This window comes from Nelumbo lutea, chromosome 1 (genome assembly GCF_056320005.1).
Source record: "Nelumbo lutea isolate HS-2025 chromosome 1, American lotus-T2T, whole genome shotgun sequence".
NCBI classification, from domain to species: Eukaryota; Viridiplantae; Streptophyta; class Magnoliopsida; order Proteales; family Nelumbonaceae; genus Nelumbo; species Nelumbo lutea.
Window position 1 is genome coordinate 207,928,600 of NC_142684.1, and position 72,089 is coordinate 208,000,688.

A 72,089-nucleotide genomic window follows, 5' to 3' on the forward strand; every position below is an offset into this window, starting at 1 on the left:
TTTCCTACCTAAAACGTTTCATGTGATTTCATAACAACACATAATTATCACAATTTGTATTAATTAACTCACAACATTTAAGGTTTAAGGTGAAATAAAAACAACACTATTACCAAACATAACCTTTGTACGTACGGGCTTATTTGGATGGAGTATGTATTACGGAATGCAAGGACCCCATAGGTTAAGGTCTACGTTTACCATTTTTAGCAATAATAATAATAATAATAATGGAGAAGTATGAATTTGTTGAATGCAGATTTCTGATTTACATCATGGTTTTTAAAATTGAACCGATCAGGGTTCTGGTTATTGGTTCGAAAGATCCAACTGTTCGATCCAAGCAGTTGGCCCATTTTGATAAAAAAATTAAAAAGATTAAAAATTTTGAAAAATGATCAAAACGGTTTCAACGGTTAACTGGCTGGTTCAGTGGCTTGTTGATCAAAATCAACGCTTTTGGGAAAAAATGCAATTTTGGGGGAAAATAGAACCGATTAGGTGGCCGATTCTTGATTTTTCTAGTTCAACTGTCTGGTCTAGTCCAATTTTGAAAACCATAATTTACACCATAAAGCTATAAACATTCAAAAGGATTACAACCCACACTGTATGCATCAACACCCGCTCGTGAATTGACATCAATTCCAAAATCACACCTACTCGAGAGTATTTTGACCTACAAATTCTGACCCATTTTTAGCATAAATCAACACGGCTTAAAAATGTAATAATAATAATAATTATTATTATATTTTAATAATAATATCATTATTCACATTTTTAGTAATAATAATATTCGTTCATCAAACATTATTACTCAAAAATCGTGAAAATTCAAAAAAAAAAAAAAAGAAAACGACCGTTACGAAATGATAACTGTTATGACAACAGTGAGGATCCATATTCACGTAATATTTTTACAAGCTAGCCGGGTTCTCCCGCGATTTTCGTCAACTTCACGAGTTGGGAGTCAGGACTTGTGTGTTGTCTTTACGCGACCGACTGAAAAATAAAAGGTAAAAATAGAGGCGGAACGCGGAACGCGGGAAGGAGCATTACGTCTCTACGTATATGGTACGTCATCCACCAATCTAAGGACACCCGTGGACATTCTCTCCTTGTCACAATCGCCCACGTGGCTCTTCCACAGCGCATCTCCCCTCCTTCCTATTTGGCGGAGCCATCATCAAATCAAGCAGCCCATGTTGTCTGTTGAGCCACGTTACGTAAATATTACCACCCTTCACTATCTTGCACCTATCAAAAATATCCTCCACCTTCTTCCGACGCGTATTGTCACCTTATCCGAATATCGGACGGCTGAGAATGGAGGTTTCATTTTATTTTAATTGGAACAGAAAAATGGTATAAAAATAAAAACCGAGAAGGTCTGATGGGTCGAAAACGGTAGACGAGCCGTCGCTACTCGCGCTATATTTTCTGACCGATTTATTAGAGTGTCGTCCGGAAGACAGAGGTCTCTTCTTGCATTTGCCCTCTTCTCTCTGATTCTCTGGTTTTAGTTTTCTCCCGAGTCGCAGACATGGTGGAACCGGTTGAATTACCGAGTCGTCTGGCGATTCTTCCTTTCAGGAATAAGGTGTTGTTGCCTGGTGCTATTATTCGAATTCGATGTACTTCACCTAGCAGGTAAAACGCTCTCTCTCTCTCTCTCTCTCTCTGGCATTCTGGGTTGGTTTGTTGGATATTGCGGGTGTTTAAGCCTTTATGTTTATCCCGAGCCGTAAAAATTCAATGTTTCTGAGCACAGTACTGAATTTATTCAACATATCAATTGGATTTTATTTTTTTGCCTCGATCTTTTGGTATTGGATGGTTTTGGTTTGTCGGGATGGGTTGAATAGCTATAAACCCTAGAGTTTGGTTTATTTATGGCAAAGTAAATGTGTTACAATTTGTTCTTCCCCTTGTTTACCAATTCATTTTTTATTTCTTGCTTTAGTTGGTTTAAGCACGATTATTTTCCAACTTGTGGTATTGTTGTTACGTTAACTCCTAAAGACGTGTTTATTTTTTTATTTTTTTTTAATTTTTCTGCAGTTGGTTTTAGGAAATTATGTTATCTTTGAAGGTCTTGTTCAATGGCATTAGTTGTTGAAATCTAGTATTAATGTTATTTCCCGTAGAACAGTTTTGTTGGGCAATTACTTGTTTATTTACTTCGAACTTCTCAAATCAGTGATACAGTCTTTTGACTTGTGCAGTGTTAAATTGGTGGAGCAGGAGCTGTGGCAGAGAGAAGAGAAGGGGTTAATTGGGGTTCTTCCTGTTCGAGATGCTGCTGAGACTACGTCAGTGGGTTCTATTTTATCTCCAGGTCACGCTGACCTTTCCCTCTCCATTTCCTCTCTCTCTCTCTCTCCCTCCCCCGAAAAGAAAAAAAGGAAACAAATAAAAGATGATGTTTCTGTTGAATACTTTTCTGCTACTGAAAGGAAGAAATCTTTTATATCTAAAGGTGTTGGAACCGAATCCGGGGATCAAGGTGTGAAAGAGCCAGTTTCCACTTCAGATTCTCATAAGCAGGATAGCAAAAATCAGCAGGAACTAATTCACTGGCATACAAGGTATGTTTTATTTAATTTAGCCTTCTTAGAGTGATTTGTCATTATCTTTGTAGTAACATTTTTCATTTTGTTGAATTAGTAACGCTGTGCATTTGATTTTTCTATTTCAGAGGAGTTGCTGCTAGGGCTCTACATCTCTCAAGAGGAGTAGAGAAACCAAGTGGGAGGGTCACATATGTAGTTGTCCTTGAAGGTTTGTGCAGGTTCAGTGTACAAGAACTTAGTGCAAGAGGAACATACTACACTGCCAGGATATCTCGTCTTGATATCACGAAGGCTGGTAAGGCTTTACATTTTGCGTTCTATGGCCATGAAAGTTGTTTATAAGGAACTCATTCTGTTCCATGGCAACATATTCTGGGATATTTTGTCATGACTACGAAAACTTTGCTACCTAGATATTTAACTATTTCTGCATCTCTCTCATTATGCCCTGTATTTCCTTCTAAACTCTTCTGTACATAAGGTAAATGTACTTCCCTATTTTTCCAACCAACCAACCAATCAGTGTAATTTTACAGGCTTCTATTTACCTGTGCTTGCACTTGCTCTCCGATGTGCTTGTTGTCATTTTCCAAGCTCCATGGGTTTCCAACTTGCATGCAGCCTAGGCTATTGCACTATTTGGTTCACCTTTAGCAATAAATTGAGCTAACACAAGGCACAAGTCCTTTCTTTTGCATTGCAAACACATTCCAATTCCCAAGGGATGCTGGAAAAAGGAAGGCAAAATTGTTCCTGTTCTCTCATGTTTTTGTTGAAATTAGAATATTCATAAAAAATGGAGCTGACACAAGGGAATGAAGTCAATGAAGTACGGACTCTTTTTGACAAGCACAATGACCAACTTCTCCCAACCTTATGTTTCTAAAAGACTAGTTAGTCCTGCCTTGCTATACCTGGAAAATTCTAGATTGTAATGTATTTTATTATTAATGAAAAATTCTTTTTATTTACTATTATAAAAAAGAAGGTCTTGAGGAGAGAGTTGCTGGAACGGTGGACAAACAATGTGAATCTTATGCCTAAATACTTTCGTAAATCCTGTGGAGCAAAATGGACCACCATTAGTGTTGATAAAAAAGGAGATGGAGGAGGATTGGTATTTGGAACTTTTAGAGTGAGAGGGAAATATTGCATTGGCTGGTATTACTTGGGAAGCTTGGAGTAGCTTGCTGCTTCAACTGGATTGGCCTGATCTGTGCCCAATGCTTGACTTTGCTCAAAGAAGAACAAGACTTTGGGACTCTTCATCCTGCAGAACCACCTCTGGATGATCTTATCAAGACAGGACTTGATCCCCTCCTGAAATTTCACCCAAGATTGTACATTTTCAAACTCGTTGGCCATGTAAAAATTCTTTTTAGTTCCCTCTGCCTCATTTAAAGTGCGACTTTTCTTCAACTCACTGTTCTACACTGGTATTCACCTGTCTTGTAAGACCTTATGCACATGGTTTTTTCGTTTAAATAGAATTATATGGCATCCTGAAAAAGTCAACAAAAACCAAAGAAGTGCATCCAGAAAATGAAAATAAGTATAAAATCAGGAGTTTATTTTCTATAGAAGATTCACTAAGGTGTTTTGTCTTCAGAGAGTTAATATTTTCTCAATTCCATGTAAGTGACCATTAATTTTCCGACCTAATACTAATTAAAAAAACCAGGAAAAGGTTTTTCTTTTCTTTTCTGTTTTCATTCCTTTGTCTCCTTCCTGGCCTCCTGGGTAAGCAAATGAAGCCTAAGGGGCTGAGCTGAATGACATATTTCTTTGACTTTGAGTGAGTAATTTTCTAATGATGTTTTGAGGTCCTTAATGGCTGAAGCTGAAATGGAATTGGTTACACTGGAATAAGTCATTCCATTGAGCCACTTCAGCCGTTATCAAATGGCCCCTAAGAGTTATTCCAAGGAGACCTACTGTGCAATTTTGAAGGATGTAATCGAATATAACCATAAAATAGTTGTCCAGATTAAGCATTTCCTGTTTTCATGTTTTTAGTTTGGCCGAAATACAGATTAATCCATGTATTGGTCTAAAAGACTGATACATGCCTTTTTTTTCCTAATAATAAGAAAGATATGGATCTAGTTTGACCAAAATAGTATTATTTTACATATCTCTTCAATGAAGGAACACTTATTTGTTCTGCTGGAGAAGATGACTGAACTGTAATTATATGTTCTAACAATCTCCAAGATCTAAGAATGACGAATTAATTACATGACATTTAGCAGAATATACTTTCTAGCAAGATCTAGATATGAATTGGAAATGATTTTAAGATTCTGGTATATTTTTGAAGGCAATCTCCTGATCTCAGGTCCCAATGGGTGCTGACCATCACCAGTTTTCAGAATATAGTGCTTATGTGTACCACAAAGTGTTTTTTTTAATAAATTGAGCAAGAAGAAAATTGTCTGGATTGTGTCCACTATAGGAATGGAGAGAATGCTGATACCATCTAATCAGTCATTGGGTGATCATATCCTGCTGCTACAGGTTTAGCTGTTGTGAACTTATCTTGTTGATTATTAATTTAGTAATTGATTCAGACAGTGGAAGCAATTGAATTTTGACTTTCTATGTAGTTATGTACAGCAGAACAAACTATGACAAATTGACAGCTACTTGACCTGCTATTAAATAGAGATAACTCCACCCTGTATTAGAAAAAGAATTTCCACCCTATGTCTTTTTTTATCAGCAAGAAAAAGGTTATTTATATTAATATATAAAAAACAAATTACAGTAGAGTGGTGACCCGTCACCTTTAATATAGAAACAAGCAAGGGCGATAAAATATATATGTAATCATTATAAAATCCATTGGTGGCCACTATATATATAATCCCCAAAGATATTCTGATCCATCTTATTTAAGCTTGTGCTAAAAAATTTCATTGATGTGGTGGTTGTTGAAATCTGGATTGATGATCTTATCTGTTGGAATGCTGAGATTATCTCATTTTTATCTTAATAGAAATGGAGCAAGCAGAGCAAGATCCTGATCTTATAGCACTTTCTCGTCAATTCAAAGCCACTGCGATGGAACTGATATCTGTTCTTGAGCAGGTAAAAACTTGGTTTAGAATGTACTGCAGTTACTAGTCCCTTAGTTTTTTGTTTCAAAATTTCAAGGGGGGGGGTTGGTTGGGAAATAAAGTTATTTAACATATTAACAAACATTTTTCAAAAATTCTTAAAATAAGTGTATTGGCTCGATGCATAATGAAATTTTCAAACTTGCTTATATAGAGATGATGAAATTAATGTATTCTATAGGCCTTGTGAGTGCATATGCTTATCAGATCTTACTTCTTTTGTGATCTTTTTCCACTTCACAGCTTCAGATCTGACACATTGTTGTTTTTTTGCCATCTTGTCATCTATCCAATGTAACTTTATATGCTACTGGTTTGATGTTTTTTTTTTTCTTTAAAATTATTTTTTCCTTTTGGATGTAACTGCTGAAATTTAATAGATCAGGTTTCTTAACCACAGTAGTTGAATTAGGTCATGTTTAAGACAGACAATGATTACCCTTACAACTATATAGATATGCACAAAAAACTGAGGTAGTGTTGGTATGGTGAGCTCAGAATCATTAGATGGCTACTCTGCTCCAATTGGTCATGGTGACTCCAATTCTGCCGAGATGTTGGCCTTCTTCTAGTTCTTATGTATGCTCTTCTTTTAGTTATTGTAGGAGTGAAGATAACCCTCAGGTAATATAAAAAATATCCTCCACCTTCTTTTAGTGAACATGATCATTGGGACATGGTATTAGAGTGGTCAGAGCTTTGGCATCTAGGGTGATCAGCTTGTTCAGATGGAATCGGAGTTACTGTCTCTGGCTGATGATTTAGTTAGGAGAGAAGCAGAAAGCGTTGAATTATAGCTGGTCTTTCCCTGGCAAGTTAGTCTGCTAATGAATTAGCAGTTATGTGATCTCAACTGAAGCAAGGGGTGCATAAGAATTACCTATTTTGGGCTCAATTGTAATTTGTCTTATCATTTTCTGAGGCTGCACCTCGCGCCTCTCTGTGGGAAGCTTCTACCGTGTATCTTTCTTAAACTGAACAAGTTCAACTGTTTGGACACAATTTCAGTTTCCTGAATGGAGTACTATGGGATGCTAAGGACCTAGACTCCTCATTCAGTTTATGATTACCCAAGGACCTAGACTCCTGCCACAATTGTAATAGTCCATAGGAATTGTTAAACATAATCCCTGAAGCATAAAAAGGTTCTGCCTGTTTATAATCTTTTTTACCTATTGGCCCCGAGTAAACTATTAGGACTTGTCTTGATGGTTTCTGAAATCTCCTCCAACACTCAAAGCCCCAAACTTCTAAGGTTCCCTAAGCTGCAACCGTCGAAGTTCAATTTGGTGTTGTCATCAATGCTGAAATGCTTGAACAATTACATGGTTTTGATCCAAGGAGCTATTCTCACTGAATCAGTTCAATTAAGGCTTCTGGAGTTCATTTCTGTTTGGAACAATTCTAGTATTTAATTATTTTCCCAAACTAGCTAGATAATTGGTGCTCTCACATATCTGCAAAGTATTTCTCCCCTCTTTATCCTACCAGGATATTTTTGCTTGTTCTACTGAGATTTTTTTGCTCATCCCATATAGCTGGGAGTCTTTGTGGACTTGGCTTGAGTTGGCTTCCTACTGCTTTTTTTTTTTTTTTAATTATCTAGAAAAGTTTATTTATTTAATTATCTTGGCTGGTGTCTACTTGATTGTTACCCTATACTTGCCTGGTCATGAAATTCCCTCCTCCTTGCTCTCGTATTACACATTTTTTGCTTTTCCCAAAGACCTTTTTGAACCATGGTATGATCTTTTTCCCTACCTCATTTCTGCTTTTCTTTGTTCTGTGTTTTGTTGATAAATAAAATGCAACTGTTGTTGTTTAAGATCTCTTCACAAAGGCACTGACTGTTGTTAGCTTTTGATTGACTAGGTAACTAAAAAATTATGTTGCTCATGTTTTTGTAGCTGCTTTAATTGCTTAAAGTATTTGACATTTTATTACATGATTTAATTTGATCATGTACCTCTCATTCTCAGTATTAACTTTAACCTTTCATATTGTCTTATCAGAAGCAAAAAACTGTTGGAAGGACAAAGGCTCTTCTGGAGACACTTCCAGTTCACAGGCTTGCTGATATATTTGTTGCCAGTTTTGAAATAAGCTTTGAGGAACAGCTATCTATGTTGGATTCAGTTGATTTGAAAGTAAGGCTTTCAAAAGCAATGGAGTTGGTTGACAGGCATTTACAGGTAATTAAACTGGACAGACATTGATTATGAATTACACTTGGTTATCTTTGTGTATACTCTGGTAAATTTTAACATTTCCACTGTAATAGTCAATTCGTGTAGCAGAGAAGATAACACAAAAGGTCGAAGGACAGTTGTCAAAATCACAGAAAGAGTTTCTTCTGCGCCAGCAGGTTTGCTTTCTCGCTTAAAATGCTAGAGACTCTCTCTTTTCCTTCAAGCACGTGGATAACAAAAATGAGTCTGAACAACAATCAGGGTCTTATTTCTTCCAGTGGGAGTCTTCTTCTAATCTTGTGTTTGTCTTTGTTGTTGCTTTGGGTGAGAGAATGGGTAGCAATTGTGCTTAGTAATTTACATGAAAGTCTCTTATTTGCCAACTCCTTTTGATGATACTTTCCAGATGAGGGCTATAAAAGAGGAGCTTGGTGACAATGATGATGATGAGGATGATATTGCTTCCCTGGAAAGAAAATTGCAGAGTGCAGGAATGCCTCCAAGTGTCTGGAAACAAGCTCAAAGAGAATTGAGGTATTCTACGGTATAAATGAAGTAATTAATCACAAAGATCCTCTATAACTGTAACCTTATGATATTATAAGAAATTTGAGAATGTGAATTCGAGGTTGAGGGCGGCCACTTTGTGTGAAGAAAAATGCCAAAGGTTAGGATCATTCCCAATCTACCCCTCCCAAGACTCCACTCCCTATAGTTGGGACCAACATTAGTTGATGGGCTAATAATGGCCTTTTATAAAAGATAAATATGGTTTAGGTCCTTCATAAAGGATCCTATTTGACACCAAACCAAAAACAAATGGTACAAAACATAATGAATATGCATCAATGCCCTTTAATGTCTAACAAGATTACAAGAATTGTTTAAAAACCTGGCATGGAGATTGAATCAATTTCCCCTCAGTGTCAATGGACCAGACAGGTCAATGGTTCGACCATTTGTTCACTAAGTCAGTGGTTTTCTTTTTTAGTAATATGGTGGACCAGAGGTTTCGAACTAGAATTATGATTGAGTCATTGGTCCAACTAGCCAGGGTCAACAATGGGTCGAAAACACTGAATAGTGATTACAGGTAGTATGGATAGAAGTGCAAAGACAAGAATGAAAAAATAAAAGCATACAAATAATTTCCCATGATACTAGCATGTCAGTTGAATAGAATAAATGACATCATCACTGGTCCAACCAGCCAGGTCAACTGTTCTGCTTGATTTTTAATTTAGATGCAATTTCAGCTTATCCGGGGCTAAAATGTGGATGAGATTAATTAAAATTGAAAAACATAAATTTACAAATAATTGTTCATAAGGATTTAAAGGTTCTAGAAGAAGTAAAAGTTCGTTCAGATTATGATAGCATGCGATATAGGAGTTATAATTAAATATAGGAATTTTTTTAATAACTAAAAGAAGTTTTATTAATTAAATACAAGATAATTTTTTGATAGGTAAACGAATTTTTATTAATTAAATACAAGATATTAACATATACATGGTACATGATGTGGAATAAATAATATGATGTGTGCTCAGAGGTTTTCATCTGGTTGGATGTTTAGGTTGGTTAGTCTTCTCTTGGGTTCTCTTTCTCTTTGTACTTCATTTCCTTGAATAAAAGGATTGTATTTCGAAGATCATCACCCTCCTTTACTTCTAGTGAGTCATAATTGGGACTTTGGTCTTAAAAGATAGTTGAGTGATGTCTAGTTGGTCTTTTTGACTGGTTTGCTGCAAGTTCTAGAGAATCTAGACAATATTTTCTTGGATTATGTGGCTTTTGTTGGGAAGGTTAATACTATGGATGCCTTACAAAAGAGAAGATCCTTTTTGTGTGCATCCTCAAATTGGTGCATGTTGGGTTTCCCTCCTCATGTGGAGGTGGGACCCAATCATATGTTGGGGTCTCTTGCCCAACACGTAACTTGAGAAAGTCAAATTGAAACACAAAATAAGGTTTGAGACTCTTGATATTCTCTCATTAGTGAGAAAGACACAAATTGTCTTGTCTTGGTTACATGTTAGTAGATAGTGGCACCCACTTTCCATTATCTTTTTTGTCTTTCTCTACAAACCTCATTTGTCTTGGTGTGAAGAGTCTCTTGGATATTCTAGGCACTTATGTTGGTATCCTCTTTTGGGAAAAGTGGAGAAGAAAAGAGTGGGAGAAGCTAATCTTTTTTTTACAAGAGAAGAAGAATAGATTCAACCTTCTTGCTATGTGAATAAGGGTATGTTTTAATGTAACTATTTTGGCTGCTGTTTTTTGCTTATTCCATCAAGCATTTGTTGGGTTTTCTTGGCTCTTCAACAGTGGTTTTGGAGAGGGCTTTGGCAGGCTTGTTTGGTGAGGTCTTTCTCATGTTTTGTTGATTGATATACATCTTGTTTGATGACTGTTGTTTTGTGTATCCAAGAGAGGTTCTTGTCTCTTGAAATTGCTATACTCTACTTGGAACTAGAGAAGTTATAACCCCATTATTTTTGTTAATAGTGAAAGATTTTTGGGTTAGTGCCCCATGGTCTTTCCTCTTTATATTTGAGAGGTTTTCCACATTAAAAATTCTGGTGCGTCATTGCTAGTGGTTTTTGATTATTTGTCTCATTGGATATTGCTTATTATTTCTCCTTTGCTATTTACATTGCTGATTTGCACACTATTAACAAAGGGTTTTAACCCCAATAGTGTATTATGTGTAAATCCTAAATAAAATTCTTCTTCTTGCTGATTAAAGAAAAAAATATTGTCCTTTTTCTGATTCAGATTCAGCAGAGAAACTGATTCAGATTCAGCAGAGATCAGGATTACAAAAGTGAAACTGCTGCTGTGTTGAGGAGTTAAGGGAAAGTCTTTTAATCCAACCAGATATATCAAGCAAGCAGTTGTGACTACTGAAGATGACCTCACTTCAGGGAGATTGGATCCATTGTTATGACCCTTCCAATCTCTCTTTTCCCTCTCTCAAGGAGCTAATGAGAAGAACATGGCCCTTCTTACCTGGAAAGGCGGTTAACCATTGCATCCTGGATATATCAATGGGTTGTGTCTAAGATGCTTAACAATTTGTTTTTCTAGATCAAGATTTATCTTTCACTGCAGAAACAAGCGATTATTGGCATTCTGCCTCAAGCCATGAATTTATTATGGTAGAATCCCTGGATAACCCTTATAGGCTTGTTTCGGTGAGGAGATCCATTGGGAATGGTTAATGCCTTAGCCTTAGTGATTGTTTGATGTTTTGGTTTTCTTGGTCCTTCTAAGTTCTAACTTGGGTAATAATGATTGTTTGATGTTTTGGTTTTCTTGGTCAACCTACCAACTTACCAAGTATGTATACCACTTGCGCACATCAATGGTTTAATTAAAGTCTTCTTTTTCCAATTACCATAAAAACTAAGGGACTGTGGTTCTCTCCCCTACCTTGAAGGGAAACGTACTTATTTCTTGCAAGTAAATAAATCTTGGTAATCTTTTTAAGGAGAAAAAGGTAATGCAGAGGACAAGAAATGTCTGAAAATTTTATTAGTGTTAAAAAAACCAATAAAACTTTTCTTAAAGGAATGCCTTTGATATGCTGGTGTACATTGAATTTAAATCTTGATATTTCAATACCTTTATGGTGAAATGCGAGAATTTTATGCTTTAATTCTGTAATCAGATTGTTTAAGTTTCTTATATTTCTAAACCATTTATTATTATCAGGCGTTTGAGGAAAATGCAACCTCAGCAACCCGGATATAGTAGCTCACGTGTTTACCTTGAGCTTCTTGCTGATCTGCCTTGGCAGAAAATCAGTGAAGGACGTGAACTAGACTTAAGAGCTGCAAAAGAGCGCCTTGACAGCGACCATTATGGTTTAGTCAAAGTGAAGCAACGAATTATTGAATATCTAGCTGTTCGCAAGGTTGGCTCTCTGTTCATGTTGGCCTTCAATTATCTTCTGTTCACTAATTGTTAATGTGAGAACTAACATGGTGCTGCTAATTTTAATGAACTGCATTGCAGCTTAAACCAGATGCCAGAGGCCCAGTTTTGTGTTTTGTGGGCCCCCCTGGTGTTGGCAAGACATCTTTGGCCTTATCTATTGCTGCAGCTCTAGACAGAAAATTTGTGCGGATATCTCTTGGCGGTGTCAAGGATGAAGCTGATATTAGAGGGCATCGAAGGACATATATAGGAAGCATGCCAGGGCGTCTTATTGAGGGACTAAAGGTTGAAAGTGGATTTTCCTTGCTTGTTGCTACAAGAGACTTTCATGGTGGTTATATATAATTATGTTTTTGTCATGGAATATATTTGTGGTTAGGGCATCTGCAGTGGTTTCACATGGTCAGTTGCAGAGTGTTGGGTCTAGTATTTTGTGGGTCCTACTAAGAGATCCTATATGTTGGCACCAATTATACTGAATGGTCTTAGCAATCAAAGTCAATGTGCAGTTTAGAAAATAAAAGCTGCTTCAGAAAAAAGCTAACTCATACTAATGAAATTCATTGGAACATGATAAAATTAGATTGGGTTGACTTGTATGCAAGTATTCATCATTTATGGTCTTCTACCATGTTCTAGACTTTATGGTATTGATCTTTACTATATATTGATGAAACTTACCTTGGTTTCAGCCTTCATCTTCTCCCCGACACTTTCTCTTCATTTATTTTCCTCCTTCCACACTCATCTCTGTCTTCCTTTCTCTCTCCTCTTACATGTGCATTTGCATGTGCCACTCAACTAGTCCTTGAAATCTAGAAACAATCTTTCCCCGTTACTTTTGTTGCCCTTGGCTCAGTTGTCAGCTTTGTAGTCATATCCATTGTTACTATCATTCCATTACTAGACTGTGCTCCTGAAAACCAACTGTTTCAGTAGTAGTCTTAATTTAGTTCTCTTAATGGTTTCCCAATAGTACATTCATTTGTGTTTTTAATGCATTCAAAAAAGAAAGAAAACAGAAACTATAGATGCCTTGGTATAATAGGTCCAGTTAAACAGATCCAACCCCCCCCCCCCCCCCCCCCCCTAAAGAAAATTGTTGTAGTGTCTAGAGATACACATCTGTCAGGTCAGGCATATTTGATCTCTACCTGGTAGTTACATTGCATTGCTTGCATTTGTATGTATTTTCTATGTCCTTATAACTTTGCAACTTCCTGACTCCTGACATAGATTGACACGTGTTTTGATTGTTAAATTGTAGAGGGTAGGTGTAAGCAATCCTGTTATGCTGCTAGATGAGATTGACAAAACTGGTTCTGATGTCCGTGGAGATCCAGCTTCTGCACTGCTGGAAGTTCTTGATCCAGAGCAGAACAAAACCTTCAATGATCAGTATCCAGATTTCTTTATATTTCATTGCATATTATCTTTATGTAGTTCATTGTTTGCAGTTATATTTGCTCTATACCCTGGTGAAGTTTTTACTCAATGATTATTGGCTTTTTTATGAGTTTTTTAATAGTAAAAACCAAGAGAAAATATTAGTAGGAAGAAGTTTTAACTTCACTTTAATCTAGTTGTGTATCTAAATAGGATTCTCATCAATGGACTTGGATATACAAATTTATTCCTTAATTGAAAATAATCAGCTATTTAAATGTTCCTTTTGACCTTTCAAAGGTGATATTTGTTGCAACTGCAAACAAGATCCAGCCCATCCCTCCACCACTCTTAGATCGAATGGAGGTCATTGAGCTGCCTGGATATACACCTGAAGAAAAGCTAAGGATAGCCATGCGGTATTTAATTCCAAGAGTGCTTGATCAGCATGGATTGAGTTCTCAGTACCTCCAAATTCCTGAGGTAATGAAAAGTGTTTGTCTTACTGTATCTTCCAAAAAAAAATGTCATAGCCTACTTATCTGAACAACCAAATATTAGCATGATCTCAGTCTCTTGATCATATGTCATGCCACCATGGTATTAAAGCACAAGTTTCTTGGAATTCTTACATTATATTTTTTTTCTCTTAAGTTTCAACTTCTCTTATTGTTTCCCCTTGACCATTCTTCTTATCTTTCATCTTTTTTCCCCTGATGAGTAAACCATCCAGACCAGGATTTGTTCACTTAAAGTCTCATGGTGCAGTTTAATTCCTTATCTGCTTTCTTATTTTTTATTTGAAATTAGACATGATTAACAATAAGGTACAATGAATGGGGTTTCTTTGTGCATGTAGCATATTCTTTTCAACATAATTAGTAATAGGTATTATTTATCAATGGTTTTGGTTAAAGAGAAAATTTTCAGCAGATGTTTAAGTTGTTATGATCATCTAGGGCCTTTTGAGAATAATCTCTAAATTGTTGTAAAAATAAATACCTTTTAAGAATAGAAATCCTCTCCCTAGCGCAAGGCTTGAAGCTTGGCTTCTCTCTTTGTCTTAAAAGGATTATGGTGCAATCTGACACACATATTGTGTGGGCTGGATTCTTTCACCCTTTATGTTTCATAGAGGAGTGAGATCATTTCCATCCATGTTGAATAGCTCGTCTAAATCTCAACACTCTATGGCAGGTGGCTTCACAAGAAACAAGGTGGAAAAACTAAAGCCATATTGGGGGCCTTTTAATCTGGTATAAATTCATACTATGGATATTTAAGTATTGCGTTGTAGGTGAATCTCTGAATCATCTTCTGAGATTTTGAGGTTTTCAAATGTTGGGGCTTTTCCTCCTAACTTTTTGCCCAACCATCAGTACTATTTCTTTCATCATGCCAACAAAAAAAAATAATAACGTGAAGAGCTACAAGAACAGCAATAGTTTAGGTGCTTTGGGAGGAAAGGAACAATGGAATCTTCCAAGAGCATGCGAAATCTTGGGAGGATTTAATTGAGAACATTATTTTCAAGGTTGCACACTGGTTAAAGACTCTGGACTTTTTCAAGGACTTTTCCTTGATGATATTATAAGGAATTGGTTTGCAGTGGTGCATTCCTCATCGTCAAGGTCTTTGATTTAGGAAAATTGGGCTCCTCCAGTAATCCAAAGATTTAAACTAAACCTTGATGGATGCTCCTCTGGCAACCTGGGTTCTTCGGGCATAGGTGGTGTCATAAGAGATGAAGGAAGAATTGTGGCTTTGTTTTCTGGGCCAATAGGAGTGGGTGACTTGCTATGTGCTGAAACACTAGCTCTCTGTCTAGGGCTGAGATTGGTGAAACAGTTGAGTTTTCAACAGATTGAGGTGGAAAAGGGTGGCTGCAAATAGGTACTATGGGGACATCAACTCACAGGCAGAGCTTGAAGGAGATTACAAGCCTTTCAAGAGAGTTTGGAGTGTTTAGATGGGTTAGAAGGTCAGCAAATGGTTTGGCTGATTCTCTAGCCAAAAAGGGGCAAACAGGGGAGAATTATTCAGGGCTGAGTTGTAATAGTAAACTTGCTGAGGGGTCAGGAGCCCTAGTATAAGGGATTGGACCTTCAAAAAGGAAAAGAGATGTTTTTGTATTATTTTTTATCATTTTTTATATGGTAGCTTCAAAGGTGCTAAACCAAATAGCCAAGTCTATAGAAAAAGGTAAAGTGACAAACCACAACTTAATTCAACAAGGTTTTGTCCCAAATTCTGTGGTCAGATACATGAATCCTATTCTGCAATTATTGATTGAAAAAAATCCTGATCAGCAATTGCATTCTTTCCTGAGGCAGGTAAAAAGCAAGTCATGCTCCCTAATGCAAGACACAGGCACACAGCCCTTATGCTGTCAGCGAAGAAACCAACTACAATGATACTCTCCTTAGTCCTTAAAGTTTTAATAATGAAAGTGCTACCTCTAGGTTGGGAGCTTGATGCTAACAGAAACACTAGAGACAATGAATTAAGACAGATCCCTTTATATCTTTGAAATTAAACTTTCAATTCACAATCACTAGGGAAAATGCTAAATCTTTTCGTTAAAGAATTTGCAATTCACATTGAATGGACTGAAAGGGTCGATTTTTAACTGGTCTAATGTTTCACGTGACCCACATGAATGGAAGATAGATCAATCATTCCCACATGAATAGAGGATAATCAATCATTCTATGGATCCCTATTAGGTATATGTTCATTCTGGTTGGATCGCTTTGGTTGTCTAATCTATATACGTTCTTTTTTTTTTTAATTGATCCACATACTTTTCTTTTTGAGTGACAGGGATGCCACTTGTGCATTTCAAGAGGAACATTACACAGGGTGATGTAATTGCAATTTTATATTTTAGTATATTAGATATCATTAACATGCTAAATGGTAGATTCTAGTTCCCTGCATATGTGCTGTGTTCTTTTGGTTTCCTTTAACTTAGGATGCACCATTGATGGATTTTTAAATTCATATGCCAATGTACTTGGTACATCATGCAGTGATGTGCTCATATCCTGGAAAGTGTCTTTCATGGTTTTTGCTTAGTCATGCACGACATAGCATGATCTTTTTCTCACTGTACATCTTGGTGAATAGGATGTAGTGTATGATATTTATTTTTGTTCTTTGGAGTCCTCGTTGCACATGATTTTTGAACTTATTTGATTGATTGCTGTGAATGTGGCAGTCTATGGTGAAACTTGTAATTCAGAGATACACTAGAGAAGCTGGTGTGCGAAATCTGGAGAGGAACTTAGCTGCATTGGCTCGTGCAGCTGCAGTTAGAGTTGCTGAGCAAGAACATGCAGTACCACTTAGCAAAGATGTACAACAGATAGCTGCACCAATGCTGGATGCTAGGCTTGTAGAGGGAGCTGAAGTAGAAATGGAAGTTATGCCAATGGGTGTTAACAATCATGAGATATCAAATACTTTCCAGAATACTTTCACTATGGTGGTGGATGAAGCTATGCTGGAAAAAGTACTTGGGGTAATTCATCCTCATCTTTCTTAATATGGAGTCAATTGAAAGCATTGTGCCTTCATGAAATCTGGTGTAATTATTAAGCACATTCTTAGCAATCAGGTCTGTCCAAATGTTAGGCTGATTAAAGCCATTTCTCTATTGGGTGAATCCTGAAAATGGAATGGCTGAATGACACATGGACAATTGTTTGAAAGTTTCATGTGCTGGGAGTGTCCACTTCCATTGGTTTGGGGTTATGGCTAGCCATAGGATGTCCCAAGGTTTGCTGATCTGAATTAGTGGGGCACATATGCTATGATTCTATGCTTTCTTGAAATGAATCCAGACTGAGTTCTGCTTGAATACCCAGGTTTCCTCCTATATTTATTTTTCAGATTTAGTTTTTCACTGTACTTGGTATAGCTGATCATATATTGTGGTGGTACTATGCTGCAGCCTCCAAGGTTTGATGACAGAGAGACTGCAGAACGAGTTGCAACTCCTGGAGTATCAGTTGGGCTTGTTTGGACCTCCTTTGGTGGGGAGGTTCAGTTTGTTGAAGCCACAACTATGGCAGGAAAGGGTGATTTGCATCTTACTGGGCAACTTGGTGATGTTATCAAAGAATCAGCACAGATAGCACTAACATGGGTAGGTTTCTCCATATTTTTTTAACTTGTTTTGATTTCTTCTGACATGCTTACACCATGAATTATGTTTATTCCTGTAAGGAGAATAAAATGCATGTTAACAATAAAAGGAAGAACAAAATACCTGTTAGTGCATCCATAACTTAAAGAACAAAACTAAGAGTTTGGACATTATAATATCTTTTAAGAGTTGAACTAAATTTTCCAAATAAAATTTATGATTTATTTAACATTGAAGCCATTTCCTCTGCTCTTTTGAGTATCCCTTCTGCATAAGGGGATGACTATTCCTTCTATTCTACTTGATTGTTTGTTTGGTCTTTCTTTTTGAGAGGAAATCTTCCTAGTTGTCATCCATATACAACTAGTTCTATCCAAATGCATATTTCCCAACATTTTCAGGGAGATTGCAGTTATAGTTCTTTATATTGCTTAAAATAACCGATGCACCTTTGCTTGTCAGAACCACAATAACAGGGGAAAAGAAAGAAAATATGATCAAGACAATGACTTAAAAGTTATTTTTTGCATTTAACAAAATTCAAGCATTGAAGTTCTTTTTCAAAACCTATCTGATCAAGACAAAGACTCATTCTAAAATGTGTGATATTTATGCTGAAATATGGCATATAGACCAGTGTTTTAAAAGCGCAAGGCGCAAGGGCCATTTTGCACCTGAGGTGCAAGGCGAGGCGCACAATTAAAGAAAAAGCTAAAAAAAAAAATCAAAAAAATTATAAAACGTACTATTAATGAAAATGTAAACTTAAGTTTTAAAATAAATGTTTTAAAAAACCTATTATCTAAAATTAAAGTACGTAAACATAATATGTAAAGCATATTCAAATGATAATTTAAAAATGAAATCAAACATATAAAAACATTTTCAAGCATATAAAACCCACAATGTCTACATGCATCATAAAACGGCTTTGTTGAATTACTCTAATGGCATGGTCGTGTTGATTTTGTTTTCTTGTTCATTTTGGAAATCAACTCAATAATTCAGCAAAGCCTTGTCCGACCATATGGGGTCAACTTCTTATCCCTCTTCGGTGTGTCTTTTAATTATTTCTCTAAAATTTCTTTGATTTTTTTTATATCTTCAGGAAAGTAAATCTTTTTAACTGATCTAATTTTCTTGACTTCCTAACTGAAGTAAATTTTTTTTTTGGAAGAAAAAGTTAACTTTATTTGAAGAAAAGAAAGGTACATGAGGAGATGTACACAGCAATTAAGCACTCAGAAAGTTACATAGGCAAAAAACTATCACTAGAAAGGGAATCCCTGTGAGCGCCAGATTTAGCTAGACTGTTGGCTTTAGAATTTAGCTCCCTCGGAATCCAGACTACATGAGCATTTAGAGAAGAGAGGATGTCTCTCGCTTCAGCCAGGTAGTGGGCTAAAGCCCAAGGCCCACTGTCAGGGTTAGAAAGCCAGTTAATGGTGTTGGCTGAATCTCCTTTAATGGTAAGGTTTAGTAAGCCCATGTCTTTTGCAATCCTTAGAGCTGCCATGACTTCGGCTTTTGTTTAGGAGGCTATCCCAATCGGCCCACTAAAAGCCCATCTGATATTGCCATTTCTGTTTTGAATTACCCCTCTAATACCCGCAGCACCTGGGTTTCCAAAAGCACTCCCGTCAAAGTACAAGATCGTTTCCCCTTCCACTTCAGGTCTGAAGTAACTCCTCTGAAGTAAATTGAGTTGGAGGTCAACAAGAAACATCCATAAAAGATTATAGAAATCAGCTGCTTAAAGTTTTTTGTTCTGTTGGTAAACACCCGGTTGTTTCTCTCTTCCCAAATGCTCCAGAAGATAGCATGAGCAGCAGACAGCCATAAAGTTTTTCCTCTTTTGCTTAAACCTCTTCCGGGAATACCCAGCAATCAACCACATTTTCTGGGAATACCCAGCTGTATTCAAAGAGTGATAGACAGAAATTCCAAAATTTTCTAGTTTCCTCACAGTGAATCAAGATGTGGTTGGTAGATTCCCCAGCTTTAAGGCAGAAACAGCACACATGGGGAGATAGATAATGCCTTCCATGATTCTTTTTCTGAAGGAGGTCGTAAGTATTGGTTTTCTTTAAGCTGGCTTCCCACACAAAAAAGCATACACTGGAAGGGATATGAGCACACTGAATTCTCTTGTAGGGGTACTGATCAGTAGCTTGATCTTCCCTAACTAAGGCCTTGAAGGGATATGAGCACACTGAAAACTTACCTGATGGGTGAAGGGTCCAAACACGGAGATCTGGGGAAATTTGGGAGAGGTATACCTCTCTCAGGGTATGCAAGAAGCTAGTGATTTCACTAAGTTCCACGTCCCTTAATGGTCTCCTGAGATTTAGATTCCAGTTGAAGTAAGGGGGGGAGGGGGGTAAAACCTGGGATATGGAAGCTTCTTGGTTTATGGTAAGGCTGAATAGGCGAGGGAAGGAGTTGGCTAAGGTAGAATTACCCCACCATAGATCAGTCCAAAACTTAATTCTATCGCCCTTTCCCACCTTATATCTGATAAAGGATATGAAAAAAGTGTAGTTTGAGATTATACTTTTCCAAGGGTGGTTGCCTTTGACCCGATTCAAGTGGAGCTTGCTATCCCAACCGTTGGCGTGCTTTCCGTATTTGCTAGTAATTACAGCAGTCCAAAGTGCATTTGGTTCAAGAGGGAATCACCACAACCATTTACTGAGAAGAGCTGAGTTTCTTTCTTTCAAGTGGCCTACTCCCAATCCACCTCCCTCCTTTGGTTTGCTAACCTGAGACCACTTCACAAGGTGAGAGCCTCTTTCCCCACCTCCTTCCCAAATGAAGTTTCTCTGAAGTTTTTCTACCTGAACTGCTATCTTGTTGGGCATGCGGAAGATAAAGAGGTAGTAGGTGGGAAGGTTTGCCAATGCTGCTCTAACTAGAGTGAGCCTCCCCCCTGTTGACAAGTAGTTCCTTTTCCATGTGGCTAATTTCTTCTCACATTTTTCTAGAATTGGTTCCGAAAAGTTTTGATTTCTCAGGTTTCCTCCAAGGGGCATCCCCAGATAGAGGAAGGGGAGGTTTTCTGCCTTACATCCCAAGATCTCTGTGAAAGTGTCCAAGGAGCGAGTACCAACTAGATTTAGGTCAGCAATACTGCTCTTTGCAAAGTTTACTTGCAGTCCAGAAATCCTTTCAATACAGGTGATGACCCATTTCAGATTTGATACAAATTCTTCATCAACCTCTAGGAAAAGGATGGTATCGTTGACAAACTGGAGATGAGATATCTGGGTGGCTTCCCGTCCGACTTCAAAACCTCTCAAAAGACCAAGAGAGATAGCCTTGTTCACCTGTTGGCTAAAGATTTATGTGACTAGAGTAAAGAGCAATGGGGAGAGGGGGCAGCCTTGTCTTAATCCTCTGCCAGCATTAAAATATCCTTTTGGTTGCCCGTTTATTAGAACTGAGAACCAGGTGGAGCTTATACATCCCTCAACCCACTGAATCCACTTGTTTCCAAATCCCATTAATCTCATTATTTCTGTGAGACACTCCCAATCTACTTTGTCATATGCTTTTTCCAAATCGAGTTTCACAATCACCCCTGGTTTTCCATTCATCTTCCTCTCTTCGACGCATTCGTTTGCTATTAGGATGCTGTCAATGGTTTGTCGCCCTTTGACAAATGCAAACTGATTTGGGGAAATGATTTTTTTTTATGAATGATAATAAATTTATTAATTCAGAAGCAGATTTAGAGTGAGTTCATACAACATCCCAGGGAGAGGCACGAGCTGCAGCCCCTCCTTGAATCTTACAAGTAAATTAGGAAAGAAAAGCAAGAATCACAACTGAGCCCAAAACAATTCTTCCCTATTTACCGCTTGCTTAGCTAACACATATGAAAAAGTATTTGCTGATCTCCCCACCCACTGTACAATGACCAACATATTCCTTGTCAACAAACTAAATTTCTTCATTTCATTCTTGTAACGCCACATAGCCTCTTCAGGATTTTTCAACCAACCCACCACCACTTTAGAATCCCCCTCGATTGTTAGGTGTTGGACCCCCAGCTGGTTTGCAAATTGCACCCCTTGTACAATAGCTAAAAGTTTTGCCTTGATGGAGTCCCCAATTCCCAAGGGACCTGAGTAGAGCAACTAAATCTCTCTCTTCTCATTTCTCAAAGCACCCCGCATTCCGGAAAATCCTGGATTACCCATGCTACTTCCATCCAAGTTTAACTTTAGTGAGCTTTTGGATGGAGGAGACCAGCTTGTAATTTGTTTGCCCTTTAGAGATGAACACCTCGCTATTGCTGACCAATTTCTCCAAAGGTCATTAAAGGATAATTGATGAAAGATTTTCAAGGTTTTCAGCCAAGGTATTGCCCTATTTAACACAGTCTTTCAATTCCTGACTGCTCCTTTCCTTTTCTTGAAAAATTCTAATATTCCTTTCTTCCCAAAGAGTCCAAATCAAGGCAGCACGAGCACATCTCTACATAATTCTCCCTATTGTTGTAGGCCAATAAAAGGTAGAATGGTTGAAGAGCATGTGAACTTCTGCTGGTAGACTCCAACTACTCCCAAACAACTAAAGTAGCCAAGCCCAAAGGTTTGATAAAATTGAGGAATTGAGGAAGGGTGTTGTGAATGGCCTTCCAAGGTGTTGTTAGGTTAGCTTGCCTTGATACACCACCATCCCATGAATGCTTCCCACCACCTCATGCCACAATCTCTCTCTTTTCGATGGCCATCGCCACAACCATTTTCCTAACAGAGATTGATTTTTTCTAGTTACCCTCCCAAGTCCCAAACCCCCCTCTTCTTTACTTCTGCACACAATTTCCCAATTATCTAAGTGATCATTTTTTTCTTGTCCCGACTCCCACTTGATTTTTTCTAGGGGAAATGATTTCCCCTTGGAGTTTTTTTAGTCTTTCGACTAGAACCTTTGCTAAAATTTTGTATACACTCCCAGTCAAGCTAATAGGTCTGAAATCTTTTGCTTTTAGAGTACCCTTTCTCTTGGGAATCAAGCATATGAAATTAGAATTGTTTCCTTTGTTGACAATGGCTGAATGATAGAAATCATTAAACACCTGCATCAAATCTGAACTAATTATGCTCCAACAAATATGATAAAATAGAATTGGGAAACCATTAGGGCCCGAGGCTCTATCTCCATCCATGCTAAAGACAACATCCTTCACTTCTTGATCTTGAAACTCTCTTTCTAACCACTGACTATTCTCCTCCGACAATTTAAACCCTTCCCAAAAGCTTATGGAGAGTTTTCTGTTTTCTTTCTTTGAGTAAAGATCTTTAAAGAAGTATAAGAAAGCTTCAGAAATTTCCTTAGGGTCTGTTTGATTGCTGAGAAAATTGGACTGAGAAAGGATGGAATGAGAAATGTTGGGATGAGAAAAGGTAAATTTATTTTCTCAGTTAGTTGTAATGTGTTTGTTTGCTGAGAAAAATTTTGTGAGAAAATCCACTTTCTAGTGTTTGTTTACTGAGAAAAATTTTGTGAGAAAACCTGTCCATGCATTCATAAAAGAAACTACTAGAAACTAAAATTTCTCTATTATTTGGACCTGTTGGTACATCAAAGAAGTTGCATTCAATAACATATTTCATTCAAAAAGTCATACATACATCAATAAATCATTTGAATTTGTCTTTAACCTGTAATTAGTTCATCAATGCCAATAGTTCAACCTATTCATTCCATGTAGTCATAATCATCCATATACCAATAAATCCATTTGTGGTAAAATATAACAATTCATTCCACCTAATACAAGTAGATTGACCATCGCAAAAAAAGGGACAACAATCAAATTGCCAATGCATCCCCAAAAAATATAGAAAATGTACGCAAAGGCTCAACCATCAAAACAAGTTTTTGTCATATATAATTAGTACTAATTTGTTAATAAATGTGAGTTATAGTAGTTTAAGTCTTTTATCCATCCCTTCAATATGGAGGCCCTAACTTCATTTGAAGCCATGCCTTCCTCAAATTTGGCTCCACTTCGTAAAATGTCATAACTCGACTTTCAGACTCAGCTAAGAAGTCATATGCTTTCATAAAAAATTCTACTGAACATCCTTCTAGGCTCATAACATCGACATACACCTTTTCCTTGCTAAATAAACCAAACCCTCTCTCAACTGCAGATGCAAGTTTCCCGAGATGTGTAGTAATGTCTTGCACTTGTTCAACAACAATTGCAGCATATGACTTCCGTTTTCCTAAAACTCTTCCTTCTGCAAAACTACTTCCTTCTTGTAAAAGCTGCTTTCCCCATTCTCAATTGGTTATAACAATCTATTTTTTTTTGTCCATATAATCTATCCAATAAATCCCTTCGTTCAAAATCCCTGGTTCACGGATGGTTCCCTATCAATATAATCCACATATTCTTGCAACAATGAAAATGTAACTGCAACCGTAGCAGTTGCAGCCCCAACAATTGCATAAAGCAAATTTTGCTCCATCTATTCATAGAAAATAAATAAATAAATAAATAAATACATTGGGGAATTCATTCTAGAATGCCTATATAATTTACATGCTGGAAAATCGCATGTAATTGTAATAAAAGATTTCATGAAAAGTATAAATCTAGTCATTTTCCATCCTTTTTGGGCTTTAAAGCTATCATTTGATATCTTCAATAACTTGCTATCATTTGATATGGAAACCTATGGTTTGAAATGAATGGTCATTAGGATAGGGTGTTAAGCATAATTATTCAACATTTGCTTTTTAGAAGCAAATGGTTTTATAGGTGTTCCTACTTAATGGAACAATGATGAAGCCAGGAATCTTTAAGCAACGATTAGAGAAATAAATATTAACAGAGAAATAAACAATATTAACAGATTTTTAAGCAATCTTTAAGCAACAATTTGCTTTTTAGTAAACAATCTTTAAGCAATCTTTAAACAATATTAACAGAGAAATAAACAATCTTTAAGCAATCTTCAAACAATATTAACAGAGAAATAAACATTCTTTAAGAAACAATTTGCTTTTTAGTAAGCAGATTTTTCATTTTTGCTTGCATAAACAATATTAACAGAGAAATAAATAATTGCTAATTACAGATTTTAGCTGTTAGTGATGCTGCTCAAGGCACACATTTGGGTTCTTGGGGCAAATTGACTGGAGTCAACCTGAAAGGATATCCTAACTTCTTGAAACTGGAAACAGAAGGAATGGATTTTGAAGACTTCCATAGGAATAGAAACTCAACAAGGTGTAATCAGTGAATTCATGTGGAATATCATCACTGGATGCGTCTTCCAAGAGGGTGAACTCAACAGTGATCACAGTAGTTATCTTCTGGTGATCAGAATGCAGCGAGTGGGAAACTAGAATCTGGACCAGGCAGACAATGTCAAATGGCCAAAGGCCTGCAAGGTGATATCAACAGGAACGGAAGAAAAGTAGGAACTTACAATTTGTAATTTACATTTCAAGGGTAAGTAGTTTGGTGATTTACAAAAGGGGGACGCTGAGAAAAAGAGAGACTGGAGAGTGGAGACTCCAAATCAGATGTGGACCCATTCACTGTCAAATCATTAGTTCTGGGTAGGATCTTTGATTATTGAGACTCCATTTATCTACTTGAGTGAAAGAACCATGAAAAGAGAGAGGAGGGCATTAAAATGAACCAATCTGTTGAAACGCCATGTCAGGCTCCAGGAGCAACCTTACCAAATCCTATTTTGATTGTTCCAATCAAATTAATACCTGTGAAGGTGATTAGTTTTCTTGTGTGAGGAGTTTTGGAACATTCAACATTGCCGAATGTAAACATTCATGTGATTGATGGTAATAGTATGGCTGGAGAGTGGAGAGTGGATGCTTGATCACTAGGGGACTGATATAGTGCTCCTGCAGAATTACCTTTTCTTCATGCAAGAGAAGATCAAGGTTGAGTGCTGCAGAAGTACTCCAGAATGGCAGAGGTATGCAGGGGCAATAAATCCAAGTTGTTAGTTTCATTTTTTTAATCCTATACTACTGGAAGGAAATATAACCTTACTGCCATAGCCCCACATGTTGAAGTTACTTTGAAGGTGATGGATAATGTGACTAGGGTAGGAAAAGAAGAGAATGTACTATAAGAGAAGGGAATGGACATAAAAGAGACACATTAATTCATGCACTGGGGTGTCTAAGGAACAAGATGCAACTGGAGTTGTGTTGGGATCTGCAAGTGGTACATGCTTTTATTGGCTGTCTTTTGTTTGGGGGGTGGAATTACAGAATCATTGTGCACTGGCTTTCTCTATTTTTGTGAAATAGTTGAATTTTGGTTTTTTTTTTTTTGTGTGTTTTTCTGGTTAACTCTAAGTTGGGGGGTGGAATTACAGCTTTTAGCTGGAATCTTTCTTTGAGACAGTATACTAACTCTAAGTTAGAAAAAAAAAACACCCAAGAACATAATATGATCTACTATAGGTTGAATTGGTAAATGATAGAACCTGAAAATAGAATATTACTAAAACCAAGCTTTCTCAAGCTAACTAATTTGGCCCATAGACTCTTAGACTTCTAAGTTATAGCTACAATGATGCCAGTGGTTTGATGGTCATAGAGTAATTCAAAATTGTTTATAAATTCAAGTCAGTGCAAATGAATTATTGAGATCAAATCTAAATGGTGTATGTGCTGCATTTGATAAATGTTGAAGAAAGTGACTTATTCAATTTGGATGATAATTTAGGCTCAGCTTGGGAACAGTCAAAATACTATATATATATATACAGAGAGAGAGAGAGAGAGAGAGAGAGAGAGAGAGAGCAAATGCAATGTTTTGTTTAGAAATACCATGTACAAGGTTTTGTACTGAAAACATTTGTATTTGCAGTCCTCCCAAATTGAGTATAAAAGGAAACTAAAGAGGATAGAAAACTGAAGAGAAATTAAAAAAAAGATGTTCAATGTGAAGAGACTACAAACCAATAACTTCATCTCTTTACCAGCATCATCACTTGCTAATCACACATATTTTAACTTCATCAATAACTAGCTAACAAATACATAGCAGGCATCTTTTGAAAATTCAGGGTCCGAATGGTTTGTGGAAATAGGAGTCCAGAATTGAAATTAGAATGGTCTGTTTTTTATTCTAACTGTTTAGTTGAGTGTAATCGAAATTCCATACGCATTCCAACTCTTGATGAATTGGCATTCCCCAATATGAGAAGATGATCATTCTCTCCCCTTCCCATGAGAATGAGAATCCATTTTGACCAATTCTAATTCCAACTATTAACCAATTCCCTTCATAGTTCAGTTTCCTGCGAGGTTTAGATTTAGAACACACTTTTTTTCCACTGCCTGCCGTCCCACCACAACCATTTTTTCTTCCCATTTATGGCAGTTAGCTGGATATAAGCAGCTGCTTAGCCTCCTTATATAATGCAGCATTTATCACATACCCAATTTGATTTTAACGTACAAAACACATATTTACTTGGACAGATTTAACTTGAGACAGCATCGAGTAGTTTTACTTGGACAGATTTAACTTGAGACAGCAAAGAAACACTCATTGTGACCCTCTGAGTGGTGACAAATTCCTAGGCAAGAGATCTTCTAAACTCTGAACCACAAAACTGAAATAAAGATTTCAATTAGGTCTATTTGGCAGCCAAAATCAGAGGTCCCAGCCTAAGAAAAGCAAAGCTAAGGCCTACCAAATGATGCCCTTTTATGAAGATAGGGCCATTGTGTGAGACGGGATTTCAAATTCTTTGATTCCTCTTCCCTCCACAGCTTTTCCTTTCGTCCATGGAATAAAGCTAATAAACAAAAGCTTGTAAAGGAAGAGAATACAGACACCCTTCTTCCCCCCATTGCCCTGTTCCACCCCTCTAACTTCTCTTGTCTTGGGCAGAGAGGAAGGTGGAGAAACCATGAAATTGCTCGAGGATCCCAGCTCTTTGAACCAATGTCTGATTGATTCCACCAATCACTTCCCCTACCGTAGGTGGATTCTATTTATCTCCAAACAATTATCTCTCTAGTAGGTCTACATTTAACCTTCGGAACAAAAAGAAAAAAAAAAAGAAAAAGAAGAAGAAAAACTTGCCTGCAATGTGGAAAGGTGTTCTTCGATTCAGCCTTCCGCTGTTCCTGCTAGAGAGGGAAAGGCGAGAAGAGGCGGTGCCTTCGACCTTCCGCTATCGCTGAGAAGAGGTGGTGTTCAACCTTCCGCTGTCGCTGAGAAGAGGCGGTGCTCAACCTTCTGCTATTGCTGAGAAGAGGCGGTGCTTTCGACTTCTTGCTCTGACAAACTCAAGATATTTTCTCAACCTTTTCTTTTCTCACCGGGGTCGCACTGTTTTGGTGCGACCCCGCTCACTTAATTTTGGGATCCCGCATCCCTCTTGTTTCTCGTCCCAAAACACTGTTTACCCGTAAACAAACGCAAGAAAGGGAGAATCATTCGGGAATATTCCATTTTCTCATCCTTTTCTCAGCAATCAAACAGACCCTTAGGGTTCTCCACTTCTCATTGCCTGATTTTTAATTTTGTTATAAGATTTCTTTTCCGCCTCCCAGATGCAAAATTGTGGAAGAACCTGGAGTTATTGTCCCCCCTCCTTTAACCATATTACCCTAGATCGCTATCTCCAGTAAACTTCTCTTCTTACTACCTGTTCCGTTACTTTTCTTAGCTCAAATCTTCTCCTTCTTTCGTTCTCATTTAGGTGCCCACTCTGCTCCTTTTGGTCTAACTCATCCAATTCGGATAGGATTGCTGATTTCTCTTCTTTGAAGGCTTTAAATTCCTCTTTGGCCCATCCTTTTTGCTTCTTTTTTACATATTTTGAATTTTCCAGAAATCTGTACCCTGGCCAACCTTCTGTCTTGCATTCCTCCCACCATGAGGCAACCTTTTTGCAGAAATCTTTGTGATCCGTCCAGAATTTTTCCAGCCTAAAAGGGGTTTTTCCTCTGATCACCAAATCTGTACTTAAGGTGATAGGCCAGTGGTCCGAAGTACATCGGGAGCGGATCTCTTGAAAGGTCAGGGGGTAATGGGCTTCCCAATCTGAAGTAATTAAGAATCTGTCAAGCCTACAACTTATGGCATTCTCCTGCATGTTCGACCAGGTAAAGTTACCATTCTTTAGGGGGAGGTCGTGCAGCCTGTGTCTAGATATAAAATTGGAGAACTCCCTCATGCTTCTATTTACCCTCTTCCTATTCGAATGTTCTTGACTGAATCTCATGACATTGAAATCTCCTCCCACAACCCATGGAATCTCATCATGTTCATGCAGTGAATCCAGCTCTTCCCAAAATCTGCTCCTATTTGATGGATCATTAGGGCCATAAACTGCTGTTAGGATCAAGGTAAAATCATTTGACTTGTTTGTGAAAAGCAGCAAAAGAGAGAATTCACCTCTATCAATTTTCACTCATGAAACCACATCTTCTCTCTACATGACAAGGATTCCTCCTGAAGTGCCTATGGCTGGGAGTGTAGCCCATTTTCTGCATCTTAAACCCCAGATTGCTCTGATTAACTTACTGTCCACCTTTTCCTTTTTGGTTTCTTGAATTAGAATAATGTCAGGATTCTCTCTTCGGAAAGTATCTTTTACTAAGCTTCTCTTTATTTCTCCCCCTAACCCCCTTATATTCCAGCTCAGGATTTTCATCTTAACCTCTGATGATCAAAACTGAATAGGGAATTAAAGAGGCTGATCAAAACTGAAGTAAAATTTTCAGCTTCTGGATGGTGGTCACATGTATTCATTTCTGCCTAAATGCCATCAAATGTCAATTCACACAAGACACCTGCAGACTTTTTGTGGAATATGTCGACAGAATAATATAAATCTTATCATCAGAAGTAGGATTCATGTGGTGTACACTGCTAGATATGTTACACAATAGTTGTTATTGACAGGGAGATAATTACATATACCACAGTTGAGCACGAAATGCTTTCAGACATTTTAATATACTAGTAAGCATGCACGTGCTTTGCACATGGCAATTTTAGATGATGATAATGATAGTAATAATGTATCCAAAATTTTCTATAAGTTTTATGAATTTTTATCTGTTTTTTATTTTTTTTGTTTTTTTATAATTAATTGGATGCATATTGCAAATTCCAAATCTGATTGCACAAACACCTCATCTAATTGGGTCGAGTTGTGAAGTTTCAAGCATCATTGAGAGGCTTACTTGCTTGATTAGACTCTTCTTTTTATAGTGTTTTGTCTTTTTCGTGTGTCTTTTTTATTTTATTCATTTATAAAAAAAATCTAAGATTTAAATAGAGGGAATTGAATGAGGTGAAAAGTAATAGTTCGATTTACAATTCAAACCTTACAATTAAATAGGGACTAAATCACTAAATTCAAAAACGAGTATTTTAGTCAAAAGAATGTTCCACAATTTTATTCATATTTTTAATAGTATGTAATTATAGAATTATAGATGTGTTCAATTTTTCTACAATATTTTTGTGTATAAAAATAATTTGGATATATCATGCTTATTTTTATTTAATATGATAAATATATAATATTACACATGGGCTTGAATGCTTCTTTTAAAAAAAATTATGTATTGCTATATTTATTAATTTTTATTATTTATTTGACATTAAAGGTTAAAACATTTAACCCTAAAGTTGAACTATTTATTATAAATTTTTATATTTCATTTTTGGTTAGTTCTAAATTATGTATTTCATTTTCATTATCAATAAAATAAGTATTATCAATAAAAATAATTATTATTTATTATTAATTTTTATATTTCATTTTTGGTTAGTTCTAAATTATGTATTTCATTTTCATTATCAATAAAAATAATTTTTGTTTATTATTATTTTTTATATTTCAGTTTTGGTTAGTTCTAAATTATGCATTTCATTTTCATTATCAATAAAAATAATTATTGTTTATTACACTTATTTTTTTAATTTGATTAATAAAAAAATCACATTTTTTCTACATTTTTTGTAATTTTCGATATTTGTCTATTTTAAAAATTTTTTTACCTAACTATGACTTCATAGGTTGATCAATTTGATTTGGATGGTTGAATTGCTTAGCCACCACTTAGATAAAAAATGATTTTTTTTTTTGAGTCAGTTTTAATATATATGGGTTTCTATTGTTAAAAATTTTTAAATAGATCTAATTAGTAGCATTTGTTAGTGGAAAATAACTTAACAATATAGGATTAATAAGAGAAAATAGGATTTAATAACTTAACAATATAGGATTAATAAGAGAAAATATGATTCAATACCTTATGTATAAGACTTAATGAGAGGGGATTAAATGAGGTGGCAAGTAATAACCAAAGTTACATTTTCAACCCTTATAGTTAGAGATGGACTAAATACACAAATATAGACATTCTAATAAGCGTGCACATTCTTTGCACGTGGAAATTCTAGATGATGATAATGATGGTAATAATATATCCAAAATTTTCTATAAATTTTATGAACTTTTATTTTTTTGTTTTTTATTATTAATCGGATGCAACCAAATCCAAATCTGATTACACAAACACCTCATCCAAATATGTGATAATCGGATCGAGTTGTGAAGTTTCAAGTATCATTGAGAGGCCTACCTACTTGGTTAGACTATTCTTTTTGTAGTCTTCTATTTTTTTGGTGTATTTTTTTTCTTTTGTTCATTTATCAAAATATTGTAAGATTTAAATATAGGAAATTGAATAAGATGAAAAGTAGTAGTTCAATTTACAATTTAAACCTTACAATTAAATAGAGACTAAATTCAAAAACGAGTATTTTGGTTAAAGGAAAGTTCCACAATCTTGTTCATATTTTTAATAGTAGTGTAAATATAGAATTATAGATGTGTTCAAAGTTTTCTACTTTTTTTTTGTATTTTTGTGTGTAAAAATAATTCTAATATATCACACTTACATTTTATTTAATATGATATTATACATGTGCATGCATGCTTTTTTGCAAAATTTTTGTATTTTTTATTGTTTTGTTTTTATATTTTATTAATTTTTATTATTTATTTATGACATTAAAGGTTAACACATTTAACCCAAAAGCTTAACTAGTTATTATTAATTTTTATATTTCATTTTTGGTTAGTTCTAAATTATGTATTTTATTTTCATTATCAGTAAAAGTAATTCTTGTTTATTACATATTTTTTTTTTAATTTGATTAATAAAAATATCTTAAATGTGTCTATTTTTTCCACATTTTTTGTAATTTTATATATCTATTTCTACTTTAAAAATTTTATTACCTTATGACTTCATAGGTTGATCAATTTGATTTTGATAGTTGAATTGCTTAGCCACCACTTTGATAGAAATGGTTGTTTTTTAATCAATTTTAGAATATATGAGTTTTTATTGTTAAAAATATTGACATAGATCTAATTAGTAGCATTTACTAGTGAAAATTAACTTAAATATACAGGATTTAATAAGAGAAAATGAGATTTAATACCTTAAGTATAAGACTTAATGGGAGGGGATTAAATGAGGTGGAAAGTAATAATTGAAGTGACATTTTCAACCCTTACAATTAGAGATGGGTTAAATACACAGATATAGGCATTTTAGTAGCCATTAAAGGTTTAAAGTTGGCATTAAACTTGTAATAAAATGATTTTTATACCCTTTCTCAAACAAGGAAATAGAGGGCAATTTTAGTAAAAAAAAGTTCCACATTGCATATATATATATATATATATATATATATATATATATATATATATATATATATATATACCAAATGTACTCGTTAACATTCAAGCATCTACATAAAGTTGATATTAATACCCCCTTATCAAAGACATGAAAACTTCAGCTTATGATCACCCCACCTCATGCTTGGTAGGTGAGAGCAAGGGGGACAAAAGGGCTGGTTCAGCTTTTATCCTTTGCATTTCTTACTGAAAAGTTGCTTTTTTTTTTCATTTGAATAGGTAAGAGCAAGGGCAGCAGATCTTAAGTTGGCAGCTGCTGGGGAAATCAATTTGATGGAGGGACGAGATATTCATATACATTTTCCTGCTGGTGCTGTACCAAAGGATGGACCCTCAGCTGGTGTGACCCTGGTAACAGCACTGGTGTCACTCTTCAGTCAAAAAAGAGTAAGAGCAGACACAGCAATGACAGGAGAGATGACACTGCGGGGTCTGGTATTACCAGTTGGTGGCATCAAAGATAAGGTGGGTGTTATTATACACATTTATGTAAACTTGTTCTACTACCGGTCAAAACATTCTGATAGCAATGGCTGCTTTGACGCATGTGATTCACATATTACACCAAAGAATTGAATGATGGATTGCCTCTTGGTCACACGATTCTTATAGGCTCTGACCATCAAAAGTGCTGTCTACTTCTGAATGATCAATACTTTTTCTGTGGGGGGAAATGGAGATTGTTGATTGAATAGCTAGAACCTTTTTGATAGAAAGCCTCTACATGACTTGGGCCTACCCCAACAGAGGCAGTCTGTATCTTGAATCCTGGAAGACTGGAGTATTTATATAATGGCTACAATGACATTATTCCTGAGGCACCATATACATTTTTATCTGAAAGAGACAAGCCCCAAGTTTCTATAATCAGACTAGTGGGAAAAATTTTACATATTATGTTTCTGAATCTTAACGCACATCAGAACATCCATGCATAAGAAGTTGATAGGATTTTCTACTTAAATCTGCAGGTATTGGCTGCACACCGTTATGGTATCAAAAGGATTATTCTTCCGGAGAGGAACTTGAAAGACTTGGCTGAAGTACCATCAGCTGTTCTTTCTAGCTTGGAGGTACTTTTATTTCTATTGAAATATTATTGTATTACTTAGAAGCAAATTAACCTCATTCGCGTAAAGCATGACATGTATACCTTTCACTGGAATTTCTCATGAATGATCACAAATTACAGGCTGCACATAAAGGTGAAACCAGACCAGTCCTATGCAATGCCATAGATTCTTATCTGCTCCATCTTCTGGTTTTTACAGATATTGTTTGCAAAGCGGATGGAAGATGTATTGGAACAGGCATTTGAAGGTGGATGCCCGTGGAGACAAAATGCAAAATTATGATAAATTATGAATGTTAGCTGACATTGCCATTATTGAGTCATTTACTCAGCAACAGCTGGACTGGCTTGCAGACTGGGTTGATTTAGAAAATCCGTTGATCACAGATGGACAAACCATTATTTGAGAAGACTCAACCTGGTCGGGAAGGAGCTAGTCATTCATGTCAACCCAATTTTCAATGTATCGTCGATATTTATAAGAGAGCGCAGCCAATGTAGCATTCAAGGTATACTTTTAGACACGGCAAAGAAGGCTTCCCTGGTACAGTTACAAAATTGATTACCCTCCTTGTGTATAAAATAACATTGAAATAATAATATAAACAGAATGCTAATTATTTGTTTCATTCAACACTTGATCAGTGGTACGTTTACCTTCTTCAACTCTTCTTGCATAATGGATTATGGCGATAATCACGTGGGTGGATGGATTAGCTGCTTGTACTACCTTGGATGGATTAGATGGATTACAAGGCTGGTATCTGCCATTTCACAATGGACTCCCTATTCCTTTTTCTCCCTTATGATCCGGTCCATTTTGGCGCCGGGGGGTGGGGGGCTGGTGGAAGAGTCCATTCCATCTGGAGAATAGGTCCAATTTGGAAGTTGTCCTTGGAACTTGGAAGAATATGGACTCTGACCTATCTGGCTGATTTTTTTGGTGGTTCTTTTCTTGGTATTCGAGTCTCTGTTGTAGGTTGTAGTTTGTTGTTTAGTTGGCCTTGGTCGTGTTCTTTGGTCTTGGTCATTTTTACCCTCTTCTCTCCATCATGTCTTCAATCTCTTTCTTTCTCTTGAGAAACAAAATGGGGAACAATCAATTTTGATTAATTTTTACAAAGGGCGTACCTAAGCTAAGAGAAGAATTTTTCACTATTTTTATAAAAACAAAAGGGCACACCATTTCAAAAGGCAGGTTTGTTTGTTGTTGCTTCACCGACATTGCCATTGTGGAAGAAGAGAGAGAGGGTAAAAGGAAGAAAGGAGAAGAGGAATGGAGAGAGGATGAGGGGGAAAAATAGGTTCTCGTTAGAGGGACGGGGTCAGCTGCCCACGGAGTGTCTCACAGCCCATCCCATCTATGCATTGGGAGTATCTCCACAACACACTACCCCCATGAATTGGAAACATCTCCCCCTTCATAATGCTATCTAGGAGGATGAGATGTTCATGTGTGGCTGCTGCGATGTTATGTGGGTAGAGTTTTTGTGGGCAGGAGATCCTGACTCCTCCCATGACAAGCACGGGATCCGATCACCTCGTTTGATGGTATATTTTTATTAGCAACAAAGAAAGGGAAAAAGAATAAGGAGAGAGACTAACATGTTTTGAAAATTTAATGAGCAATTAAAGGGTGCTTTTTGTCTGTGTTTAATCCAATTTTTTTAATTCATCGTTGATTTGGATGGTCAAATTGTTTGAATAGTCACTTGGTTGACTTTTTGGTCCGGTTCTTATAAAACCCATCGTTGCCTCAAAAATTGTCGAAAAGTCAACAAAATCATCGAATTGGCAACCCGGTCACCGAGTCATGGGTTACATACTAACTGTGTATGCAAACTTTAGGAGGCTATAACTTTGCACTTTGATGTTCGATTAAGGGAAACTTTTCAAGATCTATGCATCCCAAGATGCCAAAGGCTCCTTGTCCTACTATTTTTGTGAAAACCCCCTTTTTCCCCTAAATTGCAATTCTTAATATTTTTATACAAAAAATTTAAAAACTGAATTAAAAATATAAATCAAATATAAAATAATACATATATCATGTCTAAAATATAATTATACATTATTTATTGATAAAATACATATTTGTATATATTAGATTCCTTTAAAAGTTCAACAATGTATATGTAAATAGTTTTAAAACTACAAGTTTATTTTTTTATCAATAACAAAATGATTTATTAGATTAAAAAAATTGTGAAACTTTAAATACAAGAAAGGGGAGGTAAAATATCTTAACTCCCCCACAACTGAGAACAAGAAAGAATGCTAAAAAATAGCCCAAAACAAAGAGTCCTTAAGCACCCCTTGCTTGGCTATCCCATCGGCTATGGAATTAGCATTTCTCTTCACCCAACTATAGTTCACCTCAATATCCATACTCAGCCATTTAAATTTTTTCTTTTCATTTCTGTAGTTCCACAAGCCGTTGCTTTCCTTCAACCACCTAATCACCACCTCCGAGTCCCCTTCAGTGACCAAGCATTGAATGTTTAATTTTCTTGCTCCTTTGATTCCTTCCAGAACTACTAAAATCTCAGCCCTAAGAGAGTCACCCTCTCCAATAGGGCTAGAGAACATGGCATTAGTAATTCCAGCCTCATTCTTGAAAACTCCCCCAATCCCAAAAGGCCCAGGATTCCTTAAGCTATAGCCATCAAAATTCAGTTTTATGAATCCTGAAGGAAGGGGGGACGAAGAAGGTCTAGAGGTCCTTTTGCACTGGGCCGAGGTAGCTATTTCTTTCCACTTTCTCAAAAGGTCAGCCATGGAATAATATGAAAAAAACTCCTAAGATTTCAGCCAGTGACCAACCCTTAAAGTGTATCGATTCAGTTAAATTCTCCATAGATCTTTCCTTGTCTGAAAATGTCTAGAGTTCCTCTCTTCCCATACGGACCAACACACAGTCGCCCTAATGCTTCTCCACATGATCTTCCCTCTTTTGTTAAGTCATCTTGAGAACAATGGAGAGAACAAGCTTTGCAAATTTACAGGGAGATTCCAATTACATCCAAACAGGGAGGAAGCCCACTTCCAAATAGTTTTAGTAACCCTAAGGTAGTAAGCCATTTCTCCATAGCTTTGCAAAGAACACATCTATTGGGAAATAAACAGGAATTAGGTCTTTTTCTTCGAAGCAAGTCATTTGTGTTTATTTTTTCTAAGAAAGTTTTTCAACAAAAACTACCAACCCGAGGAAGAATGGATTTACTCCAAATCTCATTAACAGGGAAGGATAACCCAGAGGAAACAGGAGGTTGGACCAAAGTCTCAAACGTCAAGGTATATATAAGTAGTTTCCTCAAACGTCAATGTATATATAAATAACGAACCCTAAAAGAATTCTCATGTTATATTCAATTTCTTAACCAAATTGGTTTTGGGTAAGTTTAATTAGTTGTTGATGAGCTTAAAGAATCCCATTTTTTTATTTTTTTAAATAAAAAACCACAAAATTCTAAAGACGTTGGGAAGCAATATTAAAAACCTGACGTGGACAATTGCATTCTTAGAATATAGTATAAAACTATAATTTTAGGGGAGGGTGCCAGCTACAGTTAGGATGCTGGTAAAGTCGCTGAAGGTGGGCGTTTGGAGAGGGCTACCCTTATAAATAGTTGCACTCAGATTTGGTCCTCACAGAGTGCACCAACGCCTCACACTTCATACCAACCTCACAGCAGATCGCAACCATATATCGAGAACATCTCATAAATGACAACGTCAAGTAGGAGAAATATTTTCAACGTGTGCTATGTAAGAAGCAAATCTAGATTCTAAATAATTACCTTAACATTCTATCACTTGGCCTAAAGTTCGGAACATTGACACTCAAGTCCAGCCATTAACATTCTATCACTTATTTGGAGTACCTGATGTTATTATGTTTGTCATTAAATATTTGAAAATCTCAAAACTACATTTTTTTTGGTATATTTTATGAGTGTTTTATCCTCTCCTTCATTGATTTCCACCCCTTAATCTTGACCCTTCTTTCTCCGTCTTCCTCAGTTGAAGCAATACGTCAACCTTCATAGAAGAGGTTTTGTTTCTAAAATCCAATTTTAAAATCAGAATGGAGGTTGGGAATATTAAAAAAGTTTTCCATAGTTAGTTAGATCTATTAAAATTTGTAGCAAGCTATAACACCAAGAAAGAAAAAAAATAAGAAACAATTTACAGAACCGAAATTATCTGATACTGAAACTGAAAGGCAGTTATGTGAAAAGAAAAAAAAAACCTAATCCATTTATGTTACATCTTTAAAGTAGAAACAATATAAGGTGCATAATTGTGATATCAGACAGCTTACAAGATTATATCGAAAGAACCCAAGTGTCGGACGTATGTTTAGTAAAAGGTCTTGATTCACGGTGCCAATGGCTGTCAACGGGTGGGGTTTAGGTAAAACCAGTTTCAAACTGATTATTAATCAGGACAAAATCACAGACCCTAAATAGTCACAGTTGATAGCCGGGTCTATTAGATTCAAGCCCAATGAACCCGATTATACTGAAAATTATATTATTTATTTAAATAGTAACTTAAAATTTAAATTTTAATAATATAGCCTTAATAAAAATAACAGAAAATATAAAATTGTTTATATGTTAATAAGTTAAACATTTTTAATTAATATTATCTTATTTATTATCTATCAAATCATAAAATGATAAAAAAATGGTAAAAATTATATGAAAATTAAGAAAATATTATATATTTAATAAAATAATTGATACTGAGCCTGCATTGGTTCGGGAAGGTAAAAACTGGAACCAATCGAATTTTTAATCAGAACAAAATAATGAAACTAGAACTGTTATAATCGCTGATCCATTGACAGCCCTAATTATAAGAGACCAGGCCATGGTGTGGCAATCCTTGATTCATATGGTGTGCTATTGGCAGTGGTAGCTTTTAGGGGGCCTTCTATATTGAAAGGGGAGAAAGTTGGTCAATGGGATTTTGGTTCCCATTGACCAAGAATCCCATGTTCTTCTTCCAAATTTATGAGGGGACCAGGGAAAGTTTATTTTCTTGGGTATCAATCTCCTAGGTGGGTAAATAGCTTTCCCTCATAAGGGGAAAGTTGCCGACACTTGAATGGGACAAAAATACCCCTTTTAATAATGGATTTTTATGGCTAAAATGGTCATTGCCTAATTTAGATGAGAAATACAAGAACATGGATAAATACACTTACCCAGGTAAGTGTTTTCCAAAAAAAACTTACCCAAATAACTGCATGTCTGCATTTACTTGGATAAGTAACTTACCGAAAAGCAAACGGGACCTTAGTGACATGCCTAGATCTGGCTCATTGGCTGAAGCATTTGCAGGTTAGAAGGCATTCAACTGATGAAATAACTAAGGGTCCCTTTTGTTCACAGTTGAAACTTGAAATTGGAATGTAATTGAAATCTAAATTCATTGGAATCGGAATTAGAGTGGTCTATTCCTCCACCTATTTGGTTCAGACTGCAATCATAATAATTGGAATGGATTCTTATCCCCAAGGGAGGGGGAGGGAATGGAAAATGCCATTCCACCAAGAATGTAAATTGGATTCCAAGTTCAGACCTTATTCCTATGAACCAAACGGACCTAAATATTGATTAGTTGTATTCTCAAATAGCAGGGTTTTGGACTTTTGGTTGACCGGATGCAGAGATGGATAGAGGCGAGAGTTGGAACTTGGAAGTCCAAGAAGTATTTAAGGATGCTAATTGTAAATTAACAAGATCGATTGATGTCAAATCACACCATATATTCCTGAACACCAGGATTGCTCACTTTTTGTCTAGTAACTAACTAGTAAGGATTGTGTTTTTAACCCTTGATGGGGATGGGCATTGATCCCTCCTGATCTGTGAGTACTATTATGCACAAGACAAATTTAATTCCATTATTCCCGCTGCAGTCTATGATTACCCTCAAAAAGAAACATCGAGGTTACTTACCCAAATGCACTTATCCCGATAAATATATCTATTGCTTTTTTATTTTTCAAATAAATAAGAGAATGGCCATTTTAGTCATTATAAAAAAGGATAATTCTGTCCCATCTAAATGTTGGCAACTACATAAATCTAGAAAACAAAATATGGGTATTTTCTTTAATGAAAAATCAAAATCCCATTAAACCACATTAAGTAGCCAATGCCATTTATAACAGACATGACATTAAGACACCTCTATTGGGTCGGACACAAGCTCCACCTCTATTAAGCGTTTAAGCTCAGTCTGGAAAGGGTACAAATAAATACAAAATAAGATTTTACACTTTACATATTTGTATTTCTATTCCTTCCAAACTGAGGCTAAAAGAAGTTGCAGACTTGCAGAGTGGCCCCACCTGCTGATCCTTCCAACGCCCGCGCATCTAGCCATGAACACCTTGTAGAGAAGTTAGACATCGACACAAACCTAGAAGCTGAAGACGCCATGTTATGGCTAGACATTGCCAGACCTCTCTCTTCACTGGGTTTCTCTCTGTTCCTTCTAAATGGCAGTATAAAAAAATTTAAAATAGAATGAAGTATAAGAAAATGAGGCCAAGTGACAGACCAACGAATGTCCAGAATTTTATTTTAACTTGCTAGAAATAAGTATGACAAAACCTAAACAAGGAGAATTCATAATCTTGCATACAAGAAAAGCTGAAAGAGATAAACACTTGAAGATTTCTTGCTCAAGACGAAATGACAGTGAAGCTGATACAACTAAAAGACTGAAGCAACAGTAAAAGAACTACCACTAGCCCGTGAGTGCAGAGTTGAGAGCACCGTGGACATCCACACCAATTTGGGCCTCGGCTTTCTCTAAGTCAGTCGAGGCTGTGCTAAGCTTTTGGGTGAAGTCCGCGAGGCCCTTTTGAACCAAGGCTGGATCAATTTGGTCAATCGGTACTGCTTCAACGGCAACTACGTCTGCAATAGAGTTTGCATGGATAAATGCAAATCCACTGCTAACGAAGTACTTGGTCACATCATTTCCTTCATGCACAGATAAGATCCCAGGCTTCAACTCTGCAATGGTGGCTACATGACCAGGCAGAACACCCATCTGCCCAGTTGTGGCTGGGATTATGACCATGTCTACCTGAAACACAGAAGTATTTGAATGTTAGTATGTTAATCCTTCATCTAATTATTGCTCACTATTTAGAAATTTTCAGTGCCCATCTCGCAGACTCTAAAGCCAGCTTTGTTGACAAAATTTTGTACATTTAGATGCTTCGGGACCTAACTCGATGATCTCCTATGCCACAAGCTCGTAGCAACTAACTACCAAGTGCCAACCACCTCTGACCACTCAAATGAAAGTCTATAGCTTGGATTATTACAATCATCTGATCAGGCCAATGTGGATTCAACCTGGTCGAAAGTACATTTGTACTATAGTACTACATACTTCATAGCATGACTTCAGTTTGCTTTAGTTTCATGACCTCATCCTAATAAAGTATAAATCCAGAGCAAGTTCCCCGAACACCTAACTTGGCTTGACAGACATGAAAAATTGACGCAGCCAAGTAGACAAATGTAAATGTATAATTCTCATTTTATTCAACTATATTAATATGTTTTAATCAGTTACTTAACAGTAAGTGAATAATACTTCATCTATAATTGATAGTCTTCTGTAGTTGTATATTTAATAAAATGTGACCAACTTTCAGATGTCATTCTAAAAGCAGCAACGTTCAATCCAATATTTGACTGAAGTTTAGTGTTTAAAATAGCCTAAGCTCAAACTACCCAATTCCAAACTTAGAGCAGACCATGGCACCGTGCAGTAACTGCAGTTAGTGGCTGTGTATGTGGCAACTCAATCGTATTAAGTGGTGTGATTACATAGGGAGCTCCATTTATTAGTCCCCCAGACTATTTTATTCTTTTAACCTTTTAACTTACAATAATAAACAAAAATATCAACTTTCTGCATATTATCTACCCTCTACTATAATTGATTAAACAATATAATCATCCTCCAGGATTCTAACTTCAGCAAGTGAATCAAGGCATATTGACCTCCAAGTGACAAGCAAGGAATTCAAAGAGGGAGCGGCACACAATGTTCTTTAATGTTTATTGTTTTGCTGTGGACTACTAAACAGCTATGCTGTCAACAATTAGGATCATAGTCATCAGGACAACAAAGCAAGACTAGGTAGGCACATGATGGTTTTTAACAAATATGACCCATAATTTATTGGATACGATCCATGTATTTCAATAATGACGAATTTTGCATCTATCAAAAAACATAGCATCATTAATTTCATAAGAGAATATCACTTTAATCATAAATTTCAACTACAGTATAATCAATTCCATTGAGCAATGCAGTAAGGCATTTAAAATATTGAACTCCATAGCAAGAATTCAAACAAATATACCTAATATCTTGGCTTGTTCAAATGGTTTTTCTGTTCTGCAAATGTTTTCAATGAATTAACAAGATTTTCAACATCAGAATACACCAGGGAGGAGGATAACAATCCAAGCAGTATGCCACACAAAAACCAGTCTCAAAAACTCTTAACTGGCCTTGTCCTGACCTTAGTGTTGCATGGACTCTTCTAAATAGATGGCATGTCTATGTCAGATGAATGTTGGATACTTTTACAGAAGATAATAACAATTCCTTTTTATCTCCTAGATTATTTTACATAAATGAACAGCTAATGCACAAGATGAATGCCATTTTTTATCAGATCTCATTTAGTAATGAAGACAATTAGGTAATACCCCTTTTTGCAGGTAATATAATGTAAGAATTCCAATATACATACATATATACATATATATCAACTACTTTAATAGTGTTTATTTTTCCATGGATGTGTACATGAATCCATGTTTTCTTGTCTTTCTGAGTCAGACTCTTAGACTTACATAGGATTCTGACCCCGTGCCTGTGTCCATGAAACACTACTTGACCTCTGTTGCACACTACTTGATCGGCAGCACAAGAAACCTTGTGATATTAGTAAACTTATGTCACAAGCTCATACATAATTTGCCCCATGCAAAGCCTAAGGATCATATTTTGTTAGAAAAACAACATAGATGGTATATGATCATTTTCTTGAACCTCAGTTAAATATTGAAACAGAATAATATGGAAGCTGAGCAATCAGGCAGATGGAGAACCATATTCAATACCATTTTTTTATGATTTTATCATGATTTAATAGCCATTAAAGTAAGAACTAAAATTTCAATATTATGGTTCTGAAGTTGGCTCATTGTAAGACAAAAGATCTAAGCTTACTAGGAAAACAAAATTAAAAAAAAAAAAAATCAAGGGAAGTGATATAAGCATCCCAGGTTGATGGAATACAAAGAAATGAGAAAGATGATACAGTGTTTCTACAACAAATGATAGCAAGGACATAAGAATATAGTATTGGAACTACTTGAGAGGGATGAGAGTTATTGCAACAGAGCTGGAAGCAGGATTTACATGGATCCACAGATCAGCAAATATGCTGACTGAAGCTTTGCTCAGACAAGGTGTGAATGGGGAAGAGCTGTATTGGGGTACTTTGTAACAAGGAAATAAAAGTAGGATCAGGGGAGGGGGCAAATGCCAACCTCATGGAAATATTGAACAGTACTCTATGACCCAATTGCTAATGCAAAAGACAACAGTTAGGTCACTGGGATGTCTTGTAGCATCTGATGCAGCTGGTTATCAAACACAGGTAACAGATATGGTGTCTTAAGTAGGTGGTGCAATATGCCATGTCATATAACCTCATAATGTGGCACCAGCAACCATGACAGAACTATCCTCCCTTTATACATAAATAAATGAAGAGACCTGCATGAGCTTGAGGAAGTGAAGAATATTACATTTCTTTTGTGAGAGGTTACACAATAGCCATTTCCTTCAATTCTTTTTTATTTATTTATTTGCACCTTTGAAGCATGCAGTCTTAAGGGCCTTAACCAAGATATCTTATATCTATAAACACACTCCAGAAATGCCCCAAATCTTTCAAGATTTTTCAGAATTAGTTCTCTAATTGTCTCAGCCATGAACCCACTCCAATATACTCTGCCTACTTAGAACATGGGGAGTTGAAGAATAGATTCTTTTATATTTAGTTCCTATTGTTCATTAGTGATGACATACAGCCTTAATGGCCCGCAAATGCTTTCCTTCATTTTTTATCATTTGGAACTCCAATTCTCTCCCTCGCCCTCCCCCCCCCCCCCCCTCTCTTTTACCTCATGCTCTGGTGCCCATAGGATTGCAAGTCAAGTTTCCTGATATGAAGAATTTCAACTACATCAGGCTTGGGTTGAGGTTCGGGCCCATTGAAAATAACAAATTCCCCAACTCAAACTAATCGAAGTTGCATCCATAGGTGCCCAAATTCTTGAATAGTGCACCATCAGATCTCACATCCAATAGTTTAAAATACAACATCCAGCACAAACTAGCCAAGCATTTCCAATGGAAGTTAATCGGAGATTCCAACCAATGAAGCAAAAATACTTGAAGTCTACCAAGAAAGTATCAAACCGGTTTAGAGAAAACCAGTTCTTTTAAGTATGAAACGATAAAGCCCTCTCATAAGCGGGAGTTGATGCAAAACCATCCACTTAAACGAAACATCCAATCAGGAAGTTCGGGAGAGAAATCAAGGGTTTCGCAAGAAATGTCAGGAAGGCACACTCATAGGATATGCAATTAATTGTTCAAACTTCAAACAGCATTAACCGGTGTCACCATTACCCAATAAACCAAACTTCTCCAATTAGGTAATCCTAGAATTTGAACCAGCCGTGCCTGCATCATAAACCTTGAAATTAAAGGGCAAGAGGACAAAGTCCAGAAAAATAATCACCACACGTAAAGGTGGAGTTACTTCATTGGAAAATCTATTCACCAAAACATTCTGCATTGACCAAATGTCAAAAGAGAAACAAACTAAACGACTATTCCAGAAAATTAATAATCAAAACACGTAAACAAGGCTCTTTCGAGAAATTTAAAACCCTAGAAACAAAACCTCACCGAATTCATATCCCCCAAGTATTCAGAATCGAAAAAAAAAAAAGGAAGAAAAAGCCAACTTCCTACATCAATTATCGCATAGCAAAACAAGAAGATTTGGCATTTAAGTTTTAAAAAATAAGTACCCACAGAAATAAACCCAACCTCGTTATCATCATCACTACAACCAATAACAACGAACCTAAATGAAACAAACCCTCATGAAAAGAAGTGCTAAAATTCCAAAAATCGAAATAAAGAAAGACGCTACCAACTGACACTCACCTCCTTGGCTGCGAGCTCAGATTGATAAGGAAGAACGAAGTTGACAGTGAGCTTCCCGGGAATCGAAGGAGGCGTCGGCGGTCGAGGCTGCATGAAAGAGAGGGGAGTCTTGGGTGGGTCGATGTTGGGGATCACTTTCTTCCAAGCCTCAACGAACGACGAATCGGAAGTGGGAGCCGCGGGAAGATCGGTGGAGAAGGACCTAGCCCTCATGATGGAGGTGGCTCTGGCCAACAGACGAGGCGCTTGTCGAAACATGGTCGGGCAGTTTGGTCGCTCGGTCGGGACTCGCTGACGAGAGAGAGAGAAAGAGAGAGAGAGAGAGAGAGAGAGAAGGGTGTTGTCACTCACTCCTCTGTGTTTCTCCTTCGTTCCTTGTCTTCAAAATGACCCAAAAATAAAGGAAAGCGATGAAGCGAAAAGGGAAAGCCTTGACGAAACCTTTGGCTTTAGGAATTTGGGATCGAATTAGCTGCACTTTTTTGCGCTGCAATTGTCGTGAACTTCCAACCAGTATGTGACAAGTATCCTCTTACACGTGTAAATACCCATACATATTAAACCGATCAAATCCTTGCACGGGTTATGTTTTGAGTTCCTTTTTGAATCCGCGTTCTGTGCACCCATGGTGCACCGGACTCGTGAACCCGCCAATCAGAGGTGACCACGTCGGCTTCTTCTTCTTTATTGCTGCAGGTGTGTGGAGTGTGGTTTTGGACATTAAAGCGTAGGTTACTTGATCTTAGAAAGTTGAGGGACCTTGATTTCTTAAATCTTTGTTTATAGAAGAAATAGTTGTATCTTCCAAGCTGAATTGCCCGTTCATCTGGGTTTGCAGGTCTGCCAAGAACTGGGCAGATAATCGAGAAATAGTGAAATACTGTAACTTCCGTTAGAGTAACTTGGCAGTTCTGCCAATCTAACTTGTAATTCACATCTATGAGACGAGGGGAAGGAAATACTGTAACTTCCGTTAGAGTAACTTGACAGTTCTGCCAATCTAACTTGTAATTCACATCTATGAGACGAAGGGAAGGAAATACTATAACTTCCGTTAGAGTAACTGTCTTGGAGAAACATACGATACCTCCGTTTGTCTTCTCACAGAAACGATTACAGAGATGATGACAGCGACGGAGGACAAAGAACGTCCAAATCTATGCGGCGTACGGGCAATAGACGTTAGAAAGCGAAAACCGAAACTGTCAAGTGGACCAAGAGGTGGAGAAGAGGTTGATTTTGCCGCCGAAGTCGAAAGTAGATTCGATTATCACATGGCTCAAATCAAATAAAAACCAGTCGAACTAGGAGGTTTTGGACTCGGAAGCCTTAAACCCACAATTTCAGGGTAAACAAATCAAATGCTTACATTCAGGTAAGCATTACAGCTTACAGCTCAACAAAATGAAACCTAAAACAGGGCAATATGAGTTGCTAAGGGATCTTCAACCTGTTGAAGATCCTGTGACTACTGACTGCCGGTGTGAGCTACTAGGGATCTTCGATCTGTTTGAGAAGAGAAGAGCAAAAATAACATGAAGAAGAAGAATAAGGGATAATAGAATCTTTGGAGAGATTGGAGAGTTCCTGCCGGAATGCTGGAGTTCTAGCCGCCGTTCCACGGTCACTGAGACCGGTGTGTGGTAAGTGGCCGGCGAGATGCTTGGGTTAGGGCTCGGAGGAGAGGATGACAAGAAATGGGGAGAGTTCAAATGACCTAGAGAAAACTTTTGATTTTTGTCCTTTTGTGTCCGGTTCAACCGGATGCCTTAAGCTAACGGGTAAAGGTCCGTTAACGTTATACTTTACTCGCACAAGCCGACGTGGCCGCTTCTAATTGGCGGGTTCACGCGTCCAGTGCACCGCCCACGGCATGAGTCTAAGCGGGTTCAGATTGGGTTTGAGTAACATGATTTATTTTTTTGAAACTTTGAAAAAAATAATTAATGAAAAATGTCAAAAGAAATTGAGAAAAATTTTCATACCCTGTACCTTGAACTTTAAAATACGACAATTTAGTATTAAAGCTTTCAAAATATACCAATTTAGTATCTACCATTAACCAGCCTGTTAGTCATCCATTAAGTGCCATTTGAAAAGATACATACCCTTCAAGTGTCATCTAATTCTTTTTATCAACCATCCAAACATTGATAAAAAATAAACAGTCCCAAATCTTTGCTTCTTCTGTTCAAGAAAATTTGAATCACGGGAATGCCCATTGAGAGGAACCCCAACTTTCTTGAATAGAAGAAGCTAGGATTTGAGATTGTTTATTTCTTATCAACATATGGATGGTTGATAAAGAAAATTAGATGAAATTCAAAGGGCATTTGTCTTTTCAAATGTCACTTAACGGTTAGTTAATGATAAGTACTAGATTGATACATTTTAAAAGTTTGGGTGCTGAATTGTCACATTTTAAAGTTCGGGGACCAAAGTGCCACTAGGCCCAAAGTATAGGGTACTAATAAGGAATTTTCCCACAAATTAACGAGATAATTAGATAGATAAGAAATTGAAAAAAAAAATATTGAAATTTTGTTCTATATGAGTTTTGATGTATACAATTGTTTATATATGAAATGGTATAATGAAATTGAAAACAAAATATAATAAAATTAGAATAAAAGGCTAAAGGTGTAAGACTCAAGGCATTGTAAAGAATAAGCCTCAAAGCTTAATAACAAAATTAATTAAAGTTTATAAATTGATAAAAAAAATAACATAAAATATATCAAGTTATGTTTTAAAACGCGGAGGCATGATGTGAGGCGTTCCACTACTTAGAGGCATGATGCGTAATTCCGAACGTAAGAGGCGTAAACCTACTTAAGAATGAAGAGGAAGAAGGAGAGAGAAGATGAAGGAGGATCTCATTTTTCTTTATTTTTTAATAAAATCTTTTATATTAAGAATAATGAAAATGCATATCACTAGTTAAAAGGGGGATTCATTAATCCCGTCTCTTTGAAAATAGGAAAAATTGCCATACCTAAGCTTTAATTATTCAAGTGGGTATTTTAATAATTTAATGCATTCCATCAATTGACTTAGCAGCCAACGAAAGTTTAAGGAGTAATTGGTCGCAAATGAATGTTTAATGAGTAATTGTCACTGATCCCATAATGCAAAGTCGTCTTTCTAATTTATCCTTTTTCTCAAGCCAAAAAGCAATTCATTATCAATCCATTACGATCCTCTTAAAAGCATACGTATTCCTATTAGAATTGGGTGTGTCAATCATTGTTGAGGGAGATGCTTTACTGGTTATAAAAGCTTTGTTGGTGCATAAATACATTATAACTGATTGAAGATCGAACACAATAGCTGTTTCGGCGGGCTATCAAATCAAGCTAATGATAACCCTTTAAGCTAGAAATAAAAATACATGGGCACATACAAATACCATGGGCATCATATATTTTAGGAAATTTCTGATTAGTACCTTGTATTTTGGCCTGAGTGATAATTTGGTCTATGAATTTTAAAATGTGACAATTAAAAAAAAATGCCATTTAATTCTCTTTTCCAAATGTTGACAAAAAACTCAAATCTTAGCCTCTTCTTCTATTTCAAAAAATTGGTGACTCTTTAGAAGAATCTAGAATTTGGGATCGTACATTTTGTTGTTAATGTTTGGATGCTTGATAAAGAGAATTAGATGGCATTTTTAGAGCATTTTTGACTTTTCAAATATCACTTAACGACTGATTAATGGACTGGTTAACAGATGGATTGTCACATTTTAAAATTCGGGGGCCAAATTATCATTTGAGCCAAACTATAGGATACTGATTAGGAATTTTCCCTATATTTTATCACTAATGCAGAGCATTAGCATTAGTTACACAACCTACTAAATAGGTATTGGGTTTGGCTAATCCAAATTCTCTTAGTTGTGTTTAGTTGCAATGCGAATTTATTTGCATTGATGCAAAACCATGGCAGTACAAATGTTTATTGTGCAAATTATGATTTAATTTAATTTTATTTTGTTTGATTGGAGTACAAACAAAATAAAGCAAGACTTGAAGCAAAATAAAGTAAAACCCAAAGCAAAATAAAATCAGAATTTGCATTCTTTTCATTTGCACTCCCATGCATTTGTACTAGTGCAAATGAAATTGCATCTTATATTCAAAGATTCTTCCATTGCTCAATACAATACATACTAACATATGCCAATTTAGCTTAAGTGTAGTTTACTTCTTCACTGAATGCAGACATGGTCGTTTTACCCATCTTTTTCTGCAACAATGTATCGATTAAGTTCTCACAAGATTGTGCTCACACTGTTTACACAATCTTTTTACAATCGTATATTAGGAATATCTCCGTATTTGTATATTTTTTATGGAGATATTCCCCATGCAAGGTTGCAAGAGACCATGTGAATGGTTTTAGCACGGTCTTGTGAGGACCAAATCTGATTTTGACAAATAATGAATTGCCTTGTCAGGCTTCGAAAAAAAAGAATCCACCTCACCCGATCCGATAAAAATTGATTTAAACGAATATATTTTTGTATTTAAAAATCTATATCAGATTTGCACGATGCATTTTTACTAAGATTGTGTTTGGTTGCAATACAAATAAATTTGCATTGATGCAAAACCATGGCAATGCAAATGATTTGAGTGTAAGTTATGACTTATTTTTGTTTCAAATTTTAGCTTATTTTGTTTGATTTCAGTACAAATGAAGTAAATTAAGACATGAAGCAGAATAAAGTAAATACAAAACAAATTAAACAAGAATTTGCATTTTTTACATTTCCACCCCTATGCATTTGTACTAGTGCAAGTAAAATTGCACTACAACCAAACACAACCTAAACAATTATTGATTTAAAGTTGCATAAAATTTATTTTCAATATATTTAATTAATTTTATTAATATTTTTTTTTCATTTTAGTTCAAATTATTAATGTTGTTTAACATCAAAACTAGTAAGGGGCCCCTGTTACGCAAGGGCAAAACATGATGGTAAGTGGCTTGCCAAAGCTAAATTATTGTATAGGAAAAAAATTGCGAAAGGTAAATTTTTTAATTAAAATGTTATTGGAAAAATATCTATTTAAAATAAATAAAAAATTTATGGATAATAATATATTTAATTTAATGAAACAAAACAATAATTAAATAATTAAATAATCAAGGCCATCGGGCAATAGAGTGAAAGAGGGAGAGATGACTTTTGTCATTGTATTTTTGTTTTATATAGTGGGATAATTGTAAATAGTTAAATAATAATTAATTTAATTTAATAAACAAATAAATTTAGTAAAATAAATGAAATAAATAGACAATCAAGTGAGGGAGTAAATATATAAATATATACACGATTCTAGGTCTTACATTTCTAGCAGTAATAATTTGTTAGAATATTAAATTATTAACTAATTAAATAATTTAGTAAAATAAGTAAATAAATAAATTAAACTTTATGTATTATCAACACAAAATTGGTAAAGGCTATCTCAAATTATTTAATTACTTAATTTAGTGTTGTAGATGGGTTGGGCTGAACTATCAAGCCACCGAGCCCATGAACAAGTCTAGTTGGTATAGCTTGTACCTCTCCCATCCCAATAATAAATGAGTTTTTATTTATTTATTTTACTAAATTAAATTATTAATTTATTTATTTTAATAAATTATGTAATCCATCAAATTTTATTTGTTGAATTTACTAAATTATTAAATTAAATAATAATTTATTTAATAAGAGATTATCTCTCTCTCTCTCCTAAGCCCAATATGTAGGGCCATCAACGGGTTTATTTATTTACTTATTTTACTAAATTAATTAATTAAGGGTTGCCAATGGGCTACATCAGGTCTTTGGGTTATCCGACCTGCTCTTGGTTGGGAGTTTAGGCTTGTAGGCTCAAATCCAACTTTTTTCGAGCCTGAGTTGTCAACTGGCTATCGGGCATGGATAAGGATTTGGGCCTTCGGGCTCGAGATCAAGCACAATACACCAAGCCCGACTTTTTTTTTTTGAGCTTGAGCTATTAACAAGCCATCGGGCTACCCAACGTATTGTTGGTCGGGCTTGGATAAGAATTTGGGCCCCCGGGCTTAGGCTCGGGCCTAAAACACCAAGCTTGACTTTATTGGAACTTGTCCAAGCCAATGTTTTAAAAATTGAATTGGAGGCCAAACCGTTTCTGCCTATGGATTGCAAGTCACTAGTTCGACCGACTAGGTTGAACAAGTTAGGTCGTGCCACGTGGACAAGTTCTGCCAAAAATATGGCATCCTGAAGTTTGCATACACATTTAGTGCAAAATTATGGCAACCTGAAGTTTGCATACACATTTAGTGTGCAACCCATAACTCGGTCATTGGGTCGAACGGTTCAATTATTCGGTTCATATTTTTGTCATTGTATTTTTAGTGTGTAATCAATACCATCAAGCAATTGAGTGAAAGAGGGAGAGATGACTTTTGTCATTGTATTTTTGTTTTATATAGTGGAATAATTGGAAATAATTAAATAATAATTAATTCAATTTAATAAATAAATAAATTTAGTAAAATAAATGAGATAAATAGACAATCAAGTGAGAGAGTAAATATATATAAATATACACACAATTCTAGGTCTTACTTTGCTAGCAATAATAATTTGTTAAATTATTAACTAATTAAATAATTTAGTAACATAAGTAAATAAATAAATAATTTTTTTGTATTATCAACACAATATTGGTAAAGGCTATCTCAAATTATTTAATTAATTAATTTAACGTTGTTAAAGGGTCAGGATGAACTGAGCTACCAAGCCCATGAACAAGTCTAGTTGGTATAGCCTGTACTTCTCACATCCCAATAATAAATGAGTTTTTATTTATTTACTTTACTAAATTAATTATTTTATTTTAATAAATTATTGTCCATCAATTTTTATTTGTTGAATTTACTAAATTATTAAATTAAATAATAATTTATTTACTCTCTCTGTCTCTCTCCCTCTCTCCCCTAAAGTCAGGCTTGGACAATTTAGGCTTCTGGCTCAAGCCTAACATTTTTTTTAGCCTAAGTTGTCAACTAGCCATCAGGCTTGAATAAGAATTAAGGCCTTTGGGCTCGAGTCAGGCCCAAAACACCATGACTTTTTTTTGGAGCTTGAGTTGTCAACAGGCTGGTGGGCTACCCGGCGAACTATTGGTCAGGCTTGGATAAGAATTTAGGCCTTCAAGGTTAACCTTGGGCCCAAAACACCAAGCCAGACTTTATTGGAACTTGTCCAAGCCAATGTTTTAAAAATCGAATCGGAGGCCAAACCATTTTGCCTCTAGGTCATAGGTCACTAGTTTGACCGGCCAAGTTGAATGGGTTAAGTCATGCCACGTGGACAAGTTGGGCCAAAAGGTCAAACTAGAGGCCGAACTGTTTTGATAAACATTCATTTTTTCAATAATAATGTATAGTTATATTGTACATGTAATGTAGGTATTATTTTATACTAATTTTTTTATTTGTAAAAAAATAATAAAAATTTCAATTTGAAGAAAAAAAGATTTTTTTGAGAAAATAGAAGGGCAAGGCACCTATGGCTCCTTGGAATGCATAGATTTTGGAAAGTTATCCAAAAAAAAATTACTTCAATCGAACATTGGAGTGCACAGTTATCGCCTCTTGAAGTTTGCATACACATTTGGTGTGCAACCCATAACTCAATCATTGGGTCTAACGGGTCAACGGTCCAACCGTTTGAGTCAAGCATTTTTTGACCAAGTCAATAATTTTTTACCTCCCTTTGAGTTTTGAGCAGTGCAACTAGTCAGATTCAACCAAACCCAATCCGTTGGAAACCCTAAATATTTCTTTTAATTTAGTTTTAAGTTTTTTATTTGTAAAATGTGAAAAATTACAATTTAAGGGCAAAAAAGGGGTTTTGGCAAAAATAGTTACCCAAAATAAAAAAAAAAAAGAAACACCTCAATTAGATATCGAAGTGCAATGTTATGGCCTCCCAAAGTTTGCATACGTATTTAGTGTGCAACTTGTCCTTGGGTCGAACGGGGCAACGCTCCAATTGCCTGGATCAAATGGTTTTTGACCAAATCAACAATTTTCAACCTCTCCTTGGGTTTTAGTCAAACTGTACCTGGAATCTTGACCAAGTGATGGTTTGAGTGGTTTAACCAATTGTACCAAACCCGACCTCTTGGCAATCCTAAATATTTCTTTAGTTCAGTTTTAAATTTTTATTAATAAAAAATATTAAAAACTTGAAGTTTGCATACACATTTAGTGTATATTTAGTGTGCAACTTGTCCTTGGGTCGAACGGGGCAACGCTCCAATTGCCTAGATCAAATGGTTTTTGACCAAATCAACAATTTTCAACCTCTCCTTGGGTTTTAGTCAAACTGTACCTGGAATCTTGACCAAGTGATGGTTTGAGTGGTTTAACCAATTGTACCAAACCCGACCTCTTGGCAATCCTAAATATTTCTTTAATTCAGTTTTAAATTTTTATTAATAAAAAATATTAAAAACTTGAACTTTGCATACACATTTAGTGTGCAACCTGTGACAAGGCAACTTGGACCCCCCCCCTCACATACTCGACCATTGTCTACACACTCTAGTTCCAAAGATCAGACTACCCGATTCATTGTTGGTTGGGCTTGGATAAGAATTTAGGCCCTCGGGCTTAGGCTTGGGCCCAAAACACCAAGCCCAACTTTATTGGAATCGGTCCAAGCCAATGTTTTAAAAATTGAACCGCATGCCAAACTGCTTTTGCCTTTGGGTCATGGGTAGAGGTGTAAATCGGGTAGCACCTATAGCCCAATACGATGGACTGCAGGTTATGTCGGGCCTCGGGTTTCAATTCCATGGGCTAGCACAACACGATACAATCGAGCAAGTCATGTTGCTCGCAGCCCGTGTGTTGGCATAGCCCAACACGACCCATATATATTTTATACAATAATTATATAATATTAATATATATATAATTTTATTTCAATTTTAATATATTATTTCATTTTATTATTACATATATTAACATTTATATATATCAAAATTCATATAAAATAAAATTAGGTAAAGTACAAAAACCTCTCCTAAACTTTCTAACAATCACAAAAAAACTCCCTTATAATTTTACTTCAGCAAAAACCTTCCCACTTTTTAAAAATTTTGACAAAAACCTCCCTTCCGTCAATGATCATAACGGAAAACATTAAGCCGATGATCAAATCTTTTCAAATACCTATTTTACCCTCTTACAAATTAATTTGAATATATTTTTACTAAAATACGCGAATCGACATAGTCATCTTCCCCTCTCCCATCGACCTCTTTACCGTCTTTTCTTACTCAACCCGACAACTTCAGATCGATTCTTTGTACGGAGTTCGAAATTTCAAAGAGAGGTGGTGTTCGTCGGGTGTCTTGATCGAAGGACAATTAGGGTTTTGTTTAGTTTTTCTTGAGGCCGAATATCTTCATAGTTTTTGCGGTTTATTTAGGGCTTTTTTGTTTCTTTTTTTGCTCTTTTCCTGGAAATCATAGGCTTTATGTTCTTGAATTCTAAAAATTTTACGGATTTTTTATATATGATTTTTTAGGCTTTTCTTTTTCCTGCTTGAAACCACCAGACCATGAAGTTTTTGGGGTTGGTTTGGGGATGGCAGATGAGGGAAATGAAGGTCAAAATAGGAGAGTGGATCTGAATTTGTATCTCGATCTTCCTCATTTAGCACGTCGTAGGGAATTGGATCTTGGGTCTGATCTTTCTCCTGTCTCTCTATCCGCATCAGGCGAGGCAGAAATTCGTGGATGTACAGAGATATCTCATTATGCAGAGGCCTCAGATTCTCATGCTCCCTATTCCTTATCTCACGCTTCATTCTCCCCAAATCCGCAAGCTGTGGAACCTCTAGATTCTAATGAAAATTCCTCCTTTGCCTGTCCCGACTACTCGTCTCTCCCTTCTTATCCGTCTGTTCCACAAGCGACGCAATCTGATGTTGATTGTTGAACCGCTGGTATCCTGAGTATAGTCCTTACTCCCCATCTTATGATTCTGTCATTCCGACTGTGGAAGCGCGCCCGGAACCTGTAGAGCAGGACATGAATGAACTTACTGAACATTCTCCTTACTCTCCATCCTATGCTCCAGTATCAGCTATTGGGAATGATGGTTCTGAAACCATGGTCCACGAAGGTGGCAACCATGTGGAATATGTTCCATACCGTCTTGTGTCCTGCTTCATTGTCAACCCCTGGATCCTCAGGTGAACTCTTAGTCCAAGAAGATAATCCACGTATTCCATATATCCCAGTCAGTCCATTTGACCAAAGCCCAATATGGTGTCTCTAGTGGATTGGTACATAAAGCCACTGGGTTTGGCGCACGCCAGGTAACTGGACGGAGCAGAGATACTCTAGTTCGAGACAGCCCTTTGCACTGTGTGCTTCTTCGGTACTATGAGAAAGGGAAAGGTGACAATATGTTGACAGGTGTATTTTGCTAAAAATAAATGCAAATTAATTTGCAAAAGGGTAAAATAAGTATTTGGAAAGATTTGTTCATCGGTTTAACATTGTCTGTCATGATCTTTGATGGAAGGAAGGTTTTTATCAAATTTTCTAAAAATAGCAGGGAGGTTTTTGCTAAAATGAAACTATAGGGAGGTTTTTATGATTGTTAAAAAGTTCAGGTTTTTGTATTTTATTTTATTTTTTAAGATCTTTTTATTTTTTTGTCTATTTTTATATTTTATATTAATTTTTTTTATTTTTTTAATTAAAAAAAAACATGGGTTAGCCCGGTTCATGGCCCGACCTAGCCTTAAATTTTCTTTATTTTTCTCTTTATTTAAATATATTTTTTAAATATTTCTTTAGTTATTGAAATATTTAAGATAAATTATGATTCTCTAAATTATTCAATCTAAATGTTATTCAAATAATATAAATTTAACATTAAAAATAAACAGTTAGCTACACCCTATGCAAGTAAACCAAAGCCTTCTTCACTACAATCATGGCTAAATTAAGGCCGCAATATTCAAAAGTTACAAAGAAAACATCTTATTACAACATTTTTTTTTCGTGAAAAAAACTGAATCCATTTCATATTCTTTTAACAACATATTACAACATATTCTCTATACAAATCCATCCTGTTCAAGATGGATATGGCATATGAGAGATAATTTATTGAGTATCTTACCAAACCCGCGCTACTATTGGCATGGATGTTCCTACAGTTTAGAAGCTGCAGGCTTGTCCAGGAACCAGGTTAGCTTCCCTTCAGGTGAAACAATTTGGACAGGCAACAAATCAGAATTTTCCTGATTCCCAAGCGCTCTATGCACAGCATCAGCTTTACCAGATCCACATATAACAAAGGCGATGCTTGCAGACGAGTTGATTACTGGAAAAGTATAAGTTATTCTCTCTGGAGGTGGCTTTGGAGAGTCCTTAATGAAAGTTACCCATCGTTTATTCTCATTGACGAGAGGATGCCCGGGGAATAGAGACGCCACATGACCATCCGGACCCATGCCCAAAAGCATGAGATCAAATTTAGGAAAGCCACTAGCTGCTGACAGATCAACTACCTTGTTATTGACTAGCTGCTTAAGACAGGCCTCATAATCATCGGCAGCACCCTCGGCAGTGAGTGCATCATTGATGGCATAGATATTACCGGGAGGGATGGGGACCTACGATATAGAGGTACAAAAAATGTAATTTCTAATAATTACAACTAGGTGTACAAATAAATGAATGAAGAACTTAACTCTTGCACAAAATACACAAAAACATGACAACTTGAAGATTAATGCAGTGCAAAGCAGAAACTCTTGCATTCTCTTTTTCCTTTTTTTTATTTACCTTTGAGATAAAACCGTCATAGGCGAGCTTATAGTTACTGTCTTCATGATTCTTCGGCACGACCCTCTCATCCACCCAAGAAACATGCCACTTCGTCCAATCGACAGACTCAAGATAAGGGGATTCCAGCAATTTCCTAGTGTTTCAGTTTCATGTAATTACAGCATTAGAAAAAGGAAAAGAAAAAGTACAATAATCAGGCTTTACCAAGCAAGAGACACCAAACAGACGGAAGACGTATATGCGTATTCACCTGAGAGAATGAATCAAGGAACCTCCGGATAAAACCACAGTAAAAGCCCCTCTTTCTCGGATGAACTTTTCTGATAAATCAGCGGTATATTTAGCTAGCGAAACTGACAAATCTTCCTCACTTTCGAACACCTGCAAGTCCCCTTTCCCTTTCTCGGAGGCCGTCGTTCCTGCCATGGCAGACCTGAATCTGATCGGATCTCTGGATGATAAGGAAACTGCTTTCGTTCTTAGCCAGCAAATAGGGGTTTTGGGCCTTTTGGCGAGAACCAACGACTGGACGACCGGAATGTAGGAAGAACGATGCACGGGTGTGAGTCCAACAGATGATGCACGCGAAGAAACAGAAATTGAGAAAGAACCCATTCGTATTCCACACCCTTAAATGGCAATCAGTAACCGAAAATCTTTTTAGTCTTTTCATACTTTGGTCACCGGTCGAAAAGCCATTTGGCAATATGTGTTGTAGCAGAGATTTGGGATCGAATCCGAGGGTTTATTATTGGTCAGGGAACATTTCAAAAGAAAGATGAAATAAAAAAAGAAAAAAAAAGCGTTGAAAGGGGCTTGTACACGGGATTTTTTTAACGATAATATAATTATTTTATATAATAATTAGTAATTATTTATAATTTATATATTATTTATAATAATTAATTTTAGATAAGATTATTTATCAAATTTAGAGATGATAATTTTCCTCATTTCCTCGATTTCTTTCGGGATTTGCATTAAATGGGGCGAAGATAAGATGATTTTGATGGACATAGGAAGAGGAGAGTACTCCTGCCCCACGCAGATAGCCTGATCGATCCACTGTAATATACCACAGTTTCAACGGAGCCGATTACCAGCTCCGCAACCTCACTCAAACTACTATCGAAGGGGAATGACGAGATTTACCTGAACTATATGTCGGCCTGAGACGATAGATTAACAGGGGATAGCTTCTTCTTTCGACTGGTTTGTCTTGGAAGGAGTCGTTGCTTGAGACCCGGGAAACTGATGAGAGGGGGGATATTTTCCCCGGTGAAAATTTCTTGGATGAGTTCGACCTGTGATTGTATGCCGTAATCAGAGAAGATCCGAAAAATCTCACGCCTGAACCTTCTTCCTCCGGTGATGGCTGCGGTTTGCTCCTAATCGGTGATGATCATGATCCTCTGCAGAGAAGAAAAGAGGCACTTTCGTCTTTCTGTTCTCGTCAAGATTGAAGAGGTGAATCAGTGACCGAAGAAGAAAAAACTGAGAAGAAGGGGAATGAGAAAGAGAGATGTAGAAGGAAGAAAGCGGGGGAAAAGAGTTCTGAAAGAGGGATTGCGATACAGTGTACCGCTGCGACGGAGATAGGAGTAAAGAAAGGGCAAGATCGGGCGCTACTGCTCTGGTTCTGCCTTCGAGCTAGGAAGTGGGTGAATAGTGCGTTACTTCCGATTCTCCCGATTAGGGCGAATTTATATGTGAGGCAGGGGTAATTTCGTTCTTTTGGGGAATTCGAGGGGACATTTTTATAATTTCGAAAAAGTTTAGTCAAATCGGATCAAATGGTGGTCAAACCGGGGTTCTGGAATAGTGCTGAGATTTTGGGTAAAAAATGGAGGGTTAAGATAGGATGACTACTGAGCGGGTTTTCAAGTGCAGACCAGGGAGATTGGCCGAGATAGAATCTTTTTAGATGAAAGGGTAAATGAGGGTATGTTTGGCTAAAATTTGGTAAGGTGCGGTTTTCAGACATTCTGGGTTGATTAGTGCAGTGGATTAGGCAAATATGGAAAGGGTTTTGATGGAGCGCGATCCGGCTGGTCTTAGCAAATTGATGGAGCGCGATCCGGCTGGTCTTAGCTGTCCGCTGCCTTGCTTTCGAACGAGGTAGCAGGGATCCTGAAACGGGAGAGATGGGAAAGCTCCGGGGGGAACCCGGTGTAGAGGCTCCGAAGCTCAAGTTAGAATCTTTCAAAAGCAAGGTAATACCAGATAGCGCAAAGTTTTTGCATACCTATCTTACCGGGGGGGCAGGGGGCTCTTATAGTTGCTTCGCGTACTCGCCCCGAGGCCCTTGTCAGATCGGGTATGATTACTCTGGCGTTTATCAACTCGGCTGTCGTCCCTTCTGCTGAGACAGAACCGTCACTGCCTGACCGTCCAACTGGAGATGGCGGCGTCAATGGCGGTGGCAGGTGGCCGTTTAGAGTGCTGCTGCCAAACGTCAGATCCCAAGTTAGTCAGGCATGGCGCCCTCGAGCACGGAATTCCCTGGTGCCAGGCATGGCACGACTTGTTTGGCTTTGGTGCCTAGAAGATGATGTGAAGTGCTGAGCGAGGCGGTCTTGAGCTCGGAGGTATCCCGAACTGTAACAAGGTGGGTTAGTTCGGCGAAGTCTGTCCCGAGCTGTTACAAGGCGGTCAGTTCGGCGAAGTCTACCCCGAGCTGTTACAAGGCGGTCAGTTCGGCGAAGTCTACCCCGAGCTGTTACAAGGTGGCAGTTCGGCGAAGTCTACCCCGAGCTGTTACAAGGTGGCAGTTCGGCGAAGTCTACCCCGAGCTGTTACAAGGTGGCAGTTCGGCGAAGTCTACCCCGAGCTGTTACAAGATGGTAGTTCGGCGAAGTCTATCCCGAGCTGTTACAAGGCGTTGGGCGAAGTCTACCCCGAGCTGTTACAAGGTGGGTTAGTTCGGCGGAGTGTGCTCTTGCCGCCTAGGCTTGACCCCTTTTGCCGAGCTGTCGTTTCTGCCACGTGTCTCATAATAAAGAGGTCGGGCCAAATTTTCCTTCATCATGTTTGATTTGGTTAATCTGGAGCTTTAAAATGAAATCTATGTGGTCGAGGGACAAACAAGGTCTATTTTGGATGAAAATTCACAATGTAGGATTTTTGGGTAGTCTAAGGTGATTGGTGAGGTTAGATTGAGCCAACTAGGCCTGAATTGGGCAGACTTAGAATCCAGTCAATCTGAGACTTCGAAATAGAATCTTGGTGCGATGAAGGGGTAAGTAAAGGTGTTTTGGAATGGAATTTTACAGGTGGGTATTTGGAGGTGTTCAGGATATGATGGTGGGGTGTGATTAGTCTTGGGGGTCAAGGTTGTAGGAATTTGGGTCAATGGGATGATCTAGAATGGAGTTTTGGTTTGATGAAAGGGCGAATGGGGGAATCTGTGATTGAAACTTTATGGGCAGGTATTTTGATGTATCCAAAGTTTAATGGTGTGGTCTAATTGGTTTGGATGCATCAAGATCAAGGGGATCGAAGTTGCGGGTGTTTAGGTTATCGAGAGGTATCAGAATGGAATCTTTGCTCAATGAAGGGGTAAATAGAGGAATTTTGGATTGATATTTTATAGGCAGGTGTTTTGGTGTGTCCTAGGTCTGGTGGCTGTGTTTGATCTAATGGTTGAGGTGTAAATGAGATCGATCGGGGCCATCGGATGGGCATCAATCCGATTTAATGGTGGATCTTAAGGTTTTGGGGCTGAAAGTTATGTTTTTTGGGTTTTTGGGTGTTTCATAGAGGTTGGATGGGTCTGATCAGGTGTTTGGGGTAAATTGGAGGTTTAAACGAGGAACCAAGCAAAAATCGGGTACTGACAGGTGACAATAAAGTCTAGTAGAGCCACTCTCTGTAAAATCCCAGATTGACGATGAATGTGGTGGTGAGAACATTGAGAAGAGTTGTTGCACGTGTTTATTTACATTATTATCGTTTATTCTCATTTAAATCAATGTTCCATGTTTAGAGGTTCGAGTTGATTGTTCAATAGCTTGTTCATCCACTTCTATTGCATTTACTGCTTTAAAATTCGACAAGAATTTGCTCTTTTTTTAACCATTGGATATGTTGAACCTGAAGCTTATTGAGTCATGTTTCTATATGTGAAGTTTGTTATCTTTTCTTGCTAGTTATCAGCTTGTTTCATTATGGTGCTTCCTTGTTGTTTTCGCTTAGCCGAGTAGGATGGTCAGAGTTAGGAAGAGTGCTTCGGTTCAATTTCCTAGAATTGTGAGTAGTGCAGTTTTAAATAATGGTTGTTAAGTCCGATTAGTTAGATTAGGAGTTAGGAAACGATAAGAGGTCGGGAAGATGTTAATGATTAATTAATGAATAAATTCATGAATAGTGTGTCATGAGAAAATAACTAAAAATAAGATTGAAAAAAAAAATTAAATGAATAAACAGAAGTAGAGAAGATTCTCCCTTCAGCTCACCTTTTTCACTGTTTAATTTCTTTATGATTAATGTCTTTCAATAAAGTGTTTTGTGTTTTGCTTGTTTGTAAGCTCATGTGGGCTTTACCTATTGGACTCAGAAGAAGGGTGCCTAATCCCCTCTCTATCCCATTTGAGTCTTGCTCGAACAGGTTGGACAGATGTCGTGGGTTTTGGAGTCACTATTAAAAGAAATCATTTTAAAAATCTCTTTCGGAGATCCCATCAACTCCATTTCTTAAACTGATGGGTGGCAACTCCATTTATAACCCAAGTGGCAAGTGAGCCGGTTTTCCAACGCTCATAGATTGGTGACTCTACAGGAGAGTTCTTGGACTATAGGTGGGGCCCACACAGGGCCCATTTGGCTTGATAGCCTTTTCTTGTATATATGCATGCTTCTATGTTGCTTTGCTTTTTTTAGAATAATAATTGATTATTTCTTGTTGATTATTAGATAGTTATTTATTGTTTCATTTCTGTTATTCCTTATATGCTCATGCACACTTTGGGGAGGGCTATACACTTATGCCTCGAGACCAATGTACCTGTACACTGCGTTGAAATCCTTTAGCTAGCCACCAACCCGAGAAGTCCATTTGTCTAATGGGTAGAGGTTTGAAGTCTGGCAACCTTGTTGGAACCATTGAGCCTAAGTGTCAAACTCTCCTCTCATGCATCACTGTCCACGTGTCAGCCTTTTCATTTAGGGTGTCAGCTACCTCCACTTTGTTTACTTGCATGCCCCTTGTCAATTAGGGTCCACGTCAAATAAAAAAATATATATAAAAAAGATAAAGAGTCAAAAGTAAATTAAAAAAAAATCAAGAGTCCCAAAAATAAAAAAAGTAAAAAACCAAATATTAAAAAAATAAAAAATACATATAATAATAAAAAGAAAATAGGTAAAAAAATAAAAAAAGGAGTAGTGAGGTTTAGTTAAGCACAAATATACATAAAGAAAAAAAAAACAAATCAAAAAAATTATTTAAGTCAAAAAAGTGAAATAAAAAAAGAGAAAACAGGTAAAAAAGAAAGAAAATTTAAAAAAACAAAAAAAAATTAAAAAAAATCAAAATCACATAAACAATAAAAAATATAATAATAAATAAAAAAAATCAGAGAGAAAATTAAAGAGGAATTTTTAAATGGGAAAAGAAAATATTACTTATTAGTTTGATAAAGTGTAGTTGAAAACTGAAGAGAAGATATGTCAAGGGTACATCCAACATTAGCTGGTCATCAAAATAGATGTAGCAGTAGTACTACTCCCACGGAAGAAGAGCTTGTCAATGTTTTTGCTCCATCTATGTTTACCAACAGTCGCTGACCGGGCACAGATGGGTTTATGGCGTTCAATGACGAGGGCAAGTTGGCTTTCCGAGTCAATAACTACTCAAGGAAGACATGTCCCAAGGGAGGCCTTCTTCTCATGCACGAGGCTGGGAGACCCCTACTAACTTTGAAGCTCTAGGTATATATAATATTGTACAAAATTGTATTTGTAGTACCCTTTCCAAACTGAAACTGAGCCTAAATTTTGTTCTTTTTCTTTGTTTTAAGATATATGTACCCTTTTAATTTTGTTCTCTATTCAAGGTGACTATTAAGTACTCGAATATTATTTACCAAATTCTAAACCTGCAACATAAATGGAAGGGATACAAAGGGGAAGATGGCTATAATAGTCCAGTGTGCTGCATGAGACGGCGATCAATGCTTCTCAGCAACGGCGAAACTGAAGCCTTCATGGGAGTTCCCAGGAAGCGAAATGCAAAGACGACTATTGGAATGATTATGACTGAACAAACACAACAATCTAGCCTAGGTTGTATGTGGAGGTGTCAATTGGACTTGATTTGGTCCAACCTAATCCAGTCCAATTTGAGTCCACTTACAAATGGACTGGATCCAGTCTAGCCCAAATCTATATAAATCAAATCCAATCCAATCCATTAAAATGTAAATGGATCAGATTGGATTCAATATAATCCAATACAAAAGCATTTTTATGAAAGTATTTTGTAAAAGTGCTTTCGTAAAAGTACTTTATAAAAGTGCTTTATAGAAGTGCTTTTATAAAATGGATGAGAGATCCATCATATGGATAGCCGAACCCTGCAGGTAGGTAAGGCGAAATTTCAAAAAATTCTCTCTCTCCCATGTGGGAATCTCATTCCATGTTTTAGAAAAACTGCATTTTCAATTATCAATATTGAACTAAGAACTGATCCAGATTTGAAACCAAAAGGTAGGAGAGGGATATACCTAATATAGAGTAGCAGTAACTCCCAATGAAGGTGTTCACGCCCAAAGAAATCTCCAAAGACCGCGCCCACTGAAGATGGCATAGTGTAGGGTGGAGCAGAATCAGCAATGTTCTTTCAAAGAATCGAACCCTTCAGCAAGAATTCGATGGAGGCTGTGAGCACGACTTCAGTTCAGCCTTTCTCCAAAGACTAATATCAAGAACTATTCTTGATCGCTCCTACAAGAATGGAGATCGAACTAGCAATTGGTGGCAATTGGAGGAGAACGCAGGGAGAAGATAGCACAGTCACACTGTTGTTGTCTTCTCTCTGTGTGATCTAAAATCTGATGTCTGGGGTTTTGAGATATCTTCTGAATTGTTCACCCCCTCCTCATTTTATAGACTTAAAGAGATCAACTCCTAATCCCATTAGGAGTTTCTTGATTCAAATCCTTATTTGAATCTGCACTCTCTTTAAGTGATAAGGATAGATCCTTATCTTATCTGTAGATTAGATCAGCTCTCCTAATCTCATTAGGAGGTTTTTAGATCCAAATCTCTATTTGGATCTAGACTCCCTGAGTGGATAGGGATAATTCCCTATCCTATTTGCTGATCCAAATCCCAAATCCGCCCCTTCTTTAACTAATCAAATTAGACCAGTTTGAAAGGGGCTTTAGGCCTAATAAGTCTATGTGCTTAGTAACCTTCCAAACTGTTGCCCAGTTGGGCTTATTTGTATGGCGTGGAACCCAAACATTGATCTACACATCATCCACATGGGTTCAACCCAGCATTTGTTACAAGGCCTGGCCGAATACACTATTATGGACAGTGAACCACTGAGCCCATCACCATGGGCTCATAATGGGCTCAACACTTACACTAAGTGGTCCTTGGGCCAAGCCACCTTATAAAAACTCAGGGACTATGGGCAGATGCAAAATTAGCCCATCAGGTTTACCCTCAATGGTCTTACACTTAACCATTCAGCCCATAATGATCAAACACTGCTCGACAAAAGATGACCTCTCCCTCAACTGCAAGGAATAGTGTCACACTCTCTACTCACATGGATCACGGGAATTAAAACCTTTTGCAAATATTTTGAATATATATATATATATATATATATATGTATGTATGTATGTATGTATATCCATATATAAATATATTTTGCAAAACAAATTTTCAACGATTGAAATCGGTTGCCGGTAGTCTTGGTTTCCATCAAAGAGAGTGCATCCCCGATCATTACCTTTGTCCGACAAAGGGGCTGATCCTGTCACTATGATCACCCACTCAAATGAATTCTCGGACTGTCCCAACATACCCAGGTTTTGACCCCCTCTAAGGATCTCACTGATTGGCATATCAAAGACCGCCCAATCCGACACGTAGTGCAGTATCATAATCGAGTCTAGGGGTCAGGTGTAACATTCCAGTTTTTCTCATCAATCTCCAAGGTCCAGGGCAATACTGGAATTCTAGTCCGGTTCAGTGTTTCAAGTAAACCTACACTACATGTACCACGGGTCTCACCCTGGCAGCTGAAACAAGCTACTCCAACCAACTTGGTGACACATCAGTGTCAGCCTTATTAGGATAAATCTCCCCAGATCTATCCAACGAATATGAACATTCTAAACTAACACAAGTCTCATATGTGTCTAATTTAAGGGTATTACACAGAAACATACCATAATAACATGAATCAAATATGTACTTTATTCATTTACAATAAATGTCATAATGTACATCATTCTGATTGGAGCTAAGGGCATACACTGTCTAACAACACACACTCTCTCTTAACTTTGTTTTAGCAAATTTCATGATTAATTCATCAATGATTAATTTTCATCATTTTGATATTTATTATTATCGTCTAGAATCATGAATGGGCAATTTAATAATTTTACATTCATCGCCATCTCTCTTAACATGTTAAGGGGTCAAGGGGCAAAATATAAAAGTTGAGGGAGCCTTTGTCACAAAACAAAGTTTAGGTGGAATTAACTCAATTTTATGGTTTGAAATGAACTGAATTTTATATCGTGAATTCGTGATTCGTGTATCAATATCTTAGACCTTGCATCCAAACTCATTGACAGAAGATGTTTTTGATCACTGACCACTTTATTTAAGTGCCCAAACATGCATCTCTATTTAAATTTCATTTATCCAGCCTTAGCAAGAAGACCCCACAAATAAGAAGGTTGATCATACACCGGCCTGGTCTGAGTTTCACGTGTCCACAAATTGCTGCATGACAATCTTGAATTCAATAAGTCATTGAACCTTGATCGTATGAGTTATTTTCTTGGACTTGCATAAAATAATAGTTTCAAATAGGGGTGATCGTTTCATCCCCGCCCGACTTGTATATATTTAAACTTATTTTGTATATAATGTTTTTATATATATATATATAAGTTATTTTATATTATATTATATATTTTATATATAAATATTATAATATGACATGTATAATTTATATTATATAAAATATTTTATATTATATAATGTATACAATAAGTTTATGTGCATGTTACATCATTTAATATGAAATATTATAGATATGTAATGTTTTATATTTATGAAAGACATTATCCCAGAATTAGGCCCGGCCCAGCCCGGGCCCATATAGACCTAGGCTAGGGCTTATATTTCAGGCCCAAAACCCCGGGCCGAGTTGGGCCTGGGCCTAAACTATAGTCCTTATCATAAGTGCAAAGCCCGGCCCGGGCCCAGCCCATGATCACCCCTAGCTTCAAACCTTCAACTATAGGCTATTTGTTCTGCCTTCTAATACACCACTAAGCTATTTTGATTGACAAGAAAAAAAAAAACAAAAAACAAAAGAGACAAAACGTTATAGGAAAGTTGTGAAGGAATTTTCCCTCAACTTTCTTTGTTTCTTTGATTTTCTATCAAACCAAATTATAGCCTTAAGGATGCTTTTTTATTTCAAATTGAAACATTTCAGCAATTAACCGGTTAGGTCAGATCTTCTGATTCGTTTTGATGTAAATGACAAGGAATGGAAAAAAAATATGACTCAAATACAAATAGAACAGGGTTAGAGAAAGTAGATTCAGATTGGTCATGTACATAGAAGACCATCTATAGCACCTGTTAAGAAAAATGATTTGTTACAAGTTGAAGGAGCTAGAAAAGCTAGGGACAGATCGAAAAGAACTTGGATGGAAATAATAAGAAATGTTTTAAGTGCTCATAGTTTAACAACAAATATGGCACTGAACAGAACGAAAGATTCATGTAGCTGACCCAATAGAGCTGGGAGTTAAGACAATGCTTAGAGGAGGAGGAGGATCAAGATCAGAGTAGATTCTATTAATTCTCATGACAAAACACGACGAGAACAACATCAGGACCCTAATATAGATTTTGCGTTTGTACTTTCTCTTTCAAAATACTGTATGTATGAGTAGTTCAATCCCCTTTGACAAAAAAATTGTCCATACTACATACTATGGTTGTTCATTCTGAAGTAATGGAGTCCACTTGACCACTTGGATAGAGAAGACAATGGCAGCTTTGCCTTGTGGCCTTGTAGGATGGGAAGGAGAACATCACACAAGGGTGTATGTGATAGGTAAGGGAAACTAAGGATTTGAACTTATGATTATGAAATAAAGAGATTCAGATCTAAATAAGAAAGGGAAGGACCACAACATTAGAAAGAAAGATAAAGAAAGTGTGAGAAAGGAAGATCACCCTCTCACCCACAACTAGGATTCTATTCTAGTTCGGTAGACCTTTGGGGGGTGATGAGTTGTTCAGTAGCTGGATAGATTGATGGCCCCAGCTTTTCTTCTTTGAAAGGAGCTCGTTAGTTAGTATACTACTTTAAAATTTACATTTCCCTCATTTGTAACATCAATGGCTACCCCTAGATGTCCATGAATGTGCTCATTTCTAGTTCCAGATTTATATGCTTTTTCATTCATCTACTTAATATCCTTATCTCTATTTTACTAATTTTATTTTATGTACATGTTGCTCCTTGCATATCCAACACCTTAATCCATAGAATGAGAATTTGTTATCTATCATATAAACTTCCCTTTGGACCTGATTGATTCATGCCAATCATGCATCCTGCTCTAATCCTATGGGCGAACTCTTCATCAATACCCTTTCCATTGCTAATTATTGAACTAAGATATCAGAAAAGATCACTTAAAAAAAAGTAATTTTATTTAGCTAAAAACAAACAATTACAACATATTACAATTACACAAGGCAGGCACAAGCAAATACCTCCCCCCTGGGGGACAAAGAAATAATTCAACCATTCGGTGGACTAATGGGAGAGTTCCCAGTAGCAGCAGCCCAGGAACCAAGCCTACGAACTGGCAATAAAGGAGAGATCCTCCTCAGACTTTTATTTGTTATTCCTCTCACTCCATAAAGTCCACATAACATCATCTAGTGCCAAAACCAAAATCATATTTCCTTTCTTGCTTGTCCCCAAAATATGCCAACCTGCTAGCATATCACCAACAGCCCGACGAGTAAACCAATAGAGTTTTGCATCTCTGATGAAATGAATGCAGCCAAATTCCAAGAGCCACAGGGGCAATGGATAAACAGATGGTCCATCTATTCAGGATCTTGACCACACATCACATAGGCTTGGTCATGGATCTAGAGGCCTCTTTTCATCAGGCCATTTGTTGTTTTCCAAATAGGCTTATAGGGGAAGTTGCTTTGCCATGAAGGTCTAGATTTCCTACAAAAGGATTTGACTGAGATCAACCAACTGCTGTCCCATTTCCAACACCATTGTCTTTCTGCCACTCACTAATGACCTGCCCATTCAAGACCTGAAGCATATCCCCCCTCCCCAAGCTCCCAGTCATGGAGGTGTCTCCTAAAACTGGAAGTCTAAACTAGTTGAAAGAGTTGCATGAACATCTGCTCAAAGAACCTCTCTGTGCACCAATTATCATGCCAAAAACTTGGCCAGATCCTATCCCCTAACCTGTATGAACTCCCCTTCAAGAACACATTATAGATTTTGATAGTACCTTTCCAAACAAAGGTACCATAAAATGGGGGGAAAGGGTCATTTGATGTCCAATCTCTTGTTTAAACTATTGCTATTATCTTCCTCCACCTTCCTCTTTTTCAACACCAAACCTCCAATTCCACTTCCCAAGTAAAGTCGCATTTAAAACCCTTAATTTTTTTGATAGGTTAAAATTCTTAAAATTTTGTTGATACCAAGACCAGTGTTTTAAAAGTGCACAAAGGCCATTTGGCACCAAAGGCACAAGGTGCAAGGCGAGGCATGCTCTTTTTTGAAGCAAGGCACAAAATTAAAAAAAAAAAAAGAAAATAAACAAAATAGATTAAGAAAATATTAAAAAATAATATTAATTATAAATCAAAATTTAATTTTAACTAAATATTTTATAAATCCTGTTAGCTTAAATTTAAACACATAAAAATAAACATATAAAACATATTCAAGCATGTTGAACTTTCAATTTTTTTTAATTTCTTTCCAATCACATTATTTCAAATACTAATATGATGTTAAACATCTTTCATTCCTAATTCTACAAGTGGCCTCTGTAGTAATCTTTTAAAACATAGAGGTGCGATGCAAGGCGTTTCATTGCCTAGAGATGCAAGGCGTGGTTCAGAAAGAGAGATGCATAAGCCTCCTTGAGAGAAAGGGGATGAGGAGGAAGAAGAGAAAGGAGGATCTCATCTTTTTGTTTCTTTTTTATGAAAGATGTCTTGTATTAAGAAGAATGAAGATGCATAACAGTAGCTAAAGAGAGGATCTTGTCAAAGTGGACGTGAGTAAGCGAAGCAAGGGAGTTGGAACGATGAGTCTTTTATTTGAGGAATTGAAAATCTTAACAGTAAGTCTATTATTCAAATTAGGAAATTAAATTAAACGGTTGGTCATCATTTGCAACGGGTCCCACACCATTTGAAGTGAGTACTTTTTAGAAACTAGAGATAACCACCTCCCTTTTTCCTTTCTTTCTGAGTGTGAGGTAACAACATTTTTTATGCTTCTTTCTACAAGAAAAGGCATCTATGTGTCTGATAACTGATATATACTGGGAAAACCTATGAGTTACACCAAGGGGAAAGGAGATTGTGGACATCCAAAGTTCATCTATCCCTAATGGAAGATGGATAAGAAAATCAATATCATCAATGAGCTATAACCTATAACTGTTCAAGAATTACTGATATTGACACTCACCTTATACTGTCAATTGTTTTGGAAGATTTGGGATACAGGCTATCACCAATTTGGTAGTTTCTTGTTGTACAATTGATGTTTCATGTAAAACTTGCTTCCTTTATTTAATTTAAGCTCAACACCCATTAACTTTTTGAATACATAAGCTTCTTCAAATAATTAGAGGAAACCTCCTATTGTGGTTATAATTAGAAAATTTGCTTATCATATATCTAACTATGTACTACTATGTTGGTGCTACTGCAAAATAGAAAAACATCACACCCTCATGAGTTTGACCCTGGGCCAGGTATACCCCCCAACCAAAATACATAAATAGATCCTCCCTTGCAAGTTGCAAACATCTACCAGAAAATTTCCTACCCTAGGAATCCACCTGAACTGAAATTACAGTTCAACTTTGTTGATAGAGGTATTGCTTCTTTAATGATAGGACCAAGGGTCCAAGGACCATCTTCTGTTAAGGAGAGACAACGACTCACAACTTGGCAGTCACTTTCCACAATCAAACTAGACCAATCCAATGTGAATATTAGCTTTAGACCCTAAAGAAGAGATAGTAATTCATCCTTCAAGGGTATTCCTACTCATTTTAATAAAGATTTTCATTGATAATCGAGGCACTTACAAAGATTTTATTGGGCTGGGAATGTCCTAGAAGACATATTATTACTTGTCTCTACTTTCCAGAACCAAACACCCAAATCTACATGCATTTTTCATTGCACTGAAGCTTCCTTCCTTAAAATCTCTTCTTGCTCCACCTTAAGCTTCCACTGCTCTTCTCTATCATCCTCACTAAGGATCCTTTGTGCTTCCTTTCTATCTAACTCCTTAATCCTATAAGAGATTATTTTTTTTATCCTCTTCAATTCTTCCAAATTGATCCTTATTCCAATATTTAATTTTCCCCTTCAGAGCTTTCAAAGTCCTTATAAATTTGACCCTCATTTTCTATTTCTTGATCTTCCCTCTTCCCACCAATCTTTTACTCTTAATTAAAAAGAGGGATCTTCCAACCACATGTTCTCGAACCGGAAAGGGGAAGGACCACCAAAAAGCACCTCTTGTCCTAAAGAAATAGGCAATTGTTTGAAGTCACCCTTGGCAAAGCTTTAGATATGAGGTTTTCCCACAATTCTTCCCAACCTACCATAAAGAGGAACCTGTATAGCTTGGAGAAAATTGTATTTTTTTGAAAATTTGACCAAGTGAATTCAACAAGTAACAAAGGTGGTTCTTTTAGCTCAAAAGAATCAATCAAGTTGTTAAGTTTCCTCATGATGAGGGTAAAGGTACTTTACAACATAAAAATGCACAACAATCTTAACATTTATGTGCACATTATATTTTCTTGATAGTTCTTTGTTATAGGGAATAATCCAATGATTACCAACCTCGTACCTACCTACATTTACCTTTTATTTCCATCATTTCTTCTTCTATAAATAGGGTGTCCATCTTCATTCAATTGAGTTTCTTCACAAAATTCTCTAGGATAATGTTTGGAACACCTAAAATTAGTTGTACAGGGAGAGTTTGGATTTATGCGCCCACATGGCCATGTATCATAAATTTCACTACTGTTTCATACAATAGGGGATTCTCATCTTCATTAGGAATTTTGACTGAAACAATGAGATCTATGTCAGAACTTGTCATGAGGTTTGACTCATTGGCAAGTGTCAATAGAATGTAGGCATGAGGCAAGCCTTATTTTTGAAATTCTATCACATGGAGATCTAATACAAGAGAAGAAAAAAAATATTAAAATAGTAATAAAAAGGAAAATCAAGTAAGATTGAAAAATTATAAACAAAAAAAAGGCGTGAAAAGTTTATTGACTTTCTACAACTCTCCCAAATAATTGTCTTTCTTTGGCATCATGTAATGGTTCTTTTATCTTTATTCTAAAAACACGAGCAACAATATCTAGTCGATCTCTTGGCTTTGACCAAGGCATATGAGAAATCGTTGTAGAGACTTCAGGTTAATTAGGATTTGCAATAAATGTGATAAATAAATCAAGAGATCCTAGGGCTCACAAATAGCCATTGCATCTTAATAGTGTTGAACCATATAACGTGATTCACCTGTAAAACTTGAAGGGAGAACCAAACGTTGACCTACCTTAGAAGCATCAACATCTTTTAATCCTTGATGGTAGCATAGGCATTAACAAAATATTGTTGGAAAGCTTAATTGCCTTGTAAAAGTGTATTGCCTTCCCTAGGGCAATCTTGAATCCTAGATGAATAAAATTCCCTAATTAAAATTTTGATCCGACGATGTGATGATGAACTATCTTAAGAAATGCATTTCAAGTCCCCACTCATTCTCACCACAAGAAAATAAAAGTGGGTATTGAAGTGCCATATAAGAAGGATTAGTCCCATGAATCCGTTGCAATCGATTATCAATTGTTGAAACTATAACATCACGATGGTTCGTATATTCTTCACCATTGCCAACCATTAGAACTGCAACTTCATCAAATGTTGGTTTATTATACTGTTTCTTATTTTGGTCACACCTTTCCAAGATCCGTATCCTCAAATAAAATTGCGAATTATTTTAATTAATATCTCGGACAGCTCAAAATATCTTAATGTAAGGATTTATTGCATTCGACATTAACTCCAATTCCTCTAATATTGTAGCATTAACCTCATTATCATCAAGATCTCTACCAATAATAACCATTATGTTATGAATCTTGTTCCTTGATATATGTATGTATGCATGTATGTCCTCT

At 36.6% G+C, this 72,089-nt stretch overlaps 3 protein-coding genes across 9 annotated transcripts; 1 reads left to right on the top strand and 2 right to left on the bottom strand.

Annotated features, from left to right (window-relative positions):
- Nucleotides 1-1,330: 1,330 nt before the first annotated feature.
- Nucleotides 1,331-34,327, top strand: LON2 (lon protease 2). Of its 6 annotated transcripts, none has more exons than XR_016104623.1 (18): nt 1,331-1,653; nt 2,229-2,341; nt 2,483-2,591; nt 2,702-2,871; nt 5,575-5,666; nt 7,708-7,887; nt 7,977-8,060; nt 8,291-8,418; nt 11,605-11,806; nt 11,908-12,114; nt 13,097-13,227; nt 13,485-13,698; nt 16,436-16,738; nt 17,171-17,365; nt 32,335-32,580; nt 33,087-33,188; nt 33,387-33,731; nt 33,833-34,327. XR_016104623.1 is itself a non-coding variant. In XM_088962628.1 (17 exons), the coding sequence occupies exons 1-17, from the start codon at nt 1,547-1,549 to the stop codon at nt 33,468-33,470; spliced, it is 2,667 nt and encodes an 888-aa protein (XP_088818754.1). In that variant the 5' UTR covers nt 1,331-1,546; the 3' UTR covers nt 33,471-33,821. The 6 variants fall into 6 exon arrangements, 3 of the variants coding, with proteins under 3 accessions (XP_088818754.1, XP_088818755.1, XP_088818756.1); XR_016104624.1 differs by having other exon boundaries at nt 33,387-33,696; XM_088962628.1 differs by lacking the exon at nt 33,833-34,327 and having other exon boundaries at nt 33,387-33,821.
- A 5,431-nt stretch (nt 34,328-39,758) lies between these two features.
- LOC148880658 (ATPase, F1 complex, delta/epsilon subunit) lies at nt 39,759-46,207 on the bottom strand. The gene is made up of 2 exons (XM_088962633.1): nt 44,498-46,207; nt 39,759-40,300 (listed from the first exon to the last, which is right to left on the bottom strand). The coding sequence occupies exons 1-2, from the start codon at nt 44,753-44,755 to the stop codon at nt 39,956-39,958; spliced, it is 603 nt and encodes a 200-aa protein (XP_088818759.1). The 5' UTR covers nt 44,756-46,207; the 3' UTR covers nt 39,759-39,955.
- A 9,279-nt stretch (nt 46,208-55,486) lies between these two features.
- LOC148880659 (putative 6-phosphogluconolactonase 4, chloroplastic) lies at nt 55,487-58,054 on the bottom strand. Of its 2 annotated transcripts, none has more exons than XM_088962632.1 (4): nt 57,526-58,054; nt 56,624-56,898; nt 56,371-56,506; nt 55,487-56,198 (listed from the first exon to the last, which is right to left on the bottom strand). In XM_088962632.1, the coding sequence occupies exons 2-4, from the start codon at nt 56,797-56,799 to the stop codon at nt 55,734-55,736; spliced, it is 777 nt and encodes a 258-aa protein (XP_088818758.1). In that variant the 5' UTR covers nt 56,800-56,898; nt 57,526-58,054; the 3' UTR covers nt 55,487-55,733. The 2 variants fall into 2 exon arrangements, with proteins under 2 accessions (XP_088818758.1, XP_088818757.1); XM_088962631.1 differs by having other exon boundaries at nt 56,624-57,002.
- Nucleotides 58,055-72,089: the final 14,035 nt, after the last annotated feature.

Coding starts and splice junctions, on each gene's coding strand:
- LOC148880658 (XM_088962633.1), bottom strand. CDS start 44,755: ATGTTTCGACAAGCGCCTCGTCTGTTGGCCAGAGCCACCTCCATCATG. Junction 40,301..44,497: donor CTGAGCTCGCAGCCAAGGAG/GTGAGTGTCAGT, acceptor TCTGTGTTTCAG/GTAGACATGGTCATAATCCC.
- LOC148880659 (XM_088962631.1), bottom strand. CDS start 56,988: ATGGGTTCTTTCTCAATTTCTGTTTCTTCGCGTGCATCATCTGTTGGA. Junction 56,507..56,623: donor TCCTTGATTCATTCTCTCAG/GTGAATACGCAT, acceptor CTGAAACACTAG/GAAATTGCTGGAATCCCCTT. Junction 56,199..56,370: donor ATGACGGTTTTATCTCAAAG/GTAAATAAAAAA, acceptor TCTATATCGTAG/GTCCCCATCCCTCCCGGTAA.
- LON2 (XM_088962628.1), top strand. CDS start 1,547: ATGGTGGAACCGGTTGAATTACCGAGTCGTCTGGCGATTCTTCCTTTC. Junction 8,419..11,604: donor CAAGCTCAAAGAGAATTGAG/GTATTCTACGGT, acceptor TATTATTATCAG/GCGTTTGAGGAAAATGCAAC. Junction 13,228..13,484: donor AACAAAACCTTCAATGATCA/GTATCCAGATTT, acceptor GAAAATAATCAG/CTATTTAAATGTTCCTTTTG.